Consider the following 72,089-nt stretch of genomic DNA (forward strand, 5'->3'; position numbering starts at 1 on the left):
CCTGAGGCCCATTGTTGTGCCAATCCAAGAACATCACCTCATGTTGCAGCAGGATAATGCACGGCCCCATGTTGCAAGGATCTGTACACAATTCTTGGAAGCTGAAAATGTCCCAGTTCTTGCATGGCCAGCATAGTCACCGGACATGTCATCCATTGAGCATGTTTGGGATGCTCTGAACCGGCGTATATGACAGCATGTACCAGTTCCTGCCAATATCCAGCAACTTTGCACAGCCATTGAAGAGGAGTGGACCAACATTCCACAGGCCACAATTGACAACCTGATCAACTGTATGCGAAGGAGATGTGTTGCACTGCATGAGGCAAATGGTGGTCACACCAGATACTGACTGGTATCCCCCCCAATAAAACAAAACTGCACCTTTCAGAGTGGCCTTTTATTGTGGACAGTCTAAGGCACACCTGTGCACTAATCATGGTGTCTAATCAGCATCTTGATATGGCACACCTGTGAGGTGGGATGGATTATCTCAGCAAAGGAGAAGTGCTCACTATCACAGATTTAGACTGGTTTGTGAACAATATTTGAGGGAAATGGTGATATTGTGTATGTGGAAAAAGTTTTAGATCTTTGAGTTCATCTCATACAAAATGGGAGCAAAACCAAAAGCGTTGCGTTTATATTTTTGTTGAGTTATATATATATATATATATATATATATATATATATATATATATATATATATATATATATATATATATATATATATATTGTAATGTATTGGTAAAACAGTTGCATTTTCATTCCTTCTTATGAATTAGATAATGTATATGTAAAGTTATGTTTATTATAGAGAGAACATCTCATCATAATCATTCAGATGCTTCTCAAGACCAGGCACCTAAGTGGTTCTACTCTACTCTTTTCTAATCTTCCTTTTTAGATATTTAGATATACCTTTGTATACTGGCATAGGTCCACCTTAGAATTGGAATATAATATATAAGATATACCTTACTGAATTTTCATGCAGTGACACACAGTGTTTTCAAATAGGTTGTGCAATGTTCACGATTAGTTCATGATATTAATGCATGCCAGAAGGTTTGAACATTTCAAAATGTGCTTTGAGCACTGGCCAACCAAGTCTCAAGTTTGTAGGACTGGGTTACTAAAAGTACATTAATCTATGGGTTCGTGACGGGGGTACGAAAATGGGACATTTTTCATAACAGGGGCACGAAATGTGAGGTGAAGGGGGGTCTGGTCATGGTTAACATTTGGGGCGGGTACACACTTATGCTATGGTTATGGTTAGAATTAGGTGAAGGGAAATTTATAAATAGCAAAATAAAACAAAAAACGTGGCACACGTGGCACAAAAAAAAAGTGAGACCGAGCTGCACTGGCACACAGTTCACCCTCAGTTTACAATGAGTTTACTCATTGGCACGCCAGATTGTGTGCCAGTGCAGAGATCAAATTCATGCACATGTCAAGGTGCCTTAAGTATGTACCCTTTGGGCTACTTTATCAACATGGTGGCATCTATGAGGGGGCCCACTCCCATGTAGATATGAAGGGCTCATTCTAAGCTTATGAAAACACATCAGTTCATTGTTGCTGCTAATTACACACAAATGAACCGATGGTTTTGAATGTTACATTCCATTTATGTTAACAAATGCCTTAAATTCTACACATTGTAGCTTTAAGTCACCATTTACACTCAGATGCTGCACATAATGAAAATTTCGTTTTAAATGCAAAGGTCTGTTTTGTGCAAAGTGAGTACATGGTACAGCACAAAGGTCTGTTTTACATGAAAACAGTAATTTTAAAAGTTGTTCTTTGTTTAGTTAACAGAATGTTAATTGCCTGTTATATTTATTTTTTCATGAAAGTAAATATAATTCCTCCTGCATGTGTCAAAAGAGTAGATGGTTTCATTTCTTTTTGCCTATTTTAATTGTTGTGTGTATATATATATATATATATATATATATATATATATATATATATATAAACAAGATTTTAGTATGCATCCATCAAAATGTCTAAATGAGATTGATACAGATAACTTTGTAAATAAACATGTATATAACAGAATTTTGTTTGTTTGGTCAAAAGATGCTGCACATTATTAGTTACTACATGAGCAACAAAAACATACTTAGCTATGATAGCAAATATATCTTTAAACACAGCATATAAAACGTTTAATAGATATTAAGATATTTCATTCTTAGCGAAATTCTCCAACTTCGCAAAACTTCCAAAAGTGCACAAAATCATTATCCAGGTTCACATTTCCAGATTTCTTGTACACATTTAAAATCATTTGCAAGGATGCTGGGCAATCCGAAGGCTGGGCAATCCTGAAAAATGGTCCGTTTCAGGAACGCAGAGTCTTCAGATACTGTGTGAAACGTGCATCTAGGACGATCACTATGACAAACCAACACGCAAAGATCAGCGTTGCCCATGAATGTGATCCAGTGTACAAACTGATGAGACTTGTAATGAGTGACATATGAAACCATAGAATAAATGTAGTGTTACAAAACCCGGCAGTGGCATTCAATCACTCAATGGAAACACTGACATTTTGCTGTTATTGTTTGTCAACAAGCTGAAAATATTGCTTATGTTTTGCAAAAAATTTAGAGCAACTATTAAATCACAGTAGAGGGAAAAATCCAGTAATTTAAAAAAAAAAAAATCTGTATTGTTGGCCCGTCCCCCCCCCCCTTTCACTTAACTCTCACAGTCTCCCATTTTTCTTCCACTGTCTCTGCTCCTTCACTCCCTTTCCCCAACCCTCCTGCCTACCCTCCCTTCTCCCTCCATGGCCAAACACACTGACCTAGACTCCCAGCCTCCTTTGATGTGAGCGATGTGACCCCTGCGCTCCAGATGCCCCGTAGTCCACCAGCCTTATCCTCTCTGTGGGCCGTGCCGGCCCTCAGAGAGGGCCAGTCATTAACCCCGCACAACCCCGGCCTCCCCTCCACTGCTTAAACACATGATGTATCACAACAGACACCCCCGTGCATCCCCCCCAATTCACCCAAACATGCATGTGTGGGCGAGGACCGATGATGCAACAGCCTCTTTAAACATTTAAAGAACAGGTCAGCTTCTCAAAGGGAGGTGCTGGAACCTTTGGCCACTGCTTCAGTTATCATGGTCAGTGGTTGAAAGTCTGCTGATATGTCAGAAGGAAAATAAATGAATGTCTAATGAATGAAAAGCCCAGATAATGAATGAAACTTGCATTACTGCTTGATTTGGATTCTGGATATGTTTGGCGTTCATCTGTGATGAAGTCATACAATGGATCAAACGTACAAATTTTGAATATTTTCTAAGCAGAAACCAAAAATATCCCAGAATAAATTGCACTGCCTTCCAGGATCTTTCCATAAACCCTACACTGTATCACTGGGAGAAAATTAAAACAAGTCATCTCAGAGTAATGATGAGTCATGGCCTCAGTCAACCTCGAATCTGAAACCTAAACAAATCGCAGTCTGGGTGCCCCGCGTGACAAAGGAGATGAGTGCAAGAACAAGAGCATTCCTGGGAGGAGAAAAACGAGGGAGGGGGATTACTTTATTAAGATGTACTGAAACACAGATCACCACAGATGGATGAGCGCCTCTGACAAAGAGAATTTTCAGAGGGCCACATCCATCTCATCAGAGTCCAAACATTTGTTTGAAACGTCGAACAGGCGCAACTTTGGAGCTCTCGTTAGAAACTGAGAGCTCCTCCTAGATACCTTAGGATGAAAAGAAATCATCTGTAGCGTCAATGTCAAAGGGGTCAAACTAAGTTTAAAAAGCCAGAGATGAAAGGGCATAGGTGGTAGGACCCCCCCCCCCCCCAAACACACACACATACACTCCCCCCTGAACCCCCCCAAAAATTCTCTCCACCAGAAAATTATAATTTCCTATTCAAAATCCTACATTTTTAGCCACCGTTTCTCAACACCACCACAATTCTTGAACTGATCTGACATATTTGTGTTTTAGCAAAAGTACCCATTGATTAGAATGCATAATGCAAAAGATAAAAATAAATAAACACAGTGACCATGTTATATTAGAGAATGAACTGTTTGGAAAAGACTCTAAATACTGGCCATGGGTGCTGTTATTTTTTTTTGGGGGGGGGGGGTGGAAACAGTGGTTACTGTCATCATCTTTGAACATACTGTTGCTTAATTCACTGGGCAACCAAGCTGAAGAAATGAAACAACTTCCATCAAAGTACACGGAAGATCAAAGCCAGTGGTATAATTTAAATATGTCTTTATTGTCTTTCAGACATCATCATGTTCATTATCACATTCGCTAACCCCCAGTTATCCTAATACATTAGGGCATGCGATCACTTTGAATGACAGCTTTGGTGTTGACGCTTGTTGACCCCCAAAATGTGTATCTGCAGCAAATCGTGAATTATCCGCAAACCATTAATGAAAATTTAGGCAAACTGTGAATATCCGCGAACCGCTATCAATTTTGCTGCAACCCGTGAATAAAATATCCTAAGTCGCAAAATGTGAATTTCATTCATGATATTTATATATATATGTGTGTGTGTGTGTGTGTGTGTGTGTTCTCCACTCAGATTGCAACAGCCAATCACAGATTAGCCTTTCTGTCCATCATTTATCTGTTTGGCACACTTGGCACCAGAAAGTTATGTTGGATCCAAAAGGATCCAAAAAGGCTAGGACCAAAAGTTATATTGGATTGGTTCCCACTGACCAATAGCGTTAAAGCTTACTGCCAACAGCTAGCCAATCAGAGCGCGGCATACGAAGGTCAGGAACTAGCTGACAGACACTGGTTGAAAAAATGGCAACAAACATGTCAACAACAGCAGAAAATCGTCTGCCAGCGAGGTTTGCTGAGTTCATAGAGGAGGAACTGGTGGAAATATTGATCTCCAAGGATGCCAAAAACACTAAGAAGGTAGAAAAGCACGCTACTGACGTTTTAGAAGCATTCATCCCATCAGAATCAATCATATGCTGTTCACAACAAAATAAATTGATCTAATTTATTTGACTCTTTGTTGTTTGCTTAGTTTGGGAGGGGGGGTGGAGAACATAATTGATGGATGGCAAATCATCTGATGCCTCGTCTGATGGCATGCCTCGTCCAATATAACTTTTCTTCATCCAATATTTCTCTATGTTGGACTCCTTACCATCCATTATTTGTAATATATATATATATATATATATATATATATATATATATATAATTATTATTATTTTACAGATCAATTACTTCAGGAAATCTGGATTGCAAACCCTATCACCGCTAACACAGATGTCCTAAAACAAACTTGGAGGACAGAAACCTCCCGTAGAGCAGAAGGGTGAAAGCTCCATTGATTTTGATTTTCAGTATGAATACAGACCGTGAAAACAGGGCCTCCTTCAGACTTCTTGGGTTTTAAGCAGGAGGTGTCAGAAAAGTTGCCACAGGGATAACTGGCTTGTGGCAGCCAAACGTTCATAGCGATGTCACTTTTTGATCGACTCTTATCATCCTATCATCATGAAGCAGAATTCACCAAGCGTTGGATTGTTCACCCCCTAATCGGGAACATGAAAGAGTCTGACGTATGCGCGAGTCTAGGGGTGGCACAAAGCCCCGTGGTGCAGTGAAAGTGAGAGGCACGCAGTCATAATCCCACAGATCGGAGCTTTGGCTCCTCAGCCAAGCACATACACCAGATCATGAAGATATTCACATTTTGTGAGATGTGCATTCACATTTGGGAGACATTTCTTCAGTATTCATGTTTTGCAATTCACGGTTTGGGGCTAATTCACGATTTGCAGCTGATTCACGTTTCAAGGGTTAACAGACTACTGTCGGTCAGACCCTGAGGCTGCAGCTCCTGTGAAGGCCGGCCTTTTTGTTGTTGTTGAGGTTTTTTGTTTGTTTGTTTATTTGAACATTTTATTACATATATCTGTAATAATGTGGCTTGTTGTGTGCTTAATTATCCAAACAAATTATGTAAGACATGCATGTGTGTGTGACAGTATTTGTGTCAAGTAAAATTACCATGTGACGTAATCTTGGATGCTAATGTGTTAGCATACATGTTAACGGTTTATGATGTTGGGTTGTTAATCCATGATTACTGAAGAAATAAGTGGCTTATAATTTTTTAATGCCCACATCAAAGCAAAACAATAATGAAAACCACCAAAAATATGATGAAATAAACACCAAAATCGAGGTTAGCCTCTTAGCTGAGCTTGTTGGTAAAATGCTAACAGTCTTAGTATTTGCAGCAGCTATCAAAAGCTTGAGGACGTTAGGTCCAGTTATTCCTTGATTAATGAGGAAATGAGCAGGTTATAATTTTCATGTCCGCACCAAAGTAAAAACCATTACGAGAACAACCACTCCGTGTTTATTAAAATATTTAATAAACACCGGAAGTGAGGTTAGCCTGTTAGCTGAGCTTGTCAGTAATTCCTAAGATGGGGACATGTTCAGGCTTTGATTATCCTGCCCTGGTTATACACAGTCTCACCCACTCTCCGCCTCTTTAAATGTTGGCCCTGCAGATAAACACACACACACATTATCCACATAATTAGAAATGGATAATTTCCAGGTGAAACAACTCCACCTATGAACCTGGTGAACCTAATAAGCAGGAGACCAATTGATAAACTACTCAGTTACAATCCCCCCCAACAAGAATAAAATCTTTGGAGCCGCCACTGTGAAAGGGCGAGAATTACATTAAGAGTGAAATAAGTGAATAACTTTTCTCTCGCTGGCAATTAACACCATTTTCTTATCGCATTCCCACGGCAGATGTTTGATGCCTATAGCCTTAGGCCCTAAGGCTTGCGCTGGAGGTGAGTCTGGAATTAGGAGCACCCCACATCAGATAACACATATTCTGGTTCATGTAAAGACATCCAGCATATCAGCGGAGACATGCATCACCGCAATGTGAAATAGCATCTGTGCACATGCAACAACTTTCCCCTCCGCGGCTGAGGCCTGAGACGGGAGCGCTGAAAAGGGAGCGCAGACTCTCCCATCTCCCACCATTCAGTCTTTCAGCACCACTTCTGGTCAGAGTCCAGGGAGAAGAAAGAGGTCCGAGAGTGTCCTCGCAGACGGTGCGGTGGAGATGGGGGCGGCGGGGGGTGGGGGGCAAGGACCAAAGCGCCGAAATGCTGTTAGCCCCTGTTTTCCAAATACCATTTGTATAATGTCTGTTATATACATCCATGATCCATTTTCTATGTTTAATGCAAAGAAATGTATTAATTTGTGGAGACCGCAGTAGCCAAGGATGGTGCAGCCATATTAGTTTTCTTTTTAATGGTACATTTACACAATTTGACAAAGTAGAGAAGCTTGAATCTTCGACTGGACTGGGTTGGTTGACGTGAGGACGTTTCGCTTCAAATCGCAGAAGCTTCCTCAGCTAAAATTCTTGCTCTGGTGGTCTGACTTCTGTCTTGACTCTTGCAGAGAAAAATAATCAAGAAGTCACTAAAGCTGGAGTTTTAAACCGAACCAGACCCCACCTACCGAGAGGCAGACTGCTATGGGCTGGTGACTAAACAATAGCTCTAATTAGCACCTATTGTGCTCTAGTTAGCACCCTCCTAATGACAGGGCAGCTGTCCTCTCCTGATGGCTCCCTTGACAACTCTGCTGATGACATGAATGACTCATTACCATGAACAAAAGACTGAAACTGCTTTGACCTGAGTACTCCATTGTAAACAGGGGACAAAGTGTGTCTCAGACCCCCTTCCCGGTTAAGGCTGGGTTTCAAACGTTTCACAAAGAATGCCTCCTTGACCCCTCTCTCAAACCATTTCTTCTCTCTGGCTAATATTTTAACTTCCTTGTCCTCAAACATGTGGTTAGTGTCTTTAAGGTGGAGATGAACTGCAGACTGAGGTCCACTGGCGCCCTCTCTGCGGTGCTGGTATAGCCTTTTCTGTAAAGGTTGCTTAGTCTCACCTATGTAGTGTTTGTTACAGTACACTCTTCTTCTTGTCTCTGTCTCCTGTCTATCTGGTCTCTTTGTTCTCTGGGACTTCTGCACTTTGTCCAGGGACCATCGTGGGTACCCACATACTGTGAGGGCTTTCCGGACAAGTTGTTGTTCTTTAGCCCTTCGCTCTGCAGTTGTGGGCACCTGTAGGGCTCTGTGTTGAAGCGTCCTGATCACCCCGAGCTTGTGTTCAAGGGGGTGGTTTGAGCCAAAGAGCAGATATTGGTCAGTGTGAGTTGGTTTTCTGTAAACCCCTGTCTGGAGCTGCCTGTTCTCTCCAATCGTAACATCACAGTCCAAGAAGGCTAAATGGTTGTTTCTGGCATCCTCACAGGTGAACTTGATATTGGCGTCCACCGAGTTGATGTGTTCTGTAAAGTCCTCAACTTCCTGTTTTAAAGCGAAACGTCCTCGCGTCAAGCAACCCAGTCCAGTCGAAGATTCAAGCTTCTCTACTATGGAAACCACCTGGACAACTGAGAGCCTACACAGAAACACAATTTGACAAAGTTAACATATCTACCAAGCAACTCGATTATCTGTAGTCTATTGCTACAGAGAAATTTCCAGATGATTGTTTGTCCTGTCCTTGTTCGTAACCTGTCAGTGGACGTCCAGTCGATGTTAAGGTACAGGGTGTCCCAAAAAAAGTGACACAAAAATTAAGCCATAGAAAATCTATACACCTCTGGATCCACCAAAGGCATTTGGCATTGTGGGATAGTTCGCCAGACTACTTTCGCCTGACCCAGCGCTGAATTTGCCGACATGAGAAGATGCTGCTGGATGAGTGTGAGTATTGACTTACGATCATTTAGGCGTAAAAACACACGAGATACAGATGTTCTTGTGCCAAATATACTCCTGATGTTTTTGTTACCCATGAAAATGCAGTCATCGCAAATACAGCATTGTTTGGGAACTACTTTTTGCGTAGGAATTCATCAAGCACGTCGGCCGCGGACGCGTACTAACACAGAATATACAAAAACTGTACAGTAGTTCGGCCAAAACGAGAGTGCCCACTTTTAGCTTGCCATAAGCTAAGCTAATGGTGCTCGTGAGAGTATACTTTGGATACTGATATCCGTCATATGTCATCTTGAAGCATATCTCAGGGAATTTTATCTCTGCTGTTCATTTCTAATTTCACCTCAGTTTGTAAGAGTTTTGGCATTCACAAGATGTGCTCAATATGTGCACCACAGCCGCTCAGACATTCATTCAACCTGACTGCAGAGTTTCCAATATCAGTTTCAAACTTCTTTACAGTCCTCTATATTGTCTGTGTGTCTGGAGATTTTCTTACTGCAAAATGGGTTTGCATGATCAATTTGGTCTCAAAGTACAGTAGAATTCCACCAGTTTCCCTTTGTGCTCGATTGTAAGTGACATCCTCATTGGTTCAATCTCAAACTACATCAGAACAAATTCTTCACATATATCTTGATGTCTGATGGAAAAAAACCTGAATTCAGATTCGCCGTTGCAGAATTAGAGTCAAATTATTTTGTGGCACCTCACGTTGGCAGCATAAAAACCTTCACAGTAGAGGTGGGCAGATCAATCCTAATAATGATAATATCGATACCAACGCTGATATTGATATTGAATGATCCTTGTGTAAAAAGATTGATACTCAAGCTTTTTTCTCTCCCACACGCACTGACTGCTGCACACGCATTAATCAAAGTCTACTCTCTGTCTGTAAGAGCAGCGCTGCGCTATGTCACACAACACAGAGCAGCACACCCTTGTATTGTGGTTTGTCAGCCCTCTACCTCAGGAGATTTTGTTTTAAGTTGTGTTGAGTGTTTTTTTTTTTTTTTTTTAATGTTGATTGTGATAATTAAGTATTTTGTTGTCACATACAATGTTTGACAAAATTCTATCCTAGGTCATTTGGATCCTTTGGATCTATGAAGCTTAAATATGAAAAAGTATCAGTATCAATATCGGCGATACTGGGCCTGTATTTACTTGGTATTGGATCAATATCAAAATTCCCGGTATCGCCCACCTCTACTTCACCGAATTCCAATGTTCTCAAAGCTAGGCATTATCCCAGAACACTTCCTGTTTTCTTACAGAAAAGTATTTCAAAATAAGAGCTTTGATTCCACTACCAGTGCATGCTGACTGATGACATCGTCACAGGTAAGACGCCTAAGAGACAAGCAAAATATTATGAAAACTCATTATTTATTGTTTTTTATAATGTGTTGGGGCCATGAAATTAATTTATTTCAGGGTGGGCATTTAATACATTTAAATAAGAAATAATTTAATTTGGGGTGGGAGTTTAACCAACTTCTTCAAAAAAAGAGGTGGGCTGGTGCTCGGACACGGTGGTTTCTTTTCACCTACACAATTTTACTATAAACAGCAATGCATCTAAACTGAAGGAGCTAGCTTGTTAGCATTCCAATGCTTGCTAGCTTACCAAAGCTAGGTTTCTGGTACATAACATATACAGTAACTGCAAAATTGTGTAAACGAATTCTGACAAAAATGTGTGAAACTACCCCAATTTATAATGCAAGTTGTTTTCATTACTTCCACCACTGACGTTTGTTTGTATGCCCATAAGATATGTTTGGTATGATTGGTTTATTGCACAATATGGCTTTTTTCCACTTTCATCAATTTCACAAATAATAATGTTGAGAATTTAATTTGAAAAAAATCATTTATAATTAGAATGACAATGTTAATGAACATGTGGGATTGGGTGCGTTACAGTTGATCAAAATACATATTTCTTAAATGCCAACAAAAAGGTCTAGAAACCTTGATCTAAGACCAATCTGGAGACAAGATGACAAAAGATCAGTAACAAAGCGACGTTAGGCAGTTGAGTTCTATGGAGCCTTTTAACACAAGACTTGATAGTTTTTGTTCTTGACAGCCTATAAACCATAATGGTTGGTAAATGTTGATCCATGATTTTAATCTCTATTTGATATGATTCCTTTTTAATTAATTCTAAATGCCTAGTATTTTATTGACCTTTTAAATGAATTTTATTTCTTGCAGCATTTTGTATGTGGAATTGAAAGTAATATATGAATAAATGCTACTGTTATAGTTTGTTAATAATAATAGTGTTATACATTTTATTTATGAAATATATATTATATATTTTGGAAAATATATCAAGTCATGTTATTGTAGGTTTAACTACGCTATTATGCTTTATACACTAATTACCCTTTTTGTTTATCTTGTTAGGTTGCTAGGTACGGTTGGCTTATTAACCGCTAATTTAGCTCTTCAAACTCGAACTGGCTTATTTATTACTATTTATTATTTTATATTTATATTATTATTTACAATTTTATTTTACGTGGTGTAGATTTTTAATGATTCATCAGTTTATGTGTTCTTTTTAAAGATATCAACATATAGTACCTTAGTTCTTAGGTTTCCATTTGATAGCATATAGATTATGCTTTTTATTTTCCTATAGTATGCTAGCAGAGTTACTTTAGATAACTATACACATTACATCATAGCTTCTGTTTCTATAATAAAATACCATGACCATGACCAAATCTTCTCCTGTAATAATATTTAGGTTTTAATACCTACTCCTGTATATTATATAATACCATATTTATTGTATATGTTGTTTATTACCCTTAATATTTAAATATAGTTATATATATGATGTGTTATCTTTCTTATGGCTTATTATTTATTATTATATATACTTTTTTCTTGAGCCGCTTGGGTGGGTAGGGAGAGTTCCCATGGGATAAAAAAGCTTTTCAACCTACCATCCCTCTTTCTCAAGACCAGGCACCTAAGTGGCTCTACTCTACTCTTTTCTACTCTTCTGTTTTACTCTTCCTTTTTAGATATTTAGATATAGCTTAGTATACTAGCATAGTTCCACCTTAGAATTGGAATATAATATATAAGATATACTGAATTTTCATGTAGTTGTATTTATTAAAGCTTTGTTAGAAAACAAATAACAAATAAACTGAATTTTGCACAAAATACTTTAAAATCTGATTAGGATGTGGTGGTAGAGTGGACAATCAGCCTTTCTGGAAGAATTCGCTCTGTGAGTCCCCTCTCATTCTTATTGTTCAAGACTTCCTATCCTAAAAACCAGCTCAGAATGGTTAAATATTGTGGTGTATTATCATGTTTAGTGAAAATAACGAACATCTATTTGTCATTTCTATCATTTTTTTTTAATCACAGCCTGCATTAATCACAATTTGATTTCAACGTTACACACTGACTGCACTGACAGGCCATTTTTAACCAAAAGGCTTAACTCTAAGCTGTCTAGAGTAAATTGTGGTATTGACCCAGTAAAACCATCATATCATATTTGAATGAATGGTAATCTTTGGTGCCATCCATCCTTGTCACGGGGCGACTGGCCAGGGGAGACCGTAAGTGATTCAGTGTCAAAGCTGAGTCCAGCTGGAAAATGGCCTCCAGCTGTCTCATCATTAGAACTGATAAGGCACCGCGGCCAGGCGCTCCACATTCCTCGCTCAGTCTGTGGGAATTCCAGGTACAGACTCTAGGTATCCCACCTGGATCACTACTGCATATGGAACGCATTTAAATTCAGTCTTGCTGCTTTGTTTCAATTCAAACATCCCTACTGGCTTTGTCCTGGGAAAATCTTTGTCATTATGTTCCACTTTCCCCCCAAACAGCTGTTGAACTTTTAACCCTTGGGCTTACTATTGTAAAACCGACAGTGTTAAACTATCATAAATCATACAGATATTGTCTTTAAAGGACCGCACCACATATTTTGGTGTTTTATTCCATTCTTCAAACCATGTAACTGGAATGGTTTCCTGTTCAAATCCACATATCTAACACAGTCTTGGCGTTGGTAATCAATGAGGTAAATAAGTTAAGGTTTTTCTTCAAAGTTGCACATTGTTAGTACTTTGTACAATAAAAGCTGGACAGTGAGTGATCTGAAGTGACTCCAGATGGTGGGTCCATGCGCTGTGGTAAACAACAATGGGCTGCTGCTTTGAAGATGTATCGCACATGATCGAAAACACATGATGCAAATCCATGCGGGGTACGGCTAAACGCGCATTGGTAGTGACAGTACACATATTCTGAGTGCAAAACTGATCGCTGGACATAAAGTTAAACAATCTGTTAAACAGAGCTTCTCTTCAGCAGTCAACTTGCATTGCCTCAGTAGAGGGCAGCACCGGGGAAAAATGACTAGGCTAAGGTAAACTGCTAACTATATAATCTATCATCTTATAAAGTTTCTTTACATTTATTGAAGTGCTAAAGAAGCACATTTACCTCTGTTACTGGACAAGCAAGGAGAAGCGGTTTACCAGTAGTGTTTTCACTGTTGCCCCATCAAAGAGCATTATATAGCCGGTTAAGGTAAGTGGCTAAGGTAAGCAACTAACTATATAATCTGTCATTTTATAAAGTTTCTTCACATTTAGTGAAGTTGTAAGCATGTACATTTACCTCCGCAGGGATCCTTACTGTGTTACTGGACAAGCAACAAGAAGCGGTTTACCGATTGTGTTTTTAAGAGCATCGGCGGGGGACTCTGTATTTACGTGCTAGAGGACTGGTGCTCCGAAAGCAGAATAATAGGCACCCACCGCTCACCAGATGTAGATGCCATGTCTGCCCACTGCTGACCCTTCTACCTGCCTGGACTGAAAATGCCCTCTCCCAGCTGCAGGATTGCTTTGCCTCCACTGAGTGGAGTATTTTTAAAGTTCAGGACCTGGACACACACACCACGTCTGTCCTCTTCTACATCAAGTGCTGTGTAGAAAGCGTCATGCATCCGGGTCTTTCCAAACAGGAAGCCCTCGGTGACAAAGTTTTCAATTTCAATTTATTTTCATTTATATAGCGCCAAATCACAACAGAGTTGCCTCAAGGTGCTTCACACAAGTAAGGTCTAACCTTACCAACCCCCAGAGCAGCAGTGGTAAGGAAAAACTCCCTCTGAGGAAGAAACCTCAAGCAGACCAGACTCATGCTGCAGACATAAATTACAGAACAAGTCACAAAACGAATATACAGGAAAAGCTGTTGGTGCACAGGACAGAAGGGTCTCCAGCGCAAATACCACATCCATCTCTGGATGGAGCTGCACCTTAAAGAGAGAGCAAAAACAGAATCAGGCATCAGAAAGACAAGAAATACAGTATAATTTGTCAGCATTAAACAACAAGAAAAACAGGAAATACTAAGGTGATCGCCGGCCACTAGCCCTAAACTTCACTAAAAAACCCAGAATTTAGGTAAAGTTGAGGCCGCGGCATGCTCCGTTTCCTAATAAAATGAATTAAAAGAGTAAAAAGCATAGAACTATACTATGCCAGTATGCCAGGCATACGAAAGGGAAAATAAGTGCGTCTTAAGTCTGGACTTGAACGTCTCTACAGAATCTGACTGTTTTATTGACGCAGGGAGATCATTCCACAGAACAGGGGCATGATAAGAGAAAGCTCTATGACCTGCAGACTTCTTATTCACCCTAGGGACACAAAGTAGTCCTGCACCCTGAGAACACAAAGCCTGGGCTGGTACGTAAGGTTTATTTAGGTCAGCTAGGGCAAAGGAAGTCCAAACCCTGATCAGAGCTCATAACTCGGCCTTCAGTACAGGAGACAGAGCACTCTACAATATACATCAGTATACAGTACATACCTCATATTTATTTGTTGTAGTGTATAAGATGTCTTGTTTTTTGTGGTGTACAGTAGCGCTGCAGGAGCACACCCAATTTTGTTGTACCCTCCCCCACTGCCACAATGACAATAAAGACTATTCTATATAATGTTGCCCCATCAAAGAACATTATATAGCTGGTCATCCCATGACAATGTTCTAATTCAATGTTCTAATTCAATGTTGTGCTGATTAATTTAGTTTTTGTCCAGAGTGAAAAGATTATCCCCCCAACCCCCCAAAAAGTAAAAAAATATATATATATATATAATAGAGCCTAGTTTCTAGAATTCTGGAGCTCTCCCTTAAGAAATAGTAAGAAATTAAATATACCAGACTTTTTAAAGCATATGTCTGGAGCATTTGATAAAAAAAATTGGAACATTTTTATCAAATGCATCTTTTTTAGTGCAGATTGACTGCTTTCATTTGATTTTATTGTTTGGGTTCACAATATATTTAAAAGAAAAAAAAAATCAACAACAGATAAGCAATAGACAGATGTAGCTAATTGCTTCATTTGTGATCTTTCATTTTAGGACAAAATACCTCACAAGACATTTGTACAGAAATGTCATATTTACTGAACAGACTTTGTTCATCACATCACTGATGAAAATACTTTTTAATTTTTCAAACTGATCTGAGGGTATGTGTCATGTTCCTGCCCATGATGGGTTCATGTCCTGAATGTTGTGTTTTATTTATATGATATGAGGTTGCCATCGTCATGCTTCAGTTATGTTTTGTCTTGTTTTTATTTATTTTTGATGTATCATGGGCTTGCCACGTATTTAGTTTTGCTTTATTTATTATTTGCTTTCACTCTTGATCCCTTAGTTGCTTTAGTCTTAGGTTCATTCTGTTTATCACATTTATTACATTGTGCTTTAGTCACAGGGTTTTGTTACTATTTATTTTCAGTGCTTCTTTTCTGTATGTTCAATTTGTTATTTATTGCACCTTCTGTTTATCAGTTATCTTGTTTCATTAATTGCATTATTCTGTAGTCATCTGGTTTGTTTATTCTCTGTTTGTCAGTAGTTTATTTTTGCTAATCTCATTTATGATTTCAGTTATGTTTTAATGTCAGGTTTTTTTTCAGTTCTCATGTTCGGTTCCTGATCCTGGTTATAGTTGCATTTTATTCTGTCCATGGTTTCTGTTTTGATTGCCCCTGCACCAGCTCTTGTGTCTTTGTCTGTCACTATGACTGTTTTTGCTCTGTGTTTTCTTCCACTTCCACTCTTGCACCTGCTCACGTGTCTTTGTCTCTTTCATCACTCCACTCTGTGTTTTCCTGCCTTCACTTTCTTGCACTGTGCAAAATCTTTGTCTTCCCCTGTCACGCCCCTTCCAGAACTTTCTCTGACACCTGCATCTTGTTTCACTGATTACACCACCAGTTATTTAAGTCCTCACAGTCTCACAGCTCACCGCTAGATCGTTGACTTTGTCACTTTCCAGCCTCTGTCTCACGTCTTGTTTTGTCCAGCTTATCAGTATTTTGACCTTGCCTGTTTCTGACCTCGAGTTTTGTCTTGCCTCCGATTGCCCTTATGCTGTGTATTTTGACCTGTACCTGCTTTTGACTACGCCTCTGTTTCTTGTCTGCCTGCTACCTCTGCCACGCTGCTGGACCATATGTGTACCGACTACCTACCTGTTGAGCCAATTAAATCCCTTTTGAACTCTATCAGTCGTGTGAGTTTGAAGTTGTGTCCTACAGTTTGTGCCACGCCTGATAGTATGGGCACTGATCACACCTAATCCAATACTAGCGGGTTCACAGCAGGCATAAATAATCTGGACAGTCGAAGATGTCGACTGAGCATTGAGACAAGAGTGCATGGCACCGTCGTGCGCTCTTTTATGTATGGGGTTCCTCGGCCACAGCTCGTCTCTACTGGGAGCTGTACAGTCTGCCAGAGAATCAATACTGCAGCCCCAGTAATAAATGAGCCTGATGTTCTGCTGTGACCAGCTCGTCGAGCCTTCAGAGACACTGTGCAAACGCAGTGGGTCAATAAGTCTAGAGGTAACAGTATGGGGCCATCACAATTTGAGACAGCAAGTTGCCCTATCATGCGTGTTACAGCCAGCCACCCATGTAAGTCATTTATTAAAAATACTCTCAGTCCGGTAAAACTATTGAGCAACAATTTTATCCTAAACTAGATTTGCAATCTGGATCAAGACTCGATCAGCTCCAACGTTTTCGCCATGTAGTGCGTTTCTCTGGGCATGATCCAGCATGCAGGTGGCTGAGTGTTGGGGACCACAGTAGTCTGGAGAATGCCAAGGAAAAGCACATGTATCACCTGGTTGCGGCAAATAGGTGCTTCATTTCAAGAAGTGGGGATGGAAAGTCGTCTGTCTGGGTGGTTGTCATCCAGGATCCAGGGCTGTTTTATGGTTTGATGGAAACAGTAACGTGTGGTATCAGCATATGCACCCATGACTTGGCTTTAACTTGGAAAAAGTATGGAATATTTAATATTTCTGTAAATCCTCTTCTTTCTGTTGCTCCCAGTTGTGTGTGTATGTGGGGGGGGGCAGCAAATCATCCATCTCACCCTGCCCTCTGCATCTTTCTCTGTTATCTGTATGTCCCCCGTCACTACATCTCTAAATCTCGTGTTTGGTCTTCTTCTCTTACAGCCTGGCAGCTCCATCTTCAGCATTCTTCTCATTCTTCTCCTCATATAGCCCACATCTCTCCCGACATAAACCCAAACTATTACAATCTCACCTCTCTCACTTTCTCTAAATCGTACTCCCAATGAAAACTGCACCATCTTCAGCTGTACCTCCTGTCTCTCTGTCAGCTCAACCACCTTCAGGCCATAGAACATACGAGCTGGTGTCACTGCAGTCTTGTAAATGTTTCTTTTCACTCTTGCAGATACCTTTCAATCACAAATCACCTCTGTGACTCTCCTCCACCAACGACACAAACTTCATTAAAGCTGTAAGCATTGAAGTTGTTGGTTTTTAAGATAAGATAAACTTTATTGATCCCACAGCAGAGAAAATCACTTGCTGCAGCAGCAAGAGTTGTACAGTAATAAAGAAAAGAAAAATATTTACATTAAAGAAAGGTGGCTAAAGTATCTTCTAATGTTTTTTGGTAGGTGCATAAATACTAATGTGAACAGATTATGTGAAAAATAGAATATAATTGAGTATAAGTATGTATAGATATGGTAAAGTTATTGCACAGGATAAGTTGCACAGTTGTGCATGTAATAAAACACAAAAGGTGGCGGTAGTTGTAGTTAATAGTGCAAAATCAGCAGGTGTTTATGGTGCTAAAACATTTTGTGGTATTATACAGTCTGACTGCAGTAGGAATTAATGACCTGCGGAGGTGTTCTGTTTTGCACCGAGGGTGCAGCAATCTATTACTGAAGGAGCTGCTTAAGGCTCCCACAGTCTCATGTAAGGGGTGAGAGGGGTTGTCCATAATTGATGTCAGTTTAGCTAACATCCTCCTCTCACCCACCACCTCTATGGGGTCCAGAGTGCATTCCAGGACAGAGCCAGCCCTTCTGACTAATCTGTTGAGTCTCTTCCTGTCCCTCTCAGAACTTCCACAGCCCCAGCAGACCACAGTATGGCTGATACCACCACAGAGTCATAAAAGGTTTTAAGCAGTGTCCTGCACACAGCAAAGGACTTCAGTCTCCTCAGCAGGTGAAGACGACCTTGACCCTTCTTATATATGACATCTGTGTTGTCTGTCCAGTCCAGTTTGTTGTTAAGGTGAACTCCCATGTACTTCTTCACAATCTCTATGTCCAAGGCACAATCTGAGGAGCCTTCCTTCTGAAGTCAATTGTTTGTTTTTAATCATGGTACATGGTGAGGACGTTTTGCTTTACCAACATTGTCACCCAACTTATGCAGCAACTTGGCCACAACAACAGCGTAAGAACTCTTAGTCATTAGGGGTGGGAAACGCTCATATCACATCATGAAACATATCATGTTGGGAGTTACGTGTATCATCACAGCCCAATCAGCCATGTTGAAACATTTTAACATCCAAAATAACAAAGACAGAAAGGCCTAATAAGTTGTTTGTACACCATTGTTGCTAACCGCAGGGTCAAGGTGGCCACTGGAGGCCACTGTTGCTTCTGACAGCGTAATTTTTTTCCCTCAAAGGTCTCCAATAGCTGGAAAATGTATGATTGGACATTAACACCATGTTGAACTTGATGCCAACAATTCACAATGAATATTTGAGCAAGTCTGTCCTTTCTTGGGAAAAAAAACTTTGAACATAAATTGAAATTTTGTGTAAAATTTTATGTTGATTTTTTTTGTTGTTGTTATTAAGTGCTGATATGTGTACATAATATTGCAAACAGCATCTTTTCTGTAGCGCCCCATTCGATAAATGTTTCAATAAATGTTGTATTCCAGCTGTCCTCTGAACTGTTATTGGCAGTGTATTGATCAACTTAAACTCAAATGTCTGCGTGCCATCGCTCTCGGAAAAGAGAAAAGGAGAGGAAAAACCTCTCCCTTTGCATCCCCCCCACCCTCTCTCACCACCCAGGTTCAGCGGCCAGCACCTCCACAGCGGCTAAAGTGTGACTTGATGGCATCAATAAAACCATCATTTGAGATGGGCTTCCATCACGCCTCACACAGACCCTCAGCGATGAATCACCTGGATACAGCCAGGCCCTTGAGGACACAAACACTCAATATCTCACCAGTAGGATTTCTCAAATCCATACCAGTTCATGTTTCTGCTATACCACCCCCAAGCCCCTCCTCCCCCAAACCCCCCATGCTCTAGGTCTTCAGGATCCGGGATTCGTCAGAAACAGGAACATTCCTGTAACATATGTTTAAAGTAAGCAATAGATGAATGACAGGAAAAGAAACCCGGGGCCAACATTTACTAGAGGATACAACAGAAAATTTCATCACACAGCTGTTAGAAAAGTTGCAAAAGCGCATGAAATTGAAGCAGCTCTTCATTTTGTGTGTTAGCATGTAGGAAGGTGGCAGAAAAAGACGTCCTTTTCAAAAAAAAAAAAAAAAAAATTGAGTAAATTTTCTGTGTGTTGAAGCCTATTTAAAGTATCTTTATTTCTGTAATACAATGCATAATGGGATTCCTTGTCATGTCCTGTATGTCCAAGGCTTCAAACTGGGGAAACCTGATGTGAACTTTGCACCAAGTCATTTACAATCAGAAAATAACTTAATTTGTAATAAAATAATTATTAATTGGGACTATACGGATATTGTTTTGATATGGAATAACATTGGCTTTAAGACTATTCTGCACCTCGTGTTTAATGACATGTTCCTCATCTTACTGCTTTACACCACTTGAAGTATCCTGATTTCTTAAAGGTGTGCTGCAGGATAACAGACTGAGGATTACCTTGCTTTTTGTGTCTGTGAATCAGCTGTTCTGTTTTTATCTTATCCCTGACAGCTTGTTTGGTTTTTGTAACAGCTTATTATCTACACAGGAGGAAAGGTCATACTTTTGTAAGAGGGGAAAGCCTGAGAGAGCCGTGTTATCAAGCTGGTGGTCTTTGACTTTCTCACACTTGAAAGACAAACTTGCTGTTCATTAAACTGAATGTTAACTGCTTATTCTGGAAAAGCATCACTTTCACTGTAAGGATCAATTATAAAGATGTTGCATAAGGATCAATGAGGAACACAGTCGGCACAGTATTTCTTTGGAAATATACCGAATTCCTCAAGATACAAAGATCTCAGTCTAATGCACAAGCAGTGCTTTTATTTTGTAAGGCAACTCAAACTTAACTTGAGTTTGGCAGTTGTTATTTATTCAAACTAGGAAAAGTAATAACATTCAAATTCGTATGAGCCTATCACTACAAAATGTGACCTGACTGTGGTTTTTAGTAGTACTGGACTGATGGTGACATTCAGATGTCATCACTAGTATGTGCATTTTTACAGGGAAAAACACTCAGTTAAAAGCAAATCAATAACTCAGCTTCACATGATTTTGTTTTTATATATGATGATCATTATTATTATCATTATTGTTATTATTATAAATATTACCATCGTCTTTGGAAAAGTCTAGGCATGTACACCACAAAAAGTAGCAAATGAATAGATCAATAAATTAGTCCATCCCCTCCAGATTGTAACACGATAACGCAAAAACATCATAAATTCTTTCACATCTGATGAACTTTGATGCACCTTACCCACTGAAGAAACAATTTTGTTTTTCCGATGTAACACCCCATAGGCTTGTCTGCTACCTGCTGGATAGTTAGTGGCCGCTGGATTGATGATGAATTAGAAAGAGATGTTGTTGTCAGTGAGACAGATACTGACTACATTTACATGCAGCCAATAACCCTTTCATAACCAGAATATTAGCAATAACTTTGTTGCGCACGGCCATGTAAACACCCGCAAAAACCAGAATATGCTCATATTCGGGTTTTTAAAAACCCGAATATGACCCCTGGGTTACTCCTTTTCTAACCCGAATATCAGGTCATATAAACGCGCATCGGAATATCCCCATAGAAAGGAACATTATTTTGTGTTCTGCGCATGTCCTATCCGCAAGGAATCTTGGTCTTTTGAGCACAACTACTTGTATGCGGCGCGTGCAACCAACCGGACAACACAGAAGCAGAGGTAAACAAGCATGGGGAAATCCAGACGCGGCAGCGCAGCACCACACTTTTGGAGCGAGGAGGAAACCGAGTACTTCATTAGTATCGTGAAAAACATGAATATAATGTCTTTTATTGACGGTACAAAGTACCGAGATAGCGACATTTACAAGAAGGTGGCCGAAAAGTTACGCGAAGCAGGATTTGCACGAACGCCAGACCAAATCAAGCACCGGTGGAAGACGTGCGTCGCTGTTTAGATGGGGATATTCCAAATGATACCAATGACCATGTATACAGGAGTAACTGTCTGCTTAAGCATGTAAACGGGTTATTCCTATAATGATTCAGAAACCAGAATATTGACCTTATCCTGAATATTAACGGCATGTAAACGTAGCCACTGTTTCCACATAGAAATGTGGAAACTGTTACCTTCTCTTTGCTGAACAGTGGTTGCATTCCCAAACTCAAATAACAGTCCCATCTCCACACAACCCAGTGGAATAAAAACTGAGCGAGGGAGATGGTCAAGCAAGTTACACACAGTGAATGTCAGAGTGATAGCGTTTCTAGATAGGTAGAGACTTTATTTGCCATTTGTACTCGCACGAAAGGTTTGGGTACATTGGAATTCTTGTGCAGAGCTCACAAGTAAACAAATATAAAAGGTACAAGAGTATAAAAGGTATACTAGTATAAAAAGGATACCTGAATGAAGAAATATATTACAAAAGTGTCAGGTTAATGGGGATAGAGAACAGCAGTTATTGCACACTTGTATTCCAACACAGTCGATATTGCACATGCACTCACAGAAATATTTACCCTAACTTTTAAGATTTATGTAATTTTATTACTTGACTAATTCCCATTTACTTTTTTTTTAGATAATTTTAATAAAAGCCTACCAAATAAACCTTACATGATGCATATTCATTAATCCTATTTATCTGAAATGCATAATCCTCAGCTTTATGTATTTAGTATTAATAAAATATAATTACTCTAAATCAATAATAGTGACAGTATTTATTTAAAATACATAAAGTATATTGTCTGAATTGCATAATAATTATGTTACCTATGCCATTTATCTTGTATAGGTAACATAATTATTATGCAATAAATGAATAGGATTAATGAATATACATCATGTAAGGGAATTTATCATGTAATAAAATTACATAAATCTTAAAAGTCAGGGTAAATATTTCTTTGAGTGTGCGGATCAAACAGATGTTGCACCAATGACTTATTTCAAAAAGAATAAAATAAAATATTGTACATTAGGTTATAACTGAGTGATAAATATTGCACAGTCCGTTACTCTGAGTTAAGGGACGCCATCAGTCTGACTGTGGCCAGAAACGAACTTTTATGGAATCGAGTCCTGTGTGTAATGATGCTGTCTGCTCTACTTTTCCTGAAGCTGTAAGCTGTGTGTTTGTGGCTGAGAAGAAAGTGCGCAGGGTGGTGAGGGTCCCTGATAACGTGCTGTGCCCTCTTTTTGCATTGTTAATTGAGTCTATAGATGGAAGTTCAGTCCTGATCATTTTTTCAGCTGTTTTTACGACTCTCTGGAGAGCCTTCCTCTCTGGCTGAGTGGTGTTGCCGTACCACACCGAGATGGCGGTGGTGAGGATACTCTCCACCAGGCCTGTGTAGGATAGTGTGCGGGGACGGCAGCTTTGCCTGGCCTTCCTGAACAGTCTGTTGAAGTGCAGCCACTTCTGAACTTTTTTCACAGTAGCTGCAGTGTTTGCAGACCAGTTCGGATCAGATGACACATGAAGGCCGAGGAACGTGTGGCTGTCCACTCTCCTACTTCAGTGCCCTTGATGGTGAGGGGGTGCAGTTGAGGGGCTTTCCTCCTGAAGACAATGGTGATTTCTGTTGTCTTTCCTACATTGAGGATGAGGTCATTTCCCTCTCCGTAGGTAAGTGTGCTGTCAATCACCGCCCTGTATTCAGTGTCGTGCCCACCCTTGATGAGGCCCAGGATGGTCATGTCGTCAGTGTATTTGATGATGACTGCGTTGTCCATGTTGGATATACAGTCGTGGATGTATAGGGTGAAGAGTTTGGGGTTGAGGCAGCAGCCCTGAGGTGATCCGGTGTTGATTGTGAGCTCAACCATCCATACAACCTGCAGTCTGTCTGTGAGGAAATCCAGAACCCAGTTGCAGGTGGCGGTTGGGACCCCCCGGTCGGACAATTTTCCAATCAGCTTTTTTGGGTGGATGGAGTTGAAGGCAGAGATGTAGTCAAGGAAGAGCATTCTGACATACATACCACTGTGGTCCAGGTGTTGGAGAATGTGGTGGAGGGCTGTGGCCAACGCATCGTCCACTAATCTGTTTGGATGATAGGCAAATTGAAGAGTCAAAATTTTCCAGCACTATGGACTTGAGATGATTAAGCACCAGCTTTTCCAGACATTTCAGGGCGACTGATGTGAGTGCCACTGGTCTGAAGATGTTCAGGGTGGATGCATCTGGTTTCTTAAGTATGGGAATGATGGTGGAGGATTTGAAGATATGTGGAACTGTTGACTGAGCAACAGAAGATATCTGTGTACACACCTGCCAGTTGTTCTGCACAGGCCTTTAGAACTCTGGGTGAGACACCACCTGGATCTGCTGCTTTCCAGCAGTTCACCTGTTTCAAAGCCCTCAGGACCTGAGTGTGTGACACCTGAATGAGGGAGTCATCAGGGTTACCGGGGAGTTTGGTAGGAGAGTCTGTGTTAAGTCTGTCAAATCTGGCATAAATGGTGTTGAGACAGTCTGGGAGGGTGTTGTCTCTGACCTCCGTTACAGTAATCCAGGTTGGACTACTGTAACGCACTCCTCATCGGGATCCCTGGCAGGAGCATTCAAAAGCTCCAGTATGTCCAGAACAGCGCTGCCAGGGTCCTGGTGAGGGTGCGGAAACACGAGCACATCACCCCCATCCTTCACACCCTCCACTGGCTCCCCATTCACTTCCGTATAGAGTATAAGATCCTTCTGCACACCCACCCCTGTCTCCATGGTGATGCCCCCACCTACCTCACTGACCTCCTCACTCCACATACCTCTGGCAGAACCCGGTCAGGCCAACAGCACCGTCTGCTCCCGCCCAGGACACGGCTCAAGACCATGGGGGACCGGGCTTTCGAGGCTGCTGCTCCCCGCCTGTGGAACGCCCTCCCAGACCACCTCAGGGCCACACAGATGGTGGATGCTTTTAAGAAAGGATTAAAAACCTTCCTTTTTAGAAAAGCTTACAGCTAGTTTTTAACTAATGTATGTATGATGTATTGTAATTTTATCTTATCTTATCTCTTTTATTGCTGTTTTATGTGCACTTTGAGATTTGCATTCAAATATAAAGTGCGATACAAATAAAATTTATTATTATTATTACCTCCGTGTCTGTCCGCGTTTCTCCCGTAGTTAGTGACTGATTTGATTCCCTGTCACGTCTAGGTAGAAGCCTTCAGGTTTTTGTGAATACGCCCTTTTAGCTGCTCTGATGGTTTTACGCAGCTCTTAACAGGCCCACTGATATTTTTCACACTGTCTGCACAGAAATCTACCAAAATCAGACAAATAAACAATAGTTTCTAATTGTTTAACAGCAGTTGCACACTAAAACTCAAACTGCACAATGACAAATACACACGACCCTGCAGAAAGGATTTTGAATGAATGTAGAAAAAGCAGACAGACACTTATTTTTCAGTTTGTTTCATAGTTAGGCTCTTGTACTACCACTACTCTACTAAAAATAGTAATTTTATGCTATTGTTTATTTCCCCAACAGCCCATTCCAGAGTTGACACTCATTCTGCAATCTCTCCTACAACTACATTTCAGAAACTTTATTCAAAGTGTGACATTTAAAAGTTGGAAGAAGTTGTGCAAATGACACATTTAATCCTTGACAGATGACAGGAACAGTATGGCAGACACCCTGCAGTGCCATATCTTAAGAAACAGCCATATCACGATGGATGGGTTTGCAGTGATACTAAATGGCTAAAGTGACTGATAAAACAACAGACCCGAACCATTTAGTAGACACTGAACGCTGCCCACATACCTATACTACAAATACAGATTCTGATGATTACCATTAGGAATTACGTTCTGAAATTTCAAATATACTCATGGCCAGTGCAGTTTATATACTCATGCTTGCTGTCTTGCCAAGATCGGACTCTAGGTAAGCTATTTCTGCAGTGTTTTGGCTCTGAAGCGTTTGGTGCAGGCTGTATGTAAGATGGATGAAGGTGTGACTGCGCTCTCTCTCTGAACCACGGCGTGTGTATGCGTACGAGCTGTATAAACTCACCCAGTGGGACCCCAGGCCTGGACGAGATAAAGACCTCTCCAAGAATGTAAACACTCTCTGAAGTGGCAAGTGGGGCAGCTGTAGTCATGCAGACACACATTTAGAGAAATGCAGTCACAAAGTCAAGGTTAAGTGGTGCGTTCTTTCAGGGCTCACTTTCCCTCTTGACCCCCAGTCTTGCTGTTAGATCTGCTGAAGTTTGGGTGCTGACGGAAAGAAAAAATGAAAAGGGTGACAATGAGCAGAAGCCTGCTTGTTGGTGCTGCTGTCACTAGTTTGACACATAAAAAGAAAGTGCTGATTTACTCATGAGGCCCTTGACTGTTTTGTTACTGTAAAGCATGGAAGCAACGTGAAGTTCTGCAATTATTTAATGCCTATTTGCCGATAAAATGAGGAGATGTGATGATTTAATATCCCACTATAATTTGAGAAATGTTTGTGTTTGTTTGTTCCAATACTACTCAGGAGTTGCTTGGGCTAGTCTCGAGTCTCAACCAAAGTTTGGTCCCCAAATTGCTCTTAAGGGATTTGTTTTGGTAAAGGTCAAAGTCATTGGGATCAAAGGTCAAAATCTGGGTTGGTCTATCTGTTTGTTACCCTATTCTTCACAGGTTCTTTAGCCGATTTACATAAATCTTGATATGTGAATGACAGACGAAGGCAGAATTGCCTTTGAAGGGTTTGTTTTGGCAAAGGTCAAAGCCATTGCAGTCAAAGGTCAAAAGTGTGATTTTTTTTTTTGTTTATCCTTTTTTTCCACTTTCATATCCACCAAACCTGGCACACATATGGTCTTGGATGAGCTGCTTGGTTTGCTGGCACTGTGATACGGACTCGGATAAGCGGCAGAAAATGAATGAATGAATGAATGATCTTTTTATGTCTATTAAATGTTCTTTCACAACAAAGCTGCTAGTAGTCATACAACCCCAATTCCAATGAAGTTGGGACGTTGTGTAAAATGTAAATAAAAACAGAATACAATGATTTGCAAATCCTCTTTAACGTATATTCAACTGAATACACCACAAAGACCATCACATATGCTGGCTTTTGAACTTTGCACTGATAACAGTCTGGATGGTCTTTTTCCTCTTTTGTCCGGAGGACATGACATCCATGATTTCCAAAAACAACTTGAAATGTGGACTCATAAGACCACAGCGCACTTTTCCACTTTGCGTCTGTCCATTTCAAATGAGCTCGGGCCCAGAGAAGGCGGCGGTGTTTCTGTATGTTGTTGATGTATGGCCTTCGCTTTGCATGGTAGAGTTTTAACTTGTCGATGTAGTGACGAACTGTGTTAACTGACAATGGTTTTCTGAAGTGTTCCTGAGCCCACGGGGTAAGATCCTTTACACAATGATGTTGGTTTTTAATGCAGTGCCGCTTGAGGGATTGAAGGTCATGGGCATTCAATGTTGGTTTTCGGCCTTGCCGCTTATGTGTAGAACGTTTTCCAGATTCTCTGAATCTTCTGATTATATTATGGACTGTAGATGATGGAATCCCTAAATTCCTTGCAATTGAACATTGAGAAACATTGTTCTTAAACTGTTGGACTATGTTTTCAGGCAGTTGTTCACAATGCCGTGATCCTCACCCCATCTTTGCTTGTGAATGGCTGAGCCTTTTAGGGATGCTCCTTTTATACCCAATCATGACACTCGTTTCCAAACAGGTGTTCTTTGAGCATTCATCAACTTTCCCAGTCTTTTGTTGCCCATTCCAACTTTTTTGAAACGTGTGGCAGGCATCATTTCAAAATGAGCAAATATTTGCACAAAAACAAAAACGTTTATCAGTTTGAACATTAAATATCTTGTCTTTGTGGTGTGTTCAATTGAATAAAGGTTGAAGAGGATTTTCAAATCATTGTATTCTGTTTTTATATACATTTTACACAACGTCCCAACTTCATTGGAATTGGGGTTGTAGAAAACCATCTTGTGTTCATACATGAATACTGCACACACAAAAATGAGCACTGTGTAGGTGTGCTATTACCAGGGTGATGTTTGTGAGAACAAAGAATAACACACTTAACAAGTACTTAACAAAGTGCCTTCTGCTCAGTGAGAGTCCAGTGAAAAATGAAGGGGGCTGGCAGAGAATGCCTGTAATCTTTGCTCGAGTCCATCTTTATTATCTCAGTCAATAGACAGAAGTGGATCCTGAGGTAAAAATACCCGAGCCTGCTTCTCATCACGGCGATGGCTTTATCTGGCTTTTGAAATACATTCAGCAGGATGAGAGAGTGCATAATGTACGTGGCTACGGCTGATATTTGCTGCATTTGAAGCCTTTTCTACTTCAGTAATGCTGCTCTTTGTTTATAATCACTAAGTATTGTGCACAAATGCTCAGCCTTGATGATACGGAAGAAAGAATATTTTTTTAACTCATCCAATATGGTAAATATGCTCCTTAATCAGCTTTATAATATATTAAGTGTGTCAAAATTTGTAACACTTGCTGAATGTATTCGTGCCATTGTGGCTGAATCAAAATCAGGAAGCACACAATTGTCCTACAACCTTGTGCAAAACATTTTGCCACATTTGTAACACTTAGAATCTTTTTTAAAAAATGTCAAAGAATGACATAAATGAATAGAAATAAGTTAAATGTATAAACCTTTTCACCTTAAAATATATTATACAACCTCTGGCAAAAATTATGGAATCACCGGCATCGGAGGATGTTCAGTCAGTTGTTTAATTTTGTAGAAAAAAAGCAGATCACAGACATGACACAAAACTAAAGTCATTTCAAATGGCAACTTTCTGGCTTTAAGAAACACTATAAGAAATCAAGAAAAAAATTGTGGCAGTCAGTAACGGTTACTTTTTTAGACCAAGCAGAGGGAAAAAAATATGGAATCACTCAATTCTGAGGAAAAAATTATGGAATCATGAAAAACAAAAGAACGCTCCAACACATCACTAGCATTTTGTTGCACCACCTCTGGCTTTTATAACAGCTTGCAGTCTCTGAGGCATGGACGTAATGAGTGACAAACAGTACTCTTCATCAATCTGGCTCCAACTTTCTCTGATTGCTGTTGCCAGATCAGCTTTGCAGGTTGGAGCCTTGTCATGGACCATTTTCTTCAACTTCCACCAAAGATTTTCAATTGGATTAAGATCCGGACTATTTGCAGGCCATGACATTGACCCTATGTGTCTTTTTGCAAGGAATGTTTTCACAGTTTTTGCTCTATGGCAAGATGCATTATCATCTTGAAAAATGATTTCATCATCCCCAAACATCCTTTCAATTGATGGGATAAGAAAAGTGTCCAAAATATCAACGTAAACTTGTGCATTTATTGATGATGTAATGACAGCCATCTCCCCAGTGCCTTTACCTGACATGCAGCCCCATATCATCAATGAGTGTGGAAATTTACATGTTCTCTTCAGGCAGTCATCTTTATAAATCTCATTGGAACAGCACCAAACAAAAGTTCCAGCATCATTACCTTGCCCAATGCAGATTCGAGATTCATCACTGAATATGACTTTCATCCAGTCATCCACAGTCCACGATTGCTTTTCCTTAGCCCATTGTAACCTTGTTTTTTTCTGTTTAGGTGTTAATGATGGCTTTCGTTTAGCTTTTCTGTATGTAAATCCCATTTCCTTTAGGCGGTTTCTTACAGTTCGGTCACAGACGTTGACTCCAGTTTCCTCCCATTCGTTCCTCATTTGTTTTGTTGTGCATTTTCAATTTTTGAGACATATTGCTTTAAGTTTTCTGTCTTGATGCTTTGATGTCTTCCTTGGTCTACCAGTATGTTTGCCTTTAACAACCTTCCCATGTTGTTTGTATTTGGTCCAGAGTTTAGACACAGCTGACTGTGAACAACCAACATCTTTTGCAACATTGCGTGATGATTTACCCTCTTTTAAGAGTTTGATAATCTTCTCCTTTGTTTCAATTGACATCTCTCGTGTTGGACCCCTCCAGAAATCATGGAGGGGTCTGAAATTTTCATCTTAGCTGCATGTCCACTGTGAGAGACATAATCTAAAAAAAAATAAAAATAAATCCGGAAATCAAAATGTATGATTTTTTTTTATAATTTATTTGTATGTTACTGCTGCAAATAAGTATTTGAACACCTGTGAAAATCAATGTTAATATTTGGTACAGTAGTCTTTCTTTGCAATTACAGAGGTCAAACGTTTCCTGTAGTTTTTCACCAGGTTTGCACACACTGCAGCAGGGATTTTGGTCCACTCCTCCATACAGATCTTCTCCAAATCTTTCAGGTTTGGAGTTTCAGCTCCCTCCAAAGATTTTCTATTGAGTTCAGGTCTGGAGACTGGCCAGGCCACTCCAGGACCTTGAAATGCTTCTTACGGAGCCCCTCCTTAGTTGCCCTGGCTGTGTGTTTGGGGTCATTGTCATGCTGGAAGACCCAGCCATGACCCATCTTCACCGCTCTTACTGAGGGAAGGAGGTTGTTTGCCAAAATCTCGCAATACATGACCCCATCCATCCTCCCTTCAATACGGTGCAGTCGTCCTGTCCCATTTGCAGAAGAGCACCCCCAGAGTATGATGTTTCCACCCCCATGCTTCACAGTTGGGATGGTTTTCTTGGGATTGTTCTCATCCTCTAAACATGGTATGTGGAGTTGATCCCAAAAAGCTCTATTCTGGTCTCATCTGACCACATGACCTTCTCCCATACCTCCTCTGAATAATCCAGATGGTCACTGGTGAACTTCCAACAGGCCTGGATATGTGCTGGCTTGAGCAGGGGGACCTTGCTGCCCTGCAGGATTTTAAACCATGACAGCATCATGTGTTACTAATGTAATCTTTGTGACTGTGGTCCCAGCTCTGTTCAGGTCATTGACCAGGTCCTCCTGTGTAGTTCTGAGCTTTCTCAGAATCATCCTTACCCCACAAAGTGAGATCTTGCATGGAATCCCAGACCGAGGAAGATTGACAGTCATCTTGTGTTTCTTCCACTTTCTAATAAATAATCATAACAGTTGTTGCCTTCTACCAAGGTGCTTGCCTGTTGTCCTGTAGTCCATCCCAGCCTTGTGCAGGTCTATAGTTTTGTCTCTGTTGTCCTTAGACAGCTCTTTGGTCTTGGCTATGGTGGACAGGTTGGAGAGTGATTGACTGAGTGTGTGAACAGGTGTCTTTTATACAGGTAACAAGTTCAAACAGGTGCAATTATTACAGGCAAAGAGTGCAGAATAAGAGGGCTTCTTAAAGAAAAAATAACAGGTCTGTGAGATACAGAATTCTTGCTGGTTGGTAGGTGTTCAAATACTTATTTCCAGCAGTAACACAAATAAATTATTAAAAAATCATACATTGTGATTTCCAGATTCTTTTTTTTTAGATTATGTCTCTCACAGTGGACATGCACCTAAGATGAAAATTTCAGACCCCTCCAGGAATTCTAAGTGGGAGAACTTGCAAAATCGCAGGGTGTTCAGATACTTACTTTCCTCACTGTATATATATATATATATATATATATATATATATATATATATATATATATATATATATATATATATATATATATATATATATATATATGTGTGTGTGTGTGTGTGTGTGTGTGTGTGTGTGTGTGTGTGTGTGTGTGATGGTCACCACCTGTGACGGACTGACATCCTGTCCAGGGTGTACCATGACTTACGTCCCTTCACTGCTGGGATAGGCTCCATCCCCCATGACTTTTAAATGGAGTAAATGGGTATAGAAAATGAATGGCTGGATGTATGGATGGTCCCCTGTGATTTATAAGAACACAGATTTGTATGCCATCAGGGCTTTTTCAGTCATTTTATTATTGATTGATCATTGGCAATGGTCTTTGTATCTATATTATACTAGCCAAGTGGCCTCTGTGTATGTGTGTGTGTGTGGGGGGGGGGGGGGGGCTTCGATCACAGCAAACTCGGGGAAAGCTGACATTTTTATGTATTTTGGGTCAAGGATAAACCTCTGCGAAAATGGAAAGTAGATAGGACACTTTTTTTTTTTTTTTTTTTTTTTTGCGATTTTAGCTAACCAGTAAACAATAAACATTGTGCTGCAATGCACCACGGGAGTTCAGGGTTCTGAGGTTTTAAGGTTTTAAATGACGTTATTGTGGTTTATGTTAGTTTAACAGTGTTAGTGTTATTGATTTATTGTGTTTTTGTAGTTCAGTTGGTTTAGTCACTTTCATTAAGTGTTATGTTGCTGTTACCATGAGTGAGTTAAGTGTCATGTTGGTACCATGAGTGAAATCTGTATTGCTTTTAATGTCTTCTCCACTGTCTCCGTTTGTCAAATTAAAAGCACTTGCCTACAGCGGATTACAGAAAGACAAAAAGCTGTTCGTGCAATTTTGATCACACATAAACTGTGGACAGCTGACATTTGCCGTTTGATATGCTTATATATTTTGGGTCAAGGATGAATGTACCAAAACTGAATGTTGATAGCATTAATATTTTTAGAGGAGCTACGTATATTAGCTAACAACACTGAACAATGAACATTGATATTTACATTCTGGACTCACATGCCATTCCAGCAGGGAGCAGTAAATCATATATATATTAAGAGTGTGTGCATGCGTGATTTTATTTAGTAAAGTCAATGTAAGTACATAATATTTGTAAATACGTTAAAAACACATGGATGACACAAGAAAGTGAAAACACTTGGCCCAGATTGTGTGCCAGTGCTGTGATCAAATTCGGAAGTGTGAATTTGTATGTATCACTGGAAAGTCATTGATGTCAGTCATCTTGAAATAAAATTCAACAGTATGCGGTGAGAAGTGAGTACTGCTGTCTCTTTATAAATATGGGGAGGGGCACCAGTTTCACGGGGTGGGACATACAGTACATGCCATAAACATGTATACATGAATATTTCATGCAGTAAATGTGCACATGCAGCCAAACTGGGATTGTAAAGCGGGAAAAGAAAAGCTCAGAGCACAGAGGGAGTGTTGCTTCATCCTCTGCATATGACGCCATGAAACCACTAAAACAGACTGCCATGTGATTGTGATATTAATTTCTTAAATGCCAGTTAGGGCACCTTTAAAGTTCACTCTCACTACAGACAGGCAAAGTGAAAGAATTAACAGCATTTTTTTTTTTCTGTAAGTGCAATAGATAGCAGTCCAGCACAAGAAGCCATGACGGGAAACATTAGCTGAGTTTCAGGATGACAAGGTGAGAAATTGCACCTTCCAGTCTACAATATTTCCATTTGAGTGAGCAATCGATTTTGTCCCCACTATTTCTGTGGCTCTGGACACTCTGCAGCCTTTGGTGACACTCTTTCCGCCTCCTCTGAGACGCTGGATGAAGGGACACTGCTACAGAACATGTAACTCAAATGTGTGGTTAATCAACCGGGGGATGACATCCACTGATGGCTGTCCTTGTTGAACTCAGACAATCGTCTTATTTGTTTGTAACTACATCCCTAAGCTGCTTAGGGATGCAAACACTTGCTTCAACTCAGTCAAGTACAAAAAGAAAGTGACAGGACCTGAAAATGATTCATGCTGGAGGGAGGTAAATGAAAAATGCAAGAAGTGGATCCAGTTTGTACATTCACCAACAAGTCACAGCATGCAACTAACTTCACTTAAGCTAAGTCACTTCAGCCACCTGACACTGAAAGGATTAAAGAAGTCTAAAAGTTTGTGTAAAATTGTTTTCTTCTTCACTTCAGCAAAGCTGCAAATGCCCCAAAGTTTAATATCTCCAGCGATTATCCAGAATTAACTATAGGAAGAAGAGCTCTCAAATTTACAAATACAAATTGAAATTGTGGGATTTTTTTTATATGATATTCAAATTGCAAACATAGTAATTATGTACAAGAGTAGTGAATGATACATTTGACAGGGAAAAGAAAATTGCTCCACAAAAATATACATATCTTTGACCTTGACCTTCATCAGAACATTAAAAAAAATTTAAATTTCCATTTTGGGACAGTAACTCTGCCTGTAAATGAGCTGCAGAACTCAAACAAAACCCAAAGCTTCCAACAATATGTTGTCAACAATGTTTTAATAGTGACACATTTTATGTGATGTCATGGTTGACAGATGATTTGAGGGGATTACCACATCATTTCTAGTTTAGTGTCTTTACTAGTATTAGCTAACAACTGTGTTAAATCTGTTATAAATGTCATGTCGACATTAGCTAACTAATTTTTCCAGGTAGAATTCCATTGAGACTGAAACCTTTTATCATGTTAGCTAATGTTAGCTAAGAGCTAGTGGTAGCCCATGAGTAGTCCTTATAATTTGGGGATGACAAAAAAAAGAGGTTGAGAAGCATTTCACCAATCTTCTTTTTTTTTTTCTTTTTTTTTTTTTTTTTAGTCTGCCAGCCACCAAAGCACCTGAATTTATGTAATGTCAGAACTGTGGAGTTTGTTGTGGTACCAAACAGAAGCAGAAGCAAACTAATGACATGGCGAATGCTAGCAAAAGGTGCAAAGCAGTGGTAAAGCTCTACCGAGCGTTTCAGTACTAGATAATATCTACACATATTCATACTGACCACTTTAGCAACACTTGCAAATTTGACTTAGTGGTGTCCAGAGTATTCCAGAAAGGGCCAAGAGAGTGCAGGTTTTCGGCTGCAAAAAAAAAAAAAAAAAAAGAACCTGCACCCTTTTGGCCCTTTATGCAATACTTTGGACACCACTGGTAACTTGTTTTCATTATTTTTGTCCACCTTTAAAGAAAGAAGGGGATGGTGGTCAAGCAGTACGCTGGTTTCAGGTGTGGAAGGTTCCTGGTTCAAACCCCACCCCTGCCCATTCTCCATGTAATGTGGAGTTTTGTCAGGAAACTTGTGCCAATTCAACATGCAAATCCACCTTGGATTTGCTGTGGCAACCCAAAGTGAAAAAAAAACAAGGGAGAAGCTGAAGGAACTTACTTTGTCCCTTAGAGGAAAAAAATAACTTTGTTGTGAGGTATTGCTTTCCTAAATAATATCAGCATGGAAACATTAATTTATTCAGGAAACAGCTTTTCAAAAAATGCATAATTGCCAGGTTTTTTTGCGGGGGGGGGGGGGGTCCATTATTGTACAGGCGATTGGGTGGTAGCACTGTTGAGGGTATTAAGGCAGGCAGGCAGACGGGCGGGCGGCAGATAAAGACGACTCTATTAGTCTCGGCTCATTGTGCCACTCTGATTTCTTTCCACTTCCTAATTGGCTGGCTTCTGTTGGCTTGGCGGCCATATTTCAGTTTAAAGGGGAAGGCTCCATGGGTCACAAGAATAAAGGGGCCCATTTGACAGGTCAGCAGGCTGATGTCTACAGCATAGACTCAGGTCAAATGTCAAACTAACATCAAGATAGACCGTGGCAATGTGGGTCAGCAACTACACCGGCCAGCCCGACGAGTAAGCCGGCAGACCGACTGGAATGTTGCATCTTAGCATTTTTTCCAGGAATATGATATAATGGAGAAGACAAAGTCATTCATAACACAAAATGTGTCACTTTAAAAAAAAATTTGCAAATGTCCATTCAGCACAGTGCCGAATATTTTTTATTTAATGGAAATTATTTGTTCATTGTTCTTTCAATAGTAGAAATAGCAGAGTGATTAACCATGAACTTTTTTTGAGTGGGTTATTACTGAGCACAAAACATTTGCACTCAATATTATACTTGCATTTGTACCTGGTTTAACAGAAAGCACAAAGGATCTGTTAGTATAAAAAAGATTTACCTGATTTCTAAGAGGCAGTGCTGGGCACAGTTCAACTCATCCGCTAACAAGCAAAGCTAACTTTCCTGTTCGTGGATTAGCTTTCCAGCTAATTTTAAAAACCTTTTGTGGACCAGTTAGCCTCCACTGAATTTAGTTATGTTAACTTTAAGTCCTCTAACATTGTTTAATAAAGTGAAAAACAGTGAAAAACACTCCTTAACACTACAACCATACATGTTTGATCTTGCTGGGCCTTATACACTAATCCAATAAATGAAATTAATACATTGCACAAAGCCAACACACATCACCTCACGGAGATGGAAAAGCAGGAGGTCAAGCCTGAGTAAACATATTAATTAGATTATTAAAATTATATTCCACATGTATTTTATTTCTTAATATTTCTTAATTATTTAATGTTCTGTACTGTGAATAAACTGAATGTTGTGTGTAAATTACCCTGTGATTTCTTTGTTCATTGAATTATTCACACACATCTTGATCAGCCCCTGATCTTGGCATGCTAAACCTTTTTGGAATCTGTTCTTCAGGTCTGTTTTCCAGGTTTTAGATTCCCTCTCCAAAAAAGCTACATAAAATAAAAGTTTGCAGTTAGGGGTAGCTTCAGTTAAATGTCTTAGCATTGTGTCAGTTTAGCATTATCACAGTTAATGCTTCATTTATCAGATTAGCGGTTATCAATGCTAAATCTTACATTAGCTGTGCCCACCACCAACAGCATCGCTGCAGACTGCAGAGAGTAGCTTTACAGTCAGGAAAAAAGCCAAAATAAAATGACAGGGTGGAAATAATTTGGATAAAAATGTTGGTTTTACTTGTAACAACAAAGTAAGGCAAAAGATAACAGCTAATCTGTGAATTTCATTCATCAGAAAACTGACACCAATCATGAGGAGTCAGTGTGTCCAACAAAATCACACTGGAATTGGCTCCCTCCTAATGCGATTAGCATTAACGCTTGCCTCCAGGAGATGAGTAGCTTGAAAACATGAAATTCAGCATGCACATTTGCACAAATGCATGCATAGACAGTCTGCCTGGCACCAGACAGAAGAGCACAGCCAAATGAGATGTGTGAGAGCCCCCTGCTGCCAAGAGGTGGACAGGAAGAAGAAACAACCCCTATCTAATGGAGACATGACATGCTTGCTGGGGCGGAAACTCAAACAAAAGATTAATGGGCCATGGAGCCTCCAGTACAGCAGCAAAAGGCCCTCTGCTGCCCCCCTTCTCTTGCACTTTCTCTCTCGCTCTCTCCCATGTGGATTGAGGAGCCTTGACATTTCAGGAGCCAGGATTCATACCGAGGTAACGTACTTCTGGCACTCCTTTACCCTCTAAACTATAGAAAGTGAACAATATAACAATACAATCGTGACAATACCCAGTGCCAAAGACAAACTACTTGACAATAGGACAGTGACAGAAATAGCACAAGGTTTGCCACCTCACAATCATGTTTGCAAACAGAATGTTTTACCCATCAGCATTCAGCAAATGAGGTGTCCCTTCATAGACAAGTGTATGTGCAGGCTTTATGCAGATGATATTGTGTTGTACAGGGCCAGATGGATGGAAGTAGTGAGAGGAAGATAAAAGAATAAAGAATTCAGTTGAAGATGATTAACAAATGGAGGCTCATACATGTTTCTTATCACAAGAGAGGTTATGAGTGCATGAATCCCTGTTGCCAAAGAAGCAAAAACGTGAAAGTACATGAAATCTTACCACTAGATGACCATTTTAGGGTCAGTGGTAGTTGAAGATAGAGAATTAGACACTGAAATAGACTGCACATTAGGGCATTTTACTCAGACCAAACTGGATCCATTCTTGTTCAAGAACCTAATTTTTACCTGTTTGATTCATTTTGACCAAAGTAAGTATGCTGGAGAGGGATTTGTATTTTTTAATCTTTACTTTTAATAAATCATTCACAGCATACACCCAGTCAGAATCTTGACCAAGGCTCACCAACTCCGCAGCTGGAGTACATTTGCCCTGCATGTCTTTCACATCTCTGTAATGCAACCACAGCTGATTAGCTTAATCTGGTGTAACCTAGTTCTTGATTGGCTCAGCAGAATTTACATAGCTAATTAGCAGTAGGTGGAGCTGGAAGACGTGGAAAACATGCATGACAGGTGCCCTCCAAGAGCAGAGTTGGTGACCCATGATCTAGCTCAAAAAACAGAAAAGGTGAATTCGAAATGTGTTAAATGGTCTACTTAAGAGACTATTTTACCATAATCAACATAGTTTACCTGAATTTCAAGAGAAACTTGATGCCACAATGAGATAGTGCAAGCTTTATGCCAAAATAGCAGAGAAGATGGCAAAGCTGGGGTACACAAGAACCCACTGACTCAAAAAAGGAATTATTGAGGAATGGTGCCAAACAGAGCAGTATGTGGAGCTTTTATGAGGTTTTGAATGCCATGCTGATATGTTGACCACCAAATCCCAGCAGTGACTCCACTTCCTGAGGGTGCTCAGGAGGAACAATCTGGAGGAGAAGCTGCTGGTGTTGTTCTACAGAGCCGCCATCAAGAGCATCCTGACGTACTGCATCACAGCGTGGTACGGGAGGTGCTCAGCAGCAGACAGGAGAGCGCTGCAGAGGGTGATCAAAACGGCCCAGGGGATCACTGGTTGCTCTCTGCCCAAACTGGAAGACATTGCCAGCTCTCACTACCTCAGCAGAGCTGCCAGCATCAGCAAAGACACATCCCACTCCAGCAACCACCTGTTTGACCTACTATCCTCTCCGGCCGACGGTATAGGTCAATCAAAACTAGGACAAACAGACTCAGGGACAGCTTTCTCTCCAGAGCGATCACTGCACTGAACAATAACAAATCACTCTAACCTGCACCTTTCAAGTTTCTTGTGCAACATCTGTAAACCATGTGCAATTTTCCTGTGCAATGTGATTCCACAGTTGTATATAATTCTTGTTTTACATTTTACTTGGTCCACATTTTATTTTACCTTATGTTTATATTAGTTGTACATATACTCTGAATAATTTACCGTTAAATTTCACTATCTTTTATACTGGCTAAAAATGACTCGCACCACGGAAAGCACCTTTTTGGAGTTGCACTCAAATCTCGTTGTAATGCAAATTACAATGACAATAAAGGCGATTCTGATTCTGAAATCCACAGGTTGAGGTGCTTAATACTGTAAAGTTGGAGTCCATGGAGAGTATGCCAGACACTACTCAGCCTATGTTTGCTACCAGTACATTAACACTGTTGATTTTTTGTTAACTTTTACAAAATATATGAGAAAAATCTGACAACTTCTATTAGTGCAGTGACGGCATTATGTGTATGTGTGAGTGGGTGTTAGAACAGTTCTATTCCAAACTGGTGGAAACACAGACTTTTCTGGGTGTTCGAGGTCACGTTTATAAGGCAGTTGGAAGAAGACCAGTGGTGTTTGAGGCTGTGACATGGGCAGTGAATGGCGTGCAGGAGAAGCAGCTGAAAAATCCCAATGCAGATCTATACTGGATCTGCTGTGGTGACCCTGAACAACCGGGGGCAGCCGAAAGACCAACAAGAACATGTAGGTCCACCCCGGAGTGTCATATCCTCCAATACCTTCCCTCCCATCTCCTGCAAACCGCTACCCAGCAAAGATTCCCAAAGGGATGAGGAAGGAGGAAAACCCTTTATGCTCATGTGTTTTGATTAGCAGGTAATGATGATCTTTGATCTAATGCGCTGACGGGGAAAGTGCGGCTTCCATTGAAATCCAGGGGATGCTTGGCCGACCTGGAGCCAGTGTCACTTCTCATTAGGGCCTGCAGCTCCGTGACCTCCCCACTGCCAGTCCCAGCCCCCTCCTCCCAGCATGTGCACCCCGCGTAATGATATCAATAGCAGCGGGGATGCAATGAATACAAATCCGCATGCAGAATGTTTGGACAAGAATTCACTCCCTGTCCACCCTCTCGCCTCTCCATTCTCCAATGTTTGACTTCCATCCCCCTCGTACAAATGTCCTGTTTAGGATGTAATCAGAGTGGTTGGTTTCATTTTAAATATATGACACCAAGCTCCCCCTGCTGGTTGGCTTTAAGTGTGGTTGTTTTTACGCCATCAACTTTTTCATTACACTAAATTATTGAGATTTATTTGTGCAAGCAGGGGGAAAAAAAATCAAACAGAAGAGATATGTTCATGACAAATACACTTAACTGAAAACGTTAAAGCTGCAGTATGAAGGATTCAGTGCCATCTAGTGGTGTGGTTGCAGATTGCTTTATATTGCTGTCAGTCACAATTTTGTTTCCTTTCACGTTTTTGCTTCTTTGGCAATAAGGACTCCTGTGCTTCTTTCTTCTGGTCATGTTGCAAAATGCGTAAGGCAGATGAAGTGTTTACCCTATTGGGTTGCTGTATCAACATGGTGGTACAACATGGCTGCCCCCATGACTGGGAGCACTCCCATTAGTTAGCTCTTTAGCTCATTCTAAGCTCCAGTGTTGCAAGTAATTATACACTAATGAACAGATTTTTATGAAAGCTGTATTCTATTTCTGCTATAACGTCTCTAAATCTGACACCACTGTAGCTTTAATACTTCAGTTGTATCAAATAGAACAGCTAGCAAAATGTGATAGTTTTGTTTTATGCTCTCATTAACGTTTCCTCTAAGATACCAAAATAAATGTCTAATTTATCTTAATGTCACAGCACTCATTAGTACTCTCCCCACTGCTAAAATTGTATATCATATAATATTATAACATATATATAACACCACATGGCTTTTGCAAAAGCAAACTACTCTGTGACTAATCTCTGGCACAGTTATCCGCGTTTCAAACACACTGCCCACTGTGGTCCTGACATGGCAGCCCCCTGATTTCCGTCTCTGGTATTGACACAGCCGTTTTAAAGCAGCCTGGCCATAACACGGTATGTTCATGGAACTGGCAGGAGAGCCTCAGTTTAAATCAACGAGGAAGACCCTTTGTATTTTGCGTCCAACTTAACAAGACTGGAAAAACTATAAAAACCCTACCATTAGACCTGTTTATTATCATTACCGCGGCACAATTCAGCCACACTGTGCACATACATATGCCACAGACATGTGCCTGTTGGGATTGCATGCTATGTGCACATGCCCGGTCCAACTGAGTTTCGTCCCGGCACAGCTCGCTTCATTACTGCTGTCTTGCACACACGTGTTGGCATCTAGAAAACCCCACAGACTCAACTTTCTGGTTACATGATTATTCAGTAAGGTATGTCTTCTATAATACATTCCAATTCTAAAGTAGAACTCTACTAGTGTATACTAAGGTATATCTAAATATCTAAAAAAAAGGAAGAGTAGAAGAGAGTAAAGTAGAGCCACTTAGGTGCCTGGTCTTGAGAACCAGGGATGGTAGGTTGAAAAGCTTTTTTTTATCCCATGGGAACTCTCCCTAGCCACCCAAGTGGCTCAGAAAAATAGACATCATGTATATATGTGATAATTACACAATAAGGGTAATAAACAACATATACAACCCCTGGCAATAATTATGGAATCACCGGCCTCGGAGGATGTTCATTCAGTTGTTTAATTTTGTAGAAAAAAAGCAGATCGCAGACATGACACAAAACTAAAGTCATTTCAAATGGCAACTTTCTGGCTTTAAGAAACTGTAAGAAATCAGGAAAAATAATTGTGGCAGTCAGTAACGGTAACTTTTTTAGACCAAGCAGAGGGAAAAAAAATATGGACTCACTCAATTCTGAGGAATAAATTATGGAATCACCCTGTAAATTTTCATCCCCAAAACTAACACAATCAGATCTGCTCGTTAGTCTGCATCTAAAAAGGAGTGATCACACCTTGGAGAGCTATTGCACCAAGTGGACTGACATGATTCATGGCTCCAACACGAGAGATGTCAATTGAAACAAAGGAGAGTATTATCAAACTCTTAAAAGAGGGTAAATCACACGCAATGTTGCAAAAGATGTTGGTTGTTCACAGTCAGCTGTGTCTAACTCTGGACCAAATACAAACAACATGGGAAGTTTGTTAAAGGCAAACATACTGGTAGACCAAGGAAGACATCAAAGTGTCAAGACAGAAAACTTAAAGCAATATGTCTCAAAAATCAAAAATGCACAACAAAACAAATGAGGAACGAATGGGAGGAAACTGGAGTCAACGTCTGTGACCGAACTGTAAGAAACCGCCTAAAGAAAATGGGATTTACATACAGAAAAGCTAAACAAAAGCCATCATTAACACCTAAACAGAAAAAAACAAGGTTACAATGGGCTAAGGAAAAGCAATTGTGGACTGTGGATGACTGGATGAAAGTCTATTCAGTAATGAATCTCGAATCTGCATTGGGCAAGGTGATGATGCTGGAACTTTTGTTTGGTGCTGTTCCAATGAGATTTAAAAGATGACTGCCTGAAGAGAACATGTAAATTTCCACAGTCATTGATGATATGGGGCTGCATGTCAGGTAAAGGCACTGGGGAGATGGCTGTCATTACATCATCAATAAATGCACAAGTTTATGTTGATATTTGGACACTTTTCTTATCCCATCAGTTGAAAGGATGTTTGGGGATGATGAAATCATTTTTCAAGATGATAATGCATCTTGCCATAGAGCAAAAACTGTGAAAACATTCCTTGCAAAAAGACACATAGGGTCAATGTCATGGCCTGCAAATAGTCCGGATCTTAATCCAATTGAAAATCTTTGGTGGAAGTTGAAGAAAATGGTCCATGACAAGGCTCCAACCTGCAAAGCTGATCTGGCAACAGCAATCAGAGAAAGTTGGAGCCAGACTGATGAAGAGTACTGTTTGTCACTCATTAAGTCCATGCCTCAGAGACTGCAAGCTGTTATAAAAGCCAGAGGTGGTGCAACAAAATACTAGTGATGTGTTGGAGCGTTCTTTTGTTTTTCATGATTCCATCATTTTTTCCTCAGAATTGAGTGATTCCATATTTTTTTTCCCTCTGCTTGGTCTAAAAAAGTAACCATTACTGACTGCCACAATTTTTTTTCCTGATTTCTTATAGTGTTTCTTGAAGCCAGAAAGTTATCATTTGAAATGACTTTAGTTTTGTGTCATGTCTGTGATCTGCTTTTTTTCTACAAAATTAAACAACTGAATGAACATCCTCTGAGGCCGGTGATTCCATAATTTTTGTCAGGGGTTGTACAAGAAATATAGTTATTACATAATATTATAGGAGTTAGCTTTTAAAACCTAAGTATTCATACAGGAGAAGATGGTATTAAATGTATACCTAGTCTGTAGACTAGTAGTAAAATTAAATGATCAAATTAAAATTAAATTATAGCATATAACATGATGTTTAAAGGATACAGCTAACCTGAATGCTACCTTCAATAACTGATCAAAAACTGATCACAAAACTGATCACAAAAAAGTTAACTGCAATGCTAACTAGAAGCACTCAGAGAGTGCAAACCTCCGGCAAGGCCATGGGGTCACTGACACCATAACATCTACACGCCGTGGAATCATTGAACCTAAAAAAGTCTAACAATGATGTTTGCTCAGTAGTAAAAAAAAGTTTCATCTGCTGTGACTGGATAGCATGTATCCTTAGCGCTTGGCATCACAGGCAAACTGCAACTGCTTAATGCTAACTTTTAACATTGAAAATGCCATAGACATGCTAACGCGTTAGCATCGGGATCCGGATCGTGATCCGGATCACCACTAAAATTTAATCACTTGTTCCTCTTGTCATTTCCAACCACTCCACAAAATTTCATCAAAATCCATTCAAAACCTTTGAGTTATCCTGCTGACAAACAGACAGACAAACAAACAAACGCGACCAAAAACATACCATCCTTGGCGGAGGTAATAAACCACTAAAATATTTAGCTGAACCTACTATTAACTCCTAATTTTTATCAATTTATGCTGCATTCCATTTTCCTCAGAAGTCTTAAAGGGGAACAGAAATCCCCACAAATTATTTATAGCATGGATAAACACAAAAAAATGCGTGCTTTTGATAGTTCAAGAAACACTAAAGACTAGAAAACATCAACAGAAAACCTTGTTTTAGTCGTGGTCTGAGAGGCTTTGACGTTGACCAGCTGCCGCCATTTATGCAGGTCAGGCGGGTGACGTCACTGGTTGGGGGGAAGATGAGTCTCGTTCTGAGATTCCCTGCCAGAGACACCAACAAAGAGGTTATACGAGACAACTACTCGTATATGACACCTAGAGTCCGCACTCTCAATGCTGCCCACTAAACGTGAATGTCCCTTCATGGACAGTGACATGACACATCCTAACTGGGCAAAATATCGACAAAGTGCCTGGATGTTAATGCATTTTCAGTGGGGATTCGCGACTGAACACACTCAGAAAAACACTCGTAAACTACATGTTAAAATGCCATTCTGACCTGGATATCAAGCCAGTAAAATTAATTAACATAAAATCATGTCAGGAAAGTATTAAACTTACTCTGACACCCACACATTCCGAAATATTAGTGTTGAAAGTTACATGGATCTGCGCTATGCTGAAAACAGCAGCTGCTGAGCTGAGAAGTTCAGAAGGCCATACAATAATTACGTAAAAACCCCAACGGTCAAAACGGCCCCCTGTGAGCAAGCACTTGGCGACAGTGGGAAGGAAAAACTCCCTTTTAACAGGAAGAAACCTCCAGCAGAACCAGGCTCAGGGAGGGGCAGTCTTCTGCTGGGACTGGTTGGGGCTGAGGGAGAGAACCAGGAAAAAGACATGCTGTGGAGGGGAGCAGAGATCAATCACTAATGATTAATAATTAACTAGGTTTAAGGATATGATTCCTTCTTTATGTTCTCTAATGCCATATACCAACACAGTGCAGAGTAGCTACCTAAACTCTGTAAGTGAGATAGAGTATCTGGTCAATAGTTTTACATCCTCATTGAAGACAACTTTGGATGCTGTAGCTCCTCTGAAAAAGAGAGCTTTAATCAGAAGTGTCTGACTCCGTGGTATAACTCACAAACTCGTAGCTTAAAGCAGATAACCCGTAAGTTGGAGAGGAAATGGCGTCTCACTAATTTAGAAGATCTTCACTTAGCCTGGAAAAGAGTCTGTTGCTCTATAAAAAAGCCCTCCGTAAAGCTAGGACATCTTTCTACTCATCACTAATTGAAGAAAATAAGAACAACCCCAGGTTTCTTTTCAGCACTGTAGCCAGGCTGACAAAGAGTCAGAGCTCTATTGAGAGTATTCCATTAACTTTAACTAGTAATGACTTCATGACTTTCTTTGCTAACAAAATTTTAACTATTAGAGAAAAATTTCAAATGAGCAAATATTTGCACAAAAACAAAAACGTTTATCAGTTTGAACATTAATATCTTGTCTTTGTGGTGTGTTCAATTGAATAAAGGTTGAAGAGGATTTTCAAATCATTGTATTCTGTTTTTATATACATTTTACACAACGTCCCAACTTCATTGGAATTGGGGTTGTAGAAAACCATCTTGTGTTCATACATGAATACTGCACACACAAAATGAGCACTGTGTAGGTGTGCTATTACCAGGGTGATGTTTGTGAGAACAAAGAATAACACACTTAACAAGTACTTAACAAAGTGCCTTCTGCTCAGTGAGAGTCCAGTGAAAAATGAAGGGGGCTGGCAGAGAATGCCTGTAATCTTTGCTCGAGTCCATCTTTATTATCTCAGTCAATAGACAGAAGTGGATCCTGAGGTAAAAATACCCGAGCCTGCTTCTCATCACGGCGATGGCTTTATCTGGCTTTTGAAATACATTCAGCAGGATGAGAGAGTGCATAATGTACGTGGCTACGGCTGATATTTGCTGCATTTGAAGCCTTTTCTACTTCAGTAATGCTGCTCTTTGTTTATAATCACTAAGTATTGTGCACAAATGCTCAGCCTTGATACGGAAGAAAGAATATTTTTTAACTCATCCAATATGGTAAATATGCTCCTTAATCAGCTTTATAATATATTAAGTGTGTCAAAATTTGTAACACTTGCTGAATGTATTCGTGCCATTGTGGCTGAATCAAAATCAGGAAGCACACAATTGTCCTACAACCTTGTGCAAAACATTTTGCCACATTTGTAACACTTAGAATCTTTTTTAAAAAATGTCAAAGAATGACATAAATGAATAGAAATAAGTTAAATGTATAAACCTTTTCACCTTAAAATATATTATACAACCTCTGGCAAAAATTATGGAATCACTGGCATCGGAGGATGTTCAGTCAGTTGTTTAATTTTGTAGAAAAAAAGCAGATCACAGACATGACACAAAACTAAAGTCATTTCAAATGGCAACTTTCTGGCTTTAAGAAACACTATAAGAAATCAAGAAAAAAATTGTGGCAGTCAGTAACGGTTACTTTTTTAGACCAAGCAGAGGGAAAAAAATATGGAATCACTCAATTCTGAGGAAAAAATTATGGAATCATGAAAAACAAAAGAACGCTCCAACACATCACTAGCATTTTGTTGCACCACCTCTGGCTTTTATAACAGCTTGCAGTCTCTGAGGCATGGACGTAATGAGTGACAAACAGTACTCTTCATCAATCTGGCTCCAACTTTCTCTGATTGCTGTTGCCAGATCAGCTTTGCAGGTTGGAGCCTTGTCATGGACCATTTTCTTCAACTTCCACCAAAGATTTTCAATTGGATTAAGATCCGGACTATTTGCAGGCCATGACATTGACCCTATGTGTCTTTTTGCAAGGAATGTTTTCACAGTTTTTGCTCTATGGCAAGATGCATTATCATCTTGAAAAATGATTTCATCATCCCCAAACATCCTTTCAATTGATGGGATAAGAAAAGTGTCCAAAATATCAACGTAAACTTGTGCATTTATTGATGATGTAATGACAGCCATCTCCCCATTGCCTTTACCTGACATGCAGCCCCATATCATCAAGAGTGTGGAAATTTACATGTTCTCTTCAGGCAGTCATCTTTATAAATCTCATTGGAACAGCACCAAACAAAAGTTCCAGCATCATTACCTTGCCCAATGCAGATTCGAGATTCATCACTGAATATGACTTTCATCCAGTCATCCACAGTCCACGATGCTTTTCCTTAGCCCATTGTAACCTTGTTTTTTTCTGTTTAGGTGTTAATGATGGCTTTCGTTTAGCTTTTCTGTATGTAAATCCCATTTCCTTTAGGCGGTTTCTTACAGTTCGGTCACAGACGTTGACTCCAGTTTCCTCCCATTCGTTCCTCATTTGTTTTGTTGTGCATTTTCAATTTTTGAGACATATTGCTTTAAGTTTTCTGTCTTGATGCTTTGATGTCTTCCTTGGTCTACCAGTATGTTTGCCTTTAACACCTTCCCATGTTGTTTGTATTTGGTCCAGAGTTTAGACACAGCTGACTGTGAACAACCAACATCTTTTGCAACATTGCGTGATGATTTACCCTCTTTTAAGAGTTTGATAATCTTCTCCTTTGTTTCAATTGACATCTCTCGTGTTGGACCCCTCCAGAAATCATGGAGGGGTCTGAAATTTTCATCTTAGCTGCATGTCCACTGTGAGAGACATAATCTAAAAAAAATAAAAATAAATCCGGAAATCAAAATGTATGATTTTTTTTATAATTTATTGTATGTTACTGCTGCAAATAAGTATTTGAACACCTGTGAAAATCAATGTTAATATTGGTACAGTAGTCTTTCTTTGCAATTACAGAGGTCAAACGTTTCCTGTAGTTTTTCACCAGGTTTGCACACACTGCAGCAGGATTTTGGTCCACTCCTCCATACAGATCTTCTCCAAATCTTTCAGGTTTGGAGTTTCAGCTCCCTCCAAAGATTTTCAATTGAGTTCAGGTCTGGAGATTGGCCAGGCCACTCCAGGACCTTGAAATGCTTCTTACGGAGCCCCTCCTTAGTTGCCCTGGCTGTGTGTTTGGGGTCATTGTCATGCTGGAAGACCCAGCCATGACCCATCTTCACCGTCTTACTGAGGGAAGGTTGTTTGCCAAAATCTCGCAATACATGACCCCATCCATCCTCCCTTCAATACGGTGCAGTCGTCCTGTCCCATTTGCAGAAGAGCACCCCCAGAGTATGATGTTTCCACCCCCATGCTTCACAGTTGGGATGGTTTTCTTGGGATTGTTCTCATCCTCTAAACATGGTATGTGGAGTTGATCCCAAAAAGCTCTATTCTGGTCTCATCTGACCACATGACCTTCTCCCATACCTCCTCTGAATAATCCAGATGGTCACTGGTGAACTTCCAACAGGCCTGGATATGTGCTGGCTTGAGCAGGGGGACCTTGCTGCCCTGCAGGATTTTAAACCATGACAGCATCATGTGTTACTAATGTAATCTTTGTGACTGTGGTCCCAGCTCTGTTCAGGTCATTGACCAGGTCCTCCTGTGTAGTTCTGAGCTTTCTCAGAATCATCCTTACCCCACAAAGTGAGATCTTGCATGGAATCCCAGACCGAGGAAGATTGACAGTCATCTTGTGTTTCTTCCACTTTCTAATAAATAATCATAACAGTTGTTGCCTTCTACCAAGGTGCTTGCCTGTTGTCCTGTAGTCCATCCCAGCCTTGTGCAGGTCTATAGTTTTGTCTCTGTTGTCCTTAGACAGCTTCTTGGTCTTGGCTATGGTGGACAGGTTGGAGAGTGATTGACTGAGTGTGTGAACAGGTGTCTTTTATACAGGTAACAAGTTCAAACAGGTGCAATTATTACAGGCAAAGAGTGCAGAATAAGAGGGCTTCTTAAAGAAAAAATAACAGGTCTGTGAGATACAGAATTCTTGCTGTTGGTAGGTGTTCAAATACTTATTTCCAGCAGTAACACAAATAAATTATTAAAAAATCATACATTGTGATTTCCAGATTCTTTTTTTTAGATTATGTCTCTCACAGTGGACATGCACCTAAGATGAAAAATTTCAGACCCCTCCAGGAATTCTAAGTGGGAGAACTTGCAAAATCGCAGGGTGTTCAGATACTTACTTTCCTCACTGTATATATATATATATATATATATATATATATATATATATATATCATATATATATTATATAATATATATATAATATATATAGATATATATATATTGTGTGTGTGTGTGTGTGTGTGTGTGTGTGTGGTGTGTTGTGTGTGTGTGTGTGTGTGTGATGGTCACCAACCTGTGACGGACTGACATCCCTGTCCAGGTGTACCATGACTTACGTCCCTTCACTGCTGGGATAGGCTCCATCCCCCATGACTTTTAATGGAGTAAATGGGTATAGAAAATGAATGGCTGGATGTATGGATGGTCCCCTGTGATTTATAAGAACACAGATTTGTATGCCATCAGGGCTTTTTTAGTCATTTTATTATTGATTGATCATTGGCAATGGTCTTTGTATCTATATTATACTAGCCAAGTTGGCCTCTGTGTATGGTGTGTGGGGGTTGGGGGGGTGGGTGGGGGGTGGGGGGGGGGGGGTGGGGGGGGGGGGGGGGGGGGGCTTCGATCACAGCAAACTCGGGGAAAGCTGACATTTTTATGTATTTTGGGTCAAGGATAAACCTCTGCGAAAATGGAAAGTAGATAGGACACTTTTTTTTTTTTTTTTTTTTTTTTGCGATTTTAGCTAACCAGTAAACAATAACATTGTGCTGCAATGCACCACGGGAGTTCAGGGTTCTGAGGTTTTAAGGTTTTAAATGACGTTATTGTGGTTTATGTTAGTTTAACAGTGTTAGTGTTATTGATTTATTGTGTTTTTGTAGTTCAGTTGGTTTAGGTCACTTTCATTAAGTGTTATGTTGCTGTTACCAGAGTGAGTTAAGTGTCATGTTGGTACCATGATTGAAATCTGTATTGCTTTTAATGTCTTCTCCACTGTCTCCGTTGTCAAATTAAAAGCACTTGCCTACAGCGGATTACAGAAAGACAAAAGCTGTTCGTGCAATTTTGATCACACATAACTGTGGACAGCTGACATTTGCCGTTTGATATGCTTATATATTTTGGGTCAAGGATGAATGTACCAAAACTGAATGTTGATAGCATTAATATTTTTAGAGGAGCTACGTATATTAGCTAACAACACTGAACAATGAACATTGATATTTACATTCTGGACTCACATGCCATTCCAGCAGGGAGCAGTAAATCATATATATATTAAGAGTGTGTGCATGCGTGATTTTATTTAGTAAAGTCAATGTAAGTACATAATATTTGTAAATACGTTAAAAACCATGGATGACACAAGAAAGTGAAACACTTGGCCCAGATTGTGTGCCAGTGCTGTGATCAAATTCGGAAGTGTGAATTTGTATGTATCACTGGAAAGTCATTGATGTCAGTCATCTTGAAATAAAATTCAACAGTATGCGGTGAGAAGTGAGTACTGCTGTCTCTTTATAAATATGGGGAGGGGCACCAGTTTCACGGGGTGGGACATACAGTACATGCCATAAACATGTATACATGAATATTTCATGCAGTAAATGTGCACATGCAGCCAAACTGGGATTGTAAAGCGGGAAAAGAAAAGCTCAGAGCACAGAGGGAGTGTTGCTTCATCCTCTGCATATGACGCCATGAAACCACTAAAACAGACTGCCATGTGATTGTGATATTAATTTCTTAAATGCCAGTTAGGGCACCTTTAAAGTTCACATCTCACTACAGACAGGCAAAGTGAAAGAAATAACAGCATTTTTTTTTTTCTGTAAGTGCAATAGATAGCAGTCCAGCACAAGAAGCCATGACGGGAAACATTAGCTGAGTTTCAGGATGACAGGTGAGAAATTGCACCTTCCAGTCTACAATATTTCCATTTGAGTGAGCAATCGATTTTGTCCCCACTATTTCTGTGGCTCTGGACACTCTGCAGCCTTTGGTGACACTCTTTCCGCCTCCTCTGAGACGCTGGATGAAGGGACACTGCTACAGAACATGTAACTCAAATGTGTGGTTAATCAACCGGGGGATGACATCCACTGATGGCTGTCCTTGTTGAACTCAGACAATCGTCTTATTTGTTTGTAACTACATCCCTAAGCTGCTTAGGGATGCAAACACTTGCTTCAACTCAGTCAAGTACAAAAAGAAAGTGACAGGACCTGAAAATGATTCATGCTGGAGGGAGGTAAATGAAAAATGCAAGAAGTGGATCCAGTTTGTACATTCACCAACAAGTCACAGCATGCAACTAACTTCACTTAAGCTAAGTCACTTCAGCCACCTGACACTGAAAGGATTAAAGAAGTCTAAAAGTTTGTGTAAAATTGTTTTCTTCTTCACTTCAGCAAAGCTGCAAATGCCCCCAAAGTTTAATATCTCCAGCGATTATCCAGAATTAACTATAGGAAGAAGAGCTCTCAAATTTACAATACAAATTGAAATTGTGGGATTTTTTTTATATGATATTCAAATTGCAAACATAGTAATTATGTACAAGAGTAGTGAATGATCCATTTGACAGGGAAAAGAAAATTGCTCCACAAAAATATACATATCTTTGACCTTGACCTTCATCAGAACATTAAAAAAAATTTAAATTTCCATTTTGGGACAGTAACTCCTGCCTGTAATGAGCTGCAGAACTCAAACAAACCCAAAGCTTCCAACAATATGTTGTCAACAATGTTTTAATAGTGACACATTTATGTGATGTCATGGTTGACAGATGATTTGAGGGGATTACCACATCATTCTAGTTTAGTGTCTTACTAGTATTAGCTAACAACTGTGTTAAATCTGTTATAAATGTCATGTCGACATTAGCTAACTAATTTTTTCCAGGTAGAATTCCATTGAGACTGAAACCTTTTATCATGTTAGCTAATGTTAGCTAAGAGCTAGTGGTAGCCCATGAGTAGTCCTTATAATTTGGGGATGACAAAAAAAAGAGGTTGAGAAGCATTTCACCAATCTTCTTTTTTTTTTTCTTTTTTTTTTTTTTTTTTAGTCTGCCAGCCACCAAAGCACCTGAATTTATGTAATGTCAGAACTGTGGAGTTGTTGTGGTACCAAACAGAAGCAGAAGCAAACTAATGACATGGCGAATGCTAGCAAAGGTGCAAAGCAGTGGTAAAGCTCTACCGAGCGTTTCAGTACTAGATAATATCTACACATATTCATACTGACCACTTTAGCAACACTTGCAAATTTGACTTAGTGGTGTCCAGAGTATTCCAGAAAGGGCCAAGAGAGTGCAGGTTTTTCGGCTGCAAAAAAAAAAAAAAAAAAAAGAACCTGCACCCTTTGGCCCTTTATGCAATACTTTGGACACCACTGGTAACTTGTTTTCATTATTTTTGTCCACCTTTAAAGAAAGAAGGGGATGGTGGTCAAGCAGTACGCTGGTTTCAGGTGTGGAAGGTTCCTGGTTCAAACCCCACCCCTGCCCATTCTCCATGTAATGTGGAGTTTTGTCAGGAAACTTGTGCCAATTCAACATGCAAATCCACCTTGGATTTGCTGTGGCAACCCAAAGTGAAAAAAAAACAAGGGAGAAGCTGAAGGAACTTACTTTGTCCCTTAGAGGAAAAAAATAACTTTGTTGTGAGGTATTGCTTTCCTAAATAATATCAGCATGGAAACATTAATTTATTCAGGAAACAGCTTTTCAAAAAATGCATAATTGCCAGGTTTTTTTGCGGGGGGGGGGGGGGGTCCATTATTGTACAGGCGATTGGGTGGTAGCACTGTTGAGGGTATTAAGGCAGGCAGGCAGACGGGCGGGCGGCAGATAAGACGACTCTATTAGTCTCGGCTCATTGTGCCACTCTGATTTCTTTCCACTTCCTAATTGGCTGGCTTCTGTTGGCTTGGCGGCCATATTTCAGTTTAAAGGGGAAGGCTCCATGGGTCACAAGAATAAAGGGGCCCATTTGACAGGTCAGCAGGCTGATGTCTACAGCATAGACTCAGGTCAAATGTCAAACTAACATCAAGATAGACCGTGGCAATGTGGGTCAGCAACTACACCGGCCAGCCCGACGAGTAAGCCGGCAGACCGACTGGAATGTTGCATCTTAGCATTTTTTCCAGGAATATGATATAATGGAGAAGACAAAGTCATTCATAACACAAAATGTGTCACTTTAAAAAAAAATTTGCAAATGTCCATTCAGCACAGTGCCGAATATTTTTTATTTAATGGAAATTATTTGTTCATTGTTCTTTCAATAGTAGAAATAGCAGAGTGATAACCATGAACTTTTTTTGAGTGGGTTATTACTGAGCACAAAACATTTGCACTCAATATTATACTTGCATTTGTACCTGGTTTAACAGAAAGCACAAGGATCTGTTAGTATAAAAAGATTTACCTGATTTCTAAGAGGCAGTGCTGGGCACAGTTCAACTCATCCGCTAACAAGCAAAGCTAACTTTCCCTGTTCGTGGATTAGCTTTCCAGCTAATTTTAAAAACCTTTTGTGGACCAGTTAGCCTCCACTGAATTTAGTTTATTGTTAACTTTAAGTCCTCTAACATTGTTTAATAAAGTGAAAACAGTGAAAAACACTCCTTAACACTACAACCATACATGTTTGATCTTGCTGGGCCTTATACACTAATCCAATAAATGAAATTAATACATTGCACAAAGCCAACACACATCACCTCACGGAGATGGAAAAGCAGGAGGTCAAGCCTGAGTAAACATATTAATTAGATTATTAAAATTATATTCCACATGTATTTTATTTCTTAATATTTCTTAATTATTAATGTTCTGTACTGTGAATAAACTGAATGTTGTGTGTAAATTACCCTGTGATTTCTTTGTTCATTGAATTATTCACACACATCTTGATCAGCCCCTGATCTTGGCATGCTAAACCTTTTGGAATCTGTTCTTCAGGTCTGTTTTCCAGGTTTTAGATTCCTCTCCAAAAAAGCTACATAAAATAAAAGTTTGCAGTTAGGGGTAGCTTCAGTTAAATGTCTTAGCATTGTGTCAGTTTAGCATTATCACAGTTAATGCTTCATTTATCAGATTAGCGGTTATCAATGCTAAATCTTACATTAGCTGTGCCCACCACCAACAGCATCGCTGCAGACTGCAGAGAGTAGCTTTACAGTCAGGAAAAAAGCCAAAATAAAATGACAGGGTGGAAATAATTTGGATAAAAATGTTGGTTTTACTTGTAACAACAAAGTAAGGCAAAAGATAACAGCTAATCTGTGAATTTCATTCATCAGAAAACTGACACCAATCATGAGGAGTCAGTGTGTCCAACAAAATCACACTGGAATTGGGCTCCCTCCTAATGCGATTAGCATTAACGCTTGCCTCCAGGAGATGAGTAGCCTTGAAAACATGAAATTCAGCATGCACATTTGCACAAATGCATGCATAGACAGTCTGCCTGGCCCAGACAGAAGAGCACAGCCAATGAGATGTGTGAGAGCCCCCTGCTGCCAAGAGGTGGACAGGAAGAAGAAACAACCCCTATCTAATGGAGACATGACATGCTTGCTGGGCGGAAACTCAAACAAAAGATTAATGGGCCATGGAGCCTCCAGTACAGCAGCAAAAGGCCCTCTGCTGCCCCCCTTCTCTTGCACTTTCTCCTCTCGCCTCTCTCCCATGTGATTGAGGAGCCTTGACATTTCAGGAGCCAGGATTCATACCGAGGTAACGTACTTCTGGCACTCCTTTACCCTCTAAACTATAGAAAGTGAACAATATAACAATACAATCGTGACAATACCCAGTGCCAAAGACAAACTACTTGACAATAGGACAGTGACAGAAATAGCACAAGGTTTGCACCTCACAATCATGTTTGCAAACAGAATGTTTTACCCATCAGCATTCAGCAAATGAGGTGTCCCTTCATAGACAAGTGTATGTGCAGGCTTTATGCAGATGATATTGTGTTGTACAGGGCCAGATGGATGGAAGTAGTGAGAGGAAGATAAAGAATAAAGAATTCAGTTGAAGATGATTAACAATGGAGGGCTCATACATGTTTCTTATCACAAGAGAGGTTATGAGTGCATGAATCCCTGTTGCCAAAGAAGCAAAAACGTGAAAGTACATGAAATCTTACCACTAGATGACCATTTTAGGGTCAGTGGTAGTTGAAGATAGAGAATTAGACACTGAAATAGACTGCACATTAGGGCATTTTACTCAGACCAAACTGGATCCATTCTTGTTCAAGAACCTAATTTTTACCTGTTTGATTCATTTTGACCAAAGTAAGTATGCTGGAGAGGGATTTGTATTTTTTAATCTTTACTTTTAATAAATCATTCACAGCATACACCCAGTCAGAATCTGACCAAGGCTCACCAACTCCGCAGCTGGAGTACATTTGCCCTGCATGTCTTTCACATCTCTGTAATGCAACCACAGCTGATTAAGCTTAATCTGGTGTAACCTAGTTTCTTGATTGGCTCAGCAGAATTTACATAGCTAATTAGCAGTAGGTGGAGCTGGAAGACGTGAAAACATGCATGACAGGTGCCCTCCCAAGAGCAGAGTTGGTGGACCCATGATCTAGCTCAAAAACAGAAAGGTGAATGCGAAATGTGTTAAATGGTCTACTTAGAGACTATTTACCATAATCAACATAGTTTACCTGAATTTCAAGAGAAACTTGATGCCACATGAGATAGTGCAAGCTTTATGCCAAATAGCAGAGAAGATGGCAAAGCTGGGGGTACACAAGAACCACTGACTCAAAAAAGGAAATTATTGAGGAATGGTGCCAAACAGAGCAGTATGTGGAGCTTTTATGAGGTTTTGAATGCCATGCTGATATGTTGACCACCAAATCCAGCAGTGACTCCACTTCCTGAGGGTGCTCAGGAGGAACAATCTGGAGGAGAAGCTGCTGGTGTTGTTCTACAGAGCCGCCATCAAGAGCATCCTGACGTACTGCATCACAGCGTGGTACGGGAGGTGCTCAGCAGCAGACAGGAGAGCGCTGCAGAGGGTGATCAAAACGGCCCAGGGGATCACTGGTTGCTCTCTGCCCAAACTGGAAGACATTGCCAGCTCTCACTACCTCAGCAGAGCTGCCAGCATCAGCAAAGACACATCCCACTCCAGCAACCACCTGTTGACCTACTATCCTCTCCGGCCGACGGTATAGGTCAATCAAAACTAGGACAAACAGACTCAGGGACAGCTTCTCTCCAGAGCGATCACTGCACTGAACAATAACAAATCACTCTAACCCTGCACCTTTCAAGTTTCTTGTGCAACATCTGTAAACCATGTGCAATTTTCCTGTGCAATGTGATTCCACAGTTGTATATAATTCTTGTTTTACATTTTACTTGGTCCACATTTTATTTTACCTTATGTTTATATTAGTTGTACATATACTCTGAATAATTTACCGTTAAATTTCACTATCTTTTATACTGGCTAAAAATGACTCGCACCACGGAAAGCACCTTTTTGGAGTTGCACTCAAATCTCGTTGTAATGCAAATTACAATGACAATAAAGGCGATTCTGATTCTGAAATCCACAGGTTGAGGTGCTTAATACTGTAAAGTTGGAGTCCATGGAGAGTATGCCAGACACTACTCAGCCTATGTTTGCTACCAGTACATTAACACTGTTGATTTTTTGTTAACTTTTACAAAATATATGAGAAAAAATCTGACAACTTCTATTAGTGCAGTGACGGCATTATGTGTATGTGTGAGTGGGTGTTAGAACAGTTCTATTCCAAACTGGTGGAAACACAGACTTTTCTGGGTGTTCGAGGTCACGTTTATAAGGCAGTTGGAAGAAGACCAGTGGTGTTTGAGGCTGTGACATGGGCAGTGAATGGCGTGCAGGAGAAGCAGCTGAAAAATCCCAATGCAGATCTATACTGGATCTGCTGTGGTGACCCTGAACAACCGGGGGCAGCCGAAAGACCAACAAGAACATGTAGGTCCACCCCGGAGTGTCATATCCTCCAATACCTTCCCTCCCATCTCCTGCAAACCGCTACCCCAGCAAAGATTCCAAAAGGGATGAGAAGGAGGAAAACCCTTTATGCTCATGTGTTTTGATTAGCAGGTAATGATGATCTTTGATCTAATGCGCTGACGGGGAAAGTGCGGCTTCCATTGAAATCCAGGGGATGCTTGGCCGACCTGGAGCCAGTGTCACTTCTCATTAGGGCCTGCAGCTCCGTGACCTCCCCACTGCCAGTCCCCAGCCCCCTCCTCCCAGCATGTGCACCCCGCGTAATGATATCAATAGCAGCGGGGATGCAATGAATACAATCCGCATGCAGAATGTTGGACAAGAATTCACTCCCTGTCCACCCTCTCGCCTCTCCATTCTCCAATGTTTGACTTCCATCCCCCTCGTACAAATGTCCTGTTTGGATGTAATCAGAGTGGTTGGTTTCATTTTAAATATATGACACCAAGCTCCCCCTGCTGGTTGGCTTTAAGTGTGGTTGTTTTTACGCCATCAACTTTTTCATTACACTAAATTATTGAGATTTATTTGTGCAAGCAGGGGGAAAAAAAATCAAACAGAAGAGATATGTTCATGACAAATACACTTAACTGAAAACGTTAAAGCTGCAGTATGAAGGATTCAGTGCCATCTAGTGGTGTGGTTGCAGATTGCTTTATATTGCTGTCAGTCACAATTTTGTTTCCTTTCACGTTTTTGCTTCTTTGGCAATAAGGACTCCTGTGCTTCTTTCTTCTGGTCATGTTGCAAAATGCGTAAGGCAGATGAAGTGTTTACCCTATTGGGTTGCTGTATCAACATGGTGGTACAACATGGCTGCCCCCATGACTGGGAGCACTCCCATTAGTTAGCTCTTTAGCTCATTCTAAGCTCCATTGTTGCAAGTAATTATACACTAATGAACAGATTTTTATGAAAGCTGTATTCTATTTCTGCTAATAACGTCTCTAAATCTGACACACTGTAGCTTTAATACTTCAGTTGTATCAAATAGAACAGCTAGCAAAAATGTGATAGTTTTGTTTTATGCTCTCATTAACGTTTCCTCTAAGATACCAAAATAAATGTCTATTTATCTTAATGTCACAGCACTCATTAGTACTCTCCCCACTGCTAAAATTGTATATCATATAATATTATAACATATATTATAACACCACATGGCTTTTGCAAAAGCAAACTACTCTGTGACTAATCTCTGGCACAGTTATCCGCGTTCAAACACACTGCCCACTGTTGGTCCTGACATGGCAGCCCCCTGATTTCCGTCTCTGGTATTGACACAGCCGTTTTAAAGCAGCCTGGCCATAACAACGGTATGTTCATGGAACTGGCAAGGAGAGCCTCAGTTAAATCAACGAGGAAAGACCCTTTGTATTTTGCGTCCAACTTAACAAGACTGGAAAAACTATAAAAACCCTACCATTAGACCTGTTTATTATCAATTACCGCGGCACAATTCAGCCACACTGTGCACATACATATGCCACAGACATGTGCCTGTTGGGATTGCATGCTATGTGCACATGCCCGGTCCAAACTGAGTTTCGTCCCGGCACAGCTCGCTTCATTACTGCTGTCTTGCACACACGTGTTGGCATCTAGAAAACCCCACAGACTCAACTTTCTGGTACATGATTATTCAGTAAGGTATGTCTTCTATAATACATTCCAATTCTAAAGTAGAACTCTACTAGTGTATACTAAGGTATATCTAAATATCTAAAAAAAAGGAAGAGTAGAAGAGAGTAAAGTAGAGCCACTTAGGTGCCTGGTCTTGAGAACCAGGGATGGTAGGTTGAAAAGCTTTTTTTTATCCCATGGGAACTCTCCCTAGCCACCCAAGTGGCTCAGAAAAATAGACATCATGTATATATGTGATAATTACACAATAAGGGTAATAAACAACATATACAACCCCTGGCAATAATTATGGAATCACCGGCCTCGGAGGATGTTCATTCAGTTGTTTAATTTTGTAGAAAAAAGCAGATCGCAGACATGACACAAAACTAAAGTCATTTCAAATGGCAACTTTCTGGCTTTAAGAACTGTAAGAAATCAGGAAAAATAATTGTGGCAGTCAGTAACGGTAACTTTTTTAGACCAAGCAGAGGGAAAAAAATATGGACTCACTCAATTCTGAGGAATAATTATGGAATCACCCTGTAAATTTTCATCCCCAAAACTAACACAATCAGATCTGCTCGTTAGTCTGCATCTAAAAAGGAGTGATCACACCTTGGAGAGCTATTGCACCAAGTGGACTGACATGATTCATGGCTCCAACACGAGAGATGTCAATTGAAACAAAGGAGAGTATTATCAAACTCTTAAAAGAGGGTAAATCATCACGCAATGTTGCAAAAGATGTTGGTTGTTCACAGTCAGCTGTGTCTAAACTCTGGACCAAATACAAACAACATGGGAAGTTTGTTAAAGGCAAACATACTGGTAGACCAAGGAAGACATCAAAGTGTCAAGACAGAAAACTTAAAGCAATATGTCTCAAAAATCGAAAATGCACAACAAAACAAATGAGGAACGAATGGGAGGAAACTGGAGTCAACGTCTGTGACCGAACTGTAAGAAACCGCCTAAAGAAAATGGGATTTACATACAGAAAAGCTAAACAAAAGCCATCATTAACACCTAAACAGAAAAAAACAAGGTTACAATGGGCTAAGGAAAAGCAATTGTGGACTGTGGATGACTGGATGAAAGTCATATTCAGTAATGAATCTCGAATCTGCATTGGGCAAGGTGATGATGCTGGAACTTTTGTTTGGTGCTGTTCCAATGAGATTTATAAAGATGACTGCCTGAAGAGAACATGTAAATTTCCACAGTCATTGATGATATGGGGCTGCATGTCAGGTAAAGGCACTGGGGAGATGGCTGTCATTACATCATCAATAAATGCACAAGTTTATGTTGATATTTTGGACACTTTTCTTATCCCATCAGTTGAAAGGATGTTTGGGGATGATGAAATCATTTTTCAAGATGATAATGCATCTTGCCATAGAGCAAAAACTGTGAAAACATTCCTTGCAAAAAGACACATAGGGTCAATGTCATGGCCTGCAAATAGTCCGGATCTTAATCCAATTGAAAATCTTTGGTGGAAGTTGAAGAAAATGGTCCATGACAAGGCTCCAACCTGCAAAGCTGATCTGGCAACAGCAATCAGAGAAAGTTGGAGCCAGACTGATGAAGAGTACTGTTTGTCACTCATTAAGTCCATGCCTCAGAGACTGCAAGCTGTTATAAAAGCCAGAGGTGGTGCAACAAAATACTAGTGATGTGTTGGAGCGTTCTTTTGTTTTTCATGATTCCATCATTTTTTCCTCAGAATTGAGTGATTCCATATTTTTTTTTCCCTCTGCTTGGTCTAAAAAAGTAACCATTACTGACTGCCACAATTTTTTTTCCTGATTTCTTATAGTGTTTCTTGAAGCCAGAAAGTTATCATTTGAAATGACTTTAGTTTTGTGTCATGTCTGTGATCTGCTTTTTTTCTACAAAATTAAACAACTGAATGAACATCCTCTGAGGCCGGTGATTCCATAATTTTTGTCAGGGGTTGTACAAGAAATATAGTTATTACATAATATTATAGGAGTTAGCTTTTAAAACCTAAGTATTCATACAGGAGAAGATGGTATTAAATGTATACCTAGTCTGTAGACTAGTAGTAAAATTAAATGATCAAATTAAAATTAAATTATAGCATATAACATGATGTTTAAAGGATACAGCTAACCTGAATGCTACCTTCAATAACTGATCAAAAACTGATCACAAAACTGATCACAAAAAAGTTAACTGCAATGCTAACTAGAAGCACTCAGAGAGTGCAAACCTCCGGCAAGGCCATGGGGTCACTGACACCATAACATCTACACGCCGTGGAATCATTGAACCTAAAAAAGTCTAACAATGATGTTTGCTCAGTAGTAAAAAAAGTTTCATCTGCTGTGACTGGATAGCATGTATCCTTAGCGCTTGGCATCACAGGCAAACTGCAACTGCTTAATGCTAACTTTTAACATTGAAAATGCCATAGACATGCTAACGCGTTAGCATCGGGATCCGGATCGTGATCCGGATCACCACTAAAATTTAATCACTTGTTCCTCTTGTCATTTCCAACCACTCCACAAAATTTCATCAAAATCCATTCAAAACCTTTGAGTTATCCTGCTGACAAACAGACAGACAAACAAACAAACGCGACCAAAAACATACCATCCTTGGCGGAGGTAATAAACCACTAAAATATTTAGCTGAACCTACTATTAACTCCTAATTTTTATCAATTTATGCTGCATTCCATTTTCCTCAGAAGTCTTAAAGGGGAACAGAAATCCCCACAAATTATTTATAGCATGGATAAACACAAAAAAATGCGTGCTTTTGATAGTTCAAGAAACACTAAAGACTAGAAAACATCAACAGAAAACCTTGTTTTAGTCGTGGTCTGAGAGGCTTTGACGTTGACCAGCTGCCGCCATTTATGCAGGTCAGGCGGGGTGACGTCACTGGTTGGGGGGAAGATGAGTCTCGTTCTGAGATTCCCTGCCAGAGACACCAACAAAGAGGTTATACGAGACAACTACTCGTATATGACACCTAGAGTCCGCACTCTCAATGCTGCCCACTAAACGTGAATGTCCCTTCATGGACAGTGACATGACACATCCTAACTGGGCAAAATATCGACAAAGTGCCTGGATGTTAATGCATTTTCAGTGGGGATTCGCGACTGAACACACTCAGAAAAACACTCGTAAACTACATGTTAAAATGCCATTCTGACCTGGATATCAAGCCAGTAAAATTAATTAACATAAAATCATGTCAGGAAAGTATTAAACTTACTCTGACACCCACACATTCCGAAATATTAGTGTTGAAAGTTACATGGATCTGCGCTATGCTGAAAACAGCAGCTGCTGAGCTGAGAAGTTCAGAAGGCCATACAATAATTACGTAAAAACCCCAACGGTCAAAACGACCCCCTGTGAGCAAGCACTTGGCGACAGTGGGAAGGAAAAACTCCCTTTTAACAGGAAGAAACCTCCAGCAGAACCAGGCTCAGGGAGGGGCAGTCTTCTGCTGGGACTGGTTGGGGCTGAGGGAGAGAACCAGGAAAAAGACATGCTGTGGAGGGGAGCAGAGATCAATCACTAATGATTAATAATTAACTAGGTTTAAGGATATGATTCCTTCTTTATGTTCTCTAATGCCATATACCAACACAGTGCAGAGTAGCTACCTAAACTCTGTAAGTGAGATAGAGTATCTGGTCAATAGTTTTACATCCTCATTGAAGACAACTTTGGATGCTGTAGCTCCTCTGAAAAAGAGAGCTTTAAATCAGAAGTGTCTGACTCCGTGGTATAACTCACAAACTCGTAGCTTAAAGCAGATAACCCGTAAGTTGGAGAGGAAATGGCGTCTCACTAATTTAGAAGATCTTCACTTAGCCTGGAAAAAGAGTCTGTTGCTCTATAAAAAAGCCCTCCGTAAAGCTAGGACATCTTTCTACTCATCACTAATTGAAGAAAATAAGAACAACCCCAGGTTTCTTTTCAGCACTGTAGCCAGGCTGACAAAGAGTCAGAGCTCTATTGAGCTGAGTATTCCATTAACTTTAACTAGTAATGACTTCATGACTTTCTTTGCTAACAAAATTTTAACTATTAGAGAAAAAATTACTCATAACCATCCCAAAGACGTATCGTTATCTTTGGCTGCTTTCAGTGATGCCGGTATTTGGTTAGACTCTTTCTCTCCGATTGTTCTGTCTGAGTTATTCTCATTAGTTACTTCATCCAAACCATCAACATGTTTATTAGACCCCATTCCTACCAGGCTGCTCAAGGAAGCCCTACCATTATTTAATGCTTCGATCTTAAATATGATCAATCTATCTTTGTTAGTTGGCTATGTACCACAGGCTTTTAAGGTGGCAGTAATTAAACCATTACTTAAAAAGCCATCACTTGACCCAGCTATCTTAGCTAATTATAGGCCAATCTCCAACCTTCCTTTTCTCTCAAAAATTCTTGAAAGGGTAGTTGTAAAACAGCTAACTGATCATCTGCAGAGGAATGGTCTATTTGAAGAGTTTCAGTCAGGTTTTAGAATTCATCATAGTACAGAAACAGCATTAGTGAAGGTTACAAATGATCTTCTTATGGCCTCGGACAGTGGACTCATCTCTGTGCTTGTTCTGTTAGACCTCAGTGCTGCTTTTGATACTGTTGACCATAAAATTTTATTACAGAGATTAGAGCATGCCATAGGTATTAAAGGCACTGCGCTGCGGTGGTTTGAATCATATTTGTCTAATAGATTACAATTTGTTCATGTAAATGGGGAATCTTCTTCACAGACTAAAGTTAATTATGGAGTTCCACAAGGTTCTAGGCAGTATTATTAGACAGTATTGCTTAAATTTTCATTGTTACGCAGATGATACCCAGCTTTATCTATCCATGAAGCCAGAGGACACACACCAATTAGCTAAACTGCAGGATTGTCTTACAGACATAAAGACATGGATGACCTCTAATTTCCTGCTTTTAAACTCAGATAAAACTGAAGTTATTGTACTTGGCCCCACAAATCTTAGAAACATGGTGTCTAACCAGATCCTTACTCTGGATGGCATTACCCTGACCTCTAGTAATACTGTGAGAAATCTTGGAGTCATTTTTGATCAGGATATGTCATTCAAAGCGCATATTAAACAAATATGTAGGACTGCCTTTTTGCATTTATGCAATATCTCTAAAATCAGAAAGGTCTTGTCTCAGAGTGATGCTGAAAAACTAATTCATGCATTTATTTCCTCTAGGCTGGACTATTGTAATTCATTATTATCAGGTTGTCCTAAAAGTTCCCTAAAAAGCCTTCAGTTAATTCAAAATGCTGCAGCTAGAGTACTGACGGGGACTAGAAGGAGAGAGCATATCTCACCCATATTGGCCTCTCTTCATTGGCTTCCTGTTAATTCTAGAATAGAATTTAAAATTCTTCTTCTTACTTATAAGGTTTTGAATAATCAGGTCCCATCTTATCTTAGGGACCTCGTAGTACCATATCACCCCAATAGAGCGCTTCGCTCTCAGACTGCAGGCTTACTTGTAGTTCCTAGGGTTTGTAAGAGTAGAATGGGAGGCAGAGCCTTCAGCTTTCAGGCTCCTCTCCTGTGGAACCAGCTCCCAATTCAGATCAGGGAGACAGACACCCTCTCTACTTTTAAGATTAGGCTTAAAATTTTCCTTTTTGCTAAAGCTTATAGTTAGGGCTGGATCAGGTGACCCTGAACCATCCCTTAGTTATGCTGCTATAGACGTAGACTGCTGGGGGGGTTCCCATGATGCACTGTTTCTTTCTCTTTTTGCTCTGTATGCACCACTCTGCATTTAATCATTAGTGATCGATCTCTGCTCCCCTCCACAGCATGTCTTTTTCCTGGTTCTCTCCCTCAGCCCCAACCAGTCCCAGCAGAAGACTACCCCTCCCTGAGCCTGGTTCTGCTGGAGGTTTCTTCCTGTTAAAAGGGAGTTTTTCCTTCCCACTGTAGCCAAGTGCTTGCTCACAGGGGGTCGTTTTGACCGTTGGGGTTTTACATAATTATTGTATGGCCTTGCCTTACAATATAAAGCGCCTTGGGGCAACTGTTTGTTGTGATTTGGCGCTATATAAAAAAAATTGATTGATTGATTGATTTCACGATTGTCCAGTAATTATGGCGGTTTTCCTAAAGTTAATTTAATTTAACACTAATCAATGACATTTATTTTACTTAAATAACTTCAAATTTTGATTATATATATATATGTATGTATGTATGTATGTATTTCTACGTAAAACTCAAACTATTTTGAGTGTCACGATTGTCCAGTAATTATGGCAGTATAACAAACGCACTTGAAAAACATTACGTTTTGTCTCAATGGTGTAAAACCAGCGGCTCGTGTCTCTAAGTGAGCATCTCTCTTCATGCACAAGTAAAGGAGAGACCCGCACGCGATAAGTGATGTGACACGGCTCAGGCATGTGGATTGAACATGCCTTCACTTCTCTTTAATCACAGCGCGGCTCCCTCATCATGTTACAGAGACATTGTTGGCATGAGTTGTGTGTTCTCCAAATCCAACTGCTACTTGACATATTGCTTTGGAATATGTGTGGCCTGTCCTCAATATGGATGACACTGTCTAAAATCTTTGATTGTGCACATAAATGTGACTTCCTCTGACATAAGGACCATGTTAATAAATTCTTGCAAGAAGTGGCTTTTGTTGTGCATTTCCCTGCATATTTGCAGATAAAACAGTGAGAAATATGATTTTACGTGCATGTTTCTTGAACTAAAGGAAATTTGTTAGATTCTAAAAAGGATTTTGGTGAGCTGTTACACATCCGTTTAAGTCAAATCGGGTCTCCTGTGTTGAATAATTTAAAATATAATGTATAAAACTGGAATTTACATTTACACCAGTGCAAGCACTCCCATCTCCTTTGACTTAACACTCAGGAAGTCGTTCTTTCAGAACTTTCTTATTCAAGTACATGTTAAATGCATTAGCATTAATAGAAAATGGAGCCTTTTTGTGCAGATAAAGAGATGTTCCAGATGTTACCAAGGGCCGCACATTGGTTTTTTTCATTTAGTATCGACATTACTTTAGGGTTACACTTTTAATTGTACAACCCGCATGCCAAAATGACTACGCCACAAACCAGGATAAAGAAAAGAATTATGTCTAATGCACGATCCAAACGCCTATGCATGCTTCTGAGGTCGTTATACCATATTTTCAGAAACCACTGGGTATACAGTTTTACTGTTGGTGTTAAATTCTTTGCAAGATACACGGTTCTATAGACTCCAATGCAACATTCTGTCAGAAACCGAACTGCTGCCATCAACCAAAATTTACCCACTATTCAGATTTCAGTAAACCCAGAGACAGCAGAGCAGATTTTGAGCTGAAGTAATGCAAAGAACCTAACTTTCTGATGGCTCCAACTCAGCATTATTTCCTGAAAATGACTGAAAACTCTTGTTTTGCCCTTTGACCCAAATTAAAAATCCTTGCTCAAGAAACTGGGCTGGGCTGCCAACATGTAGACCTGGTTTGAATTCCAGGTGAACTACTTGTCTGTGTCCTTGGACAAGACACTTCATCTGCATTGTCCCAGTCCACCCAGATGGAAATTGGTACTAACCTTGCCTGGAGAAGTAACCTGACTCAGCTAGGTGCCCCATCCAGGGGGAGTCGTAGGCATTCATTCGCTTCATGTTGCAGAATCTGGGCATAAGCACCACATCAATGGACCTCAGGGTCTGATATTACTACTACTTCTTCAAGGTCTGAGTCTACTGGGCAAATTTTGGTCTGAAATTACTTGGAGACTCCAAGTTTCTATTGGATCCAACTAGATGTAACTTTCCCAAAAATAATCAAAAAGGCCTTTTTGAATTTATGACCATTATCTAAAGTTTGGGTCTTTTAGTGAAGCTTAGGGCTTGCGGCCAGCGATCACCTTAGTATTTCTTCTGTTTTTCCTCGTTGCTTAATGCTGACAAATCATACCTTATTTGTCATCTTTCTGCCGCCTGATTCTGTTCTCTTTGTTTGAGGTGCAGCTCCATCCAGAAATGGGAATGGGTGTCTTCTACTGCAAGCCTTTTCATATTGTCAACTGCATGGCCCAAGCACAGGGTCACCCCTTTGAGTCTGGTCTGCTTGAGGTTTCTTCCTCAAATCATCAGAGGGAGATTTCCTTACCACTGTCACCTGTGTGCTTGCTCTGGAGGTTGGTAAGGTTAGACCTTACTTGTGTGAAGCGCCTTGAGGCAGCTATATTGTGATTTGGCGCTATATAAATTATATAAATTGAAATTTAAAATCAGTAACACTTCTGCTAAGTTGCTCAATTGAAGCGATAAACCTCACATTTCAACACCTATCTTTCAGCTTATGCTGACATAATACAAAAAGGGAAATAGTTTTATATGGAGACAATAATTTAACACCAAAACCACAACTATACAAGCAACCAAAGAAAATCTGCTCAGGGCCAGCTTACTACGTAGCAGCCGGTCATGCACCGCAAAATAAATTTCCCTGCTTTGTGTGCTGTTGTCCTTATTTTCTATGTAATTATGGTGACAATATTCTCAACACTTGCAGGTTATTTTCTCATGACATGGTGCCCTTCAAAAGTTTGATAATGTAATGAAAAGTGAAGTGGCCTCAATCAGAAGCTGGACTAAATGAGAGGAAAGATGAAGATAAATTGCTACATCTGGCTCTCACTGAAACTCTAAAGGAAGCTGAGATAACCAAGGGAGGGTCTGGTTATTCATCATCATTTAGACGTGTGCCCATACACAACTGTAACGGCTTAGAAAAACACAGATGGAAACTCGCTCGACGTGCATGCTCCAAGGCGGCACCTGACTTTGGGCCAAACACAAAATACAGAGAAACAGTGCAGAGGAGCAGAGGGAAAGGCCATGGACTGACAGCTGGACCATGAGGCCACCTGGTTAATGTCACCTATCATCCAGACCTTTGGTGCCCCACACATCCCCATGCATCGCTCTGACTTATTCTCAAGGGAGCAACTTTTCCTCCAGATCCTGACTGACATAAACCCCAGAGTCTCAGACCCCGAACAGAACTGGCTGCAGACGCTGTGCCGCTTGTCTTCTGTCTGCTTCATCTATCTCTTCCTTCCACGATTTCCATCTTCTGAGCCATCTTTGCCTTTGTTCTTGCAGTCGATCGATGCACCATAACTCAGCCGGCCTCTGGCGTTTGATGTCTGTGCTCTGGATATCATTTCAGCCGTTTTTGCAGAACAGTAAACCACACTGATAATACCATGAACTAACACAAGTGTGCAAGTGATGTGTGCGCGTGCACGCACACGCAGGGGAGATGGTGCGAGTGAAAAAGCAACAGAGACTGTGCTGAGTCTTGATGTACAGAAAGCCTGGAGCAGCAGGCAATTTGTCAAGAGCTTTACTGTTTTGTTCTGTGTCGGCAAAAACACATTAAAAAAATAATATTGTGCAGGAAAACTGACAAAACTTTGTTCTAAATGTGAAATTCATCATGTCGAAGTGCACGCGATAGTAGTTCTGTTTAAACATGAAAATGACTAAGAAGGAAAGTCAGATTTTGTTTTCATTGAATATTTATCTGAGAATGTTTATTTTACTGTATTAGAAATGAAATTACCAAACTGGATGAAATTCCAAACAGTATTCTCGTTGTCACATTCGTGGATATTCATTCAGGAATGTCACGGTCTGTAGCCGTCACCACCTGGTGTGTGAAGATGATGGCTACCCACAAGTGTTGGGTGCAGTGTGATGATGTAACGTGTGTAGTCACGTTCTTGCTGGGGAGGCCGAAGCGTTTGCAGGTGGTGGAGTGGACAAGCAACAAGCAACTTGTTTTCAACATTGTGTCGTTATGGAGGTGAGTTCAACCAAAATATGTATTTGGGTGTTTAACTAAGATAATACTGAGTCTTTAATGTAGTTTTATAAAAATAAAAAAAAAAAATAAATAAAAAAAGCGTGTTGCTGTTAGGGTTGTGTGTTGGGAACCAGTTCTTTTCGGGTATCCTTAAGAAATGATTCGATCCATCAACATCAATAGCCTTTTTGCTTAATGATTCCCTTATCGATCCTTCAGAGTGGCCGTTGTTTTTGGGGTTGTTTGTCAGGAAAATGATAATTTCTCTACATTGATTACAGACCCTGCAGCGGGTCTGTATAATCAACCATTTCTGCAGCGCGCTTTTGCTTTAAACCTTGAACCAATGAAGCAGTGCTTCGATCTTCGATCTGCTGCTTCATTGGTTCTTTGTTTTATTTCGCTTTATCTTCATTTTTTCCCCACTAAAACCCTAATGAGCATATGTCTATGAGTAATAGTTGCCTTTTTTATGTTAAACCGACCTGTTATGGTCTTCTGAAACAGTTGATAGATGTATTTTATAACTTAAAAACGGGACAGATGCTAACATGTTAACATGTCTATGGCATTTCAGTGTTAAAGTTAACATTAAGCTGAGCCATTATTAAGCGTCCCTCCCCAGCGTGCAAAGGATTCTGGGATACTCTAAAACTGCGAATACAACAGAAGTGAGTATGGCCTGGTGCAATATCACATCAGCTCTCCCCTACACACGTTACATATTTAATGGAACCATCGATTTGGCTACAGAATTAGTAGTAGCTTGCAGAGTCAACACTGTGCACAAACCTTCCTACACCTGGTCTACAATTGTTTTATGAACATTATGCCAGGGTTAGGGTGCTAATTTTAGCTATATATATGATTTTGATGTGACTCATACAGTAGTGTTCAGAATAATAGTAGTGCTATGTGACTAAAAAGATTAATCCAGGTTTTGAGTATATTTCTTGTTGTTACATGAGAAACAAGGTACCAGTAGATTCTCACAAATCCAACAAGACCAAGCATTCATGATATGCACACTCTTAAGGCTATGAAACTGGGCTATTAGTTAAAAAAGTAGAAAAGGGGGTGTTCACAATAATAGTAGCATCTGCTGTTGATGCTACAAACTCAAAACTCTTATGTTCAAACTGCTTTTTTAGCAATCCTGTGAATCACTAAACTAGTATTTAGTTGTATAACCACAGTTTTTCATGATTTCTTCACATCTGCAAGGCATTAATTTTGTTGGTTTGGAACCAAGATTTTGCTCATTTACTAGTGTGCTTGGGGTCATTGTCTTGTTGAAACACCCATTTCAAGGGCATGTCTTCTTCAGCATAAGGCAACATGACCTCTTCAAGTATTTTGACATATTCAAACTGATCCATGATACCTGGTATGCGATATATAGGCCCAACACCATAGTAGGAGAAACATGCCCATATCATGATGCTTGCACCACCATGCTTCACTGTCTTCATTGTGAACTGTGGCTTGAATTCAGAGTTTGGGGGTCATCTCACAAACTGTCTGCGGCCCTTGGACCCAAAAAGAACTATTTTACTCTCATCAGTCCACAAAATATTCCTCCATTTCTCTTTAGGCCAGTTGATGTGTTCTTTGGCAAATTGTAACCTCTTCTGCACATGCCTTTTATTTAACAGAGGGACTTTGCGGGGGATTCTTGCAAATAAATTAGCTTCACACAGGCATCTTCTAACTGTCACAGCACTTACAGGTAACTCCAGACTGTCTTTGATCATCCGGGAGCTGATCAGTGGGTGAGCCTTTGCCATTCTGGTTATTCTTCTATCCATTTTGATGGTTATTTTCCATTTTCTTCCACGCGTCTCTGTTTTTTTGTCCATTTTAAAGCATTGGAGATCATTGTCGATAAACAGCCTATAATTTTTTTGCACCTGTGCATAAGTTTTCCCCTCTCCAAACAACTTTTTAATCAAATTACGCTGTTCTTCTGAACAATGTCTTGAATGTCCCATTTTCCTCAGGCTTTCAAAGAAAAAAGCATGTTCAACAGGTGCTGGCGTCATCCTTAAATAGGGGACACCTGATTCACACCTGTTTGTTCCACAAAATTGACAAACTCACTGACTGAATGCCACACTACTATTATTGTGAACACCCCCTTTTCTACCTTTTTTTACTAATAGCCCGATTTCATAGCCTTAAGAGTGTGCATATCATGAATGCTTGGTCTTGTTGGATTTGTGAGAATCTATTGAATTTACTGGTACCTTGTTTCCCATGTAACAATAAGAAATATACTCAAAACCTGGATTAATCTTTTTAGTCACATAGCATTACTATTATTCTGAACACTACTGTATATACTCAACAATTGCCTATTTTTTCCAAGAGGGAGATTGTATCTGTGGATTTTGAGCAACATCGTTACAACATCTCCTGCCTCGACTCCACTTGGCTGACTTACCAAATCGTAGAGGTGAGAGACTTGACCTGTCATGTTCCCTAACGTGTAGCAGGTTGTATAGTTGGCAGAAGCAGCAGGGGAGCTCCTGAACACTCACAGGCTCATGAAAGAATGATTACCTGCAGGAGATGAGCTACGCGGGCCCTCAAGAGTCAGACTTAACGCTTTTCGCTGCTAAAGATGAATACGGGCAGAGGGAAATGTTTATTTGTCATTATTTCTGTAATCATCCATCAGGATCCTCACACACATTGCCGTGCCAGCATTTGTAACCCTTTGAGCTTTTGCACGTTTTAATTTATTTATGACATCAGATTTTAACAAAAGAAGTCAGGCTTCATTGTATTAACATTTCTAAAATTATGCACTTTAAACTCATAGTCAAAATAATCCTGTACAACTTGACATGAATTAAATAAAAAATATCAAAGCCAAAACAAGGGAAATTGAAGAAAAGTGCTTCATGATGGCATACAGCAGAGAAGGATTTTCACTGAAGAAAACAAAGCTGTCACATTTGCCTTGATGGCTTCCATCACTGCTAATGGGTAAAATGTAAGGGATTACAGTCTTTTGCACAACACTGTATAAGTACATCTGTAAAAACATTTGCCACCATGTCACCAACGTCCTTTGGCCAAAACTAATGAAACGTAGCACATGGATGAATGATCGTCACAGCAAAAAAGACCTGATTTTTTTTTTTTAGGTCACTATTTGCTATGATGTTTCTAAAAAAAATAAAAATAAAAAAAAAAAATCTAATTTTGATGTCATAAAAAAATCTAAATTTGTAGAATCTCAACTGCGCTAAAACCTTTTCATGCCACTATAACTGAAACCATGTAATAACCAAAACTCTAAAATTGGTTCTTGTAACTTTGAAGTACTGCTGACTCTCGGGTAGGACTCAGTATGACTTTGGCCCTAGCACTAAGAATATTAGAAGCCCCACCCTAATCCCATCAAAAATATTTATACTTGAACTTTAAAATTCTCTGGTTTTAGTCTCAGTGTCTCATATTCTCTGACTGATGGACTCCTTTAGCTCCTCAGGTTCAAGACACCAATTAGACATTGTTTGCACTCCACTGAGATCTACTAATTAAGCTGACACCACTCGCATAACGAAAGATAACATTATTTATTTTGATGATAATGTTTGCTTTATTATGCTAGCATGATTGAGCAAGATTATTTGTTTGGCAAACAACTCCATTGTCCATTCAGGAATCACAACCTGATGAATGAATAAAGGAGAATGGCGTCACCTAAAGGAGAGCAGCCACTGTCTTGGCTACATCATTTGTTAGTTTTTCTGTTGCTCTACTTGAAAGTTTTCCGAAAGAGAAATTATAATTTTTGAATAACATTGACTGCTGTCATTTCTCTCTGTTGTATATTTTATATGTGCATTAATAGCATGTACAGTAAGTAGTAGGTATTTGAAATTTACTTTAAAATGCCTATTTACACATTGGTTACAAGTGTTACTGCCCCACTGATGATTATCAGTGCCCCACCCGGCCCTACAAAAATCTCTGGAGCTGCCACTGTAATGAGAAGTAAACACAAACAAAATCTATTTTACAAATAAACTTTTTCATGAATCAACAATTAAATACAGTGAAAATATAGTCTTGAGTTCCCCCTTTCAGAAACTTTG

The sequence above is a fragment of the Thalassophryne amazonica genome, chromosome 17, assembly GCF_902500255.1.
Source record: "Thalassophryne amazonica chromosome 17, fThaAma1.1, whole genome shotgun sequence".
NCBI classification, from domain to species: domain Eukaryota; kingdom Metazoa; phylum Chordata; class Actinopteri; order Batrachoidiformes; family Batrachoididae; genus Thalassophryne; species Thalassophryne amazonica.